Source organism: Malus domestica, chromosome 15 (assembly GCF_042453785.1).
Source record: "Malus domestica chromosome 15, GDT2T_hap1".
NCBI classification, from domain to species: domain Eukaryota; kingdom Viridiplantae; phylum Streptophyta; class Magnoliopsida; order Rosales; family Rosaceae; genus Malus; species Malus domestica.
Genome location: NC_091675.1, coordinates 40814480 through 40886568, shown reverse-complemented (window position 1 = coordinate 40886568; position 72089 = coordinate 40814480). Strand labels below are relative to the sequence as shown.

At 36.9% G+C, this 72089-nt stretch overlaps 5 protein-coding genes and 1 long non-coding RNA gene across 7 annotated transcripts; 5 read left to right on the top strand and 1 right to left on the bottom strand.

Annotated features, from left to right (window-relative positions):
• Positions 1 to 5902: 5902 nt before the first annotated feature.
• LOC103431667 (amino acid permease 3-like) lies at positions 5903 to 8159 on the top strand. The gene is made up of 6 exons (XM_070812957.1): positions 5903 to 6026; positions 6114 to 6341; positions 6460 to 6553; positions 6683 to 6897; positions 7239 to 7378; positions 7466 to 8159. The coding sequence occupies exons 1-6, from the start codon at positions 5903 to 5905 to the stop codon at positions 8117 to 8119; spliced, it is 1455 nt and encodes a 484-aa protein (XP_070669058.1). The 3' UTR covers positions 8120 to 8159.
• Positions 8160 to 25305: 17146 nt separating this feature from the next.
• Positions 25306 to 28778, top strand: LOC103401730 (amino acid permease 3-like). Its single transcript, XM_008340451.4, has 6 exons — positions 25306 to 25514; positions 26481 to 26607; positions 26763 to 26996; positions 27111 to 27204; positions 27408 to 27622; positions 27747 to 28778. Exons 1-6 carry the CDS (start codon positions 25509 to 25511, stop codon positions 28538 to 28540), a joined length of 1470 nt encoding a protein of 489 aa, XP_008338673.3. The 5' UTR covers positions 25306 to 25508; the 3' UTR covers positions 28541 to 28778.
• Positions 28779 to 46075: 17297 nt separating this feature from the next.
• LOC103443821 (uncharacterized) lies at positions 46076 to 47527 on the top strand. Its single transcript, XM_029098986.2, has one exon. It carries the CDS (start codon positions 46076 to 46078, stop codon positions 47525 to 47527), a length of 1452 nt encoding a protein of 483 aa, XP_028954819.2.
• Positions 47528 to 47765: 238 nt separating this feature from the next.
• Positions 47766 to 48449, top strand: LOC139191927 (uncharacterized). The gene has a single exon (XM_070812956.1). It carries the CDS (start codon positions 47766 to 47768, stop codon positions 48447 to 48449), a length of 684 nt encoding a protein of 227 aa, XP_070669057.1.
• Positions 48450 to 58111: 9662 nt separating this feature from the next.
• Positions 58112 to 59730, top strand: LOC103401731 (uncharacterized). The gene is made up of 2 exons (XR_011575881.1): positions 58112 to 58242; positions 59053 to 59730. It is a non-coding gene; the product is annotated as an uncharacterized lncRNA (long non-coding RNA).
• A 928-nt stretch (positions 59731 to 60658) lies between these two features.
• On the bottom strand, positions 60659 to 65284 carry LOC103425212 (auxilin-related protein 2). 2 transcript variants are annotated; one of them, XM_008363293.4, is made up of 9 exons: positions 64189 to 65284; positions 63447 to 63694; positions 63165 to 63367; positions 62954 to 63086; positions 62774 to 62871; positions 62200 to 62265; positions 61887 to 61976; positions 61307 to 61483; positions 60659 to 61220 (listed from the first exon to the last, which is right to left on the bottom strand). In XM_008363293.4, the coding sequence occupies exons 1-9, from the start codon at positions 64857 to 64859 to the stop codon at positions 61182 to 61184; spliced, it is 1725 nt and encodes a 574-aa protein (XP_008361515.3). In that variant the 5' UTR covers positions 64860 to 65284; the 3' UTR covers positions 60659 to 61181. The 2 variants fall into 2 exon arrangements, with proteins under 2 accessions (XP_008361515.3, XP_008361516.3); XM_008363294.4 differs by having other exon boundaries at positions 62774 to 62853.
• Between the last annotated feature and the right edge of the window lie 6805 nt (positions 65285 to 72089).

Genomic DNA, 72089 nt, shown 5'->3' with positions numbered 1-72089 from the left:
GGAAGAATGGAAGAAGTAGCAATAGAGCTGGGAGATTGAAGATGAGAATCTTGTGCAAGTGCATGTATACTCTATGAATCAGAATAAGTATCAACTGCTGAAGAAGATTGCAAAGTATTGAAGCTAATCTGTGGATGCATAGTCACCCTGAGACTGACTATGGGAGTATGATGCATCTTGTCTCATGAAAAAAATTATTCAACTGAACGATAACAGGTCTTGACATGGTACTGGAAGATTGAACAAGGTCTAGAGTTAATGATCTGACATTTGATTGAATAAGAGCAAAGGGAAAGCAACTCTCATCATGAATGACATGTCTAGAGACTAACAGCTTTCTTGTCATAATATTATAGCACATAGCACCTTTGTAACCAAGAGAGTACCCTAAAAATACACATTGAGTAGATCTGGGTTGATGTTTATGAGTATTATATGGCCTAAGATAAGGGTAAATGGAAAAACCAAAGATCTTTAAAGAAGCTATCTCTAGTTGTTTATTAAACAACTTTTTAAATGGAGACATCATATCAAAGACTCTACTAGGCATTCGATTGATCAGGAACACTGCATGTGGAATTGCATGGTACTAAAACCTATGTGGCACATAACCATCAGTCAATAAGGTAATACTAGTCTCCACTAGATGTCTATGTTTCCTTTCCACAAGACCATTATGTTGTGGAGTGTAAGGTGAAATGTAATATACCCTTAGTAGCTAGATAATCCTAAAAACCATTGCTCATAAATTTTCCACACCATTAGATTGTAACACTTTATTTTTAGTATGAATTGAGTCTCAACATAAGCAAAAAACTTCACAAATGCACCAAAAACCTCTGATTTATTCATTAATGGAAAGAGGCATACAAATCTGGTAGCTTCATCTACAAATGATACATAATATCTGAAACCTTCAATAAACACAACTGGTGAAGGACCTCAGACATCACTATGGACTTTATGAAATGAAATTTTTACCTTGTTTGGCTTATTTGTAAAAGGTAATCTGCTATTTTTCCCAGTAAAACAATGAGAACAAACTTGTGCATGATCATTAGAACCAACAGAAATATCAGAATTCCTAAGCATTTTATCCAAAACCTCATTTGATGGATGCCCCAACTTGTGATGCCACAGTGAAGACTTCACAGCCTTGCCTAAGAATGCAGAAGAAGAAACAATCTTTGATTTAGCACCGTTGGAAACACATGCACAGGAATCCTAAACAGCTTTTTGTTGTTACGCTTTCTGTGGTAAAATATCTTCCTTGTTGCCTTGTCCTACACATAGAACTCAATATCATCATAAATAAACCAGCTATAATTGTCCTTACACAACTATTTCACTGATAGTAAATTCACTGTAAGCGTAGGAACATGCAAAACATTGCAAAGACATATTGTATTAGAGGAACTAGGTAACAATGTAGTTCCAACATGTTTAACAATCAAACCTTCCCCATTGCCAACAACAATTTGTTTCTTCTTCGTATGGAACCACTGAATTCAAGATAGTTATCATGACTCATGTGATGTGAGGCTCCCGTGTTAACTATCCATGAACCATCATTAGTTGCAGGTTGGGCAGTCAAAGCAGTTATAGAAGATTGCATGATATGTGCTTGATTATCAGAAAAATAAGAGAGGATTGGCCTTGATTCATAGAAGCTGGAAAACCAAGAGAACATTGTTGAGAATTGAAAATTGCACCTTGATATCAAGAATTGTCAAACATTTGTAGAGAAGATTGAGAACCAAGATATTGGAACTGATGAGAATAGTCTTGAAAAGCATAATTAGCGCTTAGAGTAGGAGGATGAGGTGTTCCTTGATAAGTATAATTTCCCCTGTGTCTACAGTCAATAACTATGTATTCTTGTTTACTTCATATTTGACATTCCTGAGAAACTTGAGTATTGTCAGTGTGATACAAACAGGTGACAATAGTTTGACCCTTTCATAAACACATATGGCATTCTGGAATCACATTTGGCCTATTTGTGTTGTTACCAGACCAAGAACCAGACCTATTTCCATTGAACTTGGACTTGTAACCACCATTTCCTTTTCCTCTATAACCATTGCCACCAAAGTTATTACCAGTTAACCTAGATGTTGAATTAGAAGCTTCATGAGCAAGAAAACCATTAGAAGCACCAGCAGAAGATGTTGGAAGTGGTCCATTGACATACATATCAGACATGCTAGTCAACATTATCTGCTGGAAAACCAGTTAATGCTGCAATAACCAAGTCATTATCTGTAATCTTTCACCTGCAGCAAGCAATTTATCTTTAATGGTCTTTAATCGCAACAAATACTAATCAACATTATCACTCCCTTTCTGTATAGTATGCAATTCAGCCTTCAGATAATTGACACTAGCATTAAAGACAGAAATATAACGATCTTGCAAGGCAGTCGAAGCTTCATGAGAAGTCATACAGCCCACAACATACTTTATAGCATCATTGCTTAGAGTTGCAATAAGAAGAATCAAGAGAGCCATATTAGTCTTAACCCATGTTTTATATGCAGAGGTAACTTCAGTAGTAACCCCTAATGTAGGAGAAAGAACATACTTTGGTGGGCACACAAATTCACCAGTAAAGTGATCAAACGATCATAACCATGAAGAACATAACAAAATTGGAAATTCCACTTGATAAAATTGTCATCATTCAACTTGATAGTCAACATATCTAATGAATTCTCAAGTTTTATAGAGTCACAATTCACAGAAAGGAGAATTATTATCCGAAGAACAAACCCTAAAATTGTACAAACAAGAATCTAAAAATCGAAGATGACAGATCAAGAAAACTTCATTGAATGGAGCAGTGGAAAACCCATCCAAGAATCAACGCACAAGCATAGTTGGCTCTCGATACCATCTTTACTATCTTGTATGAACTGCATAAACTATGAATGTAAGGAAGATGAATATCAAGAACAATCTTGTACGAGAAGAAAGAACTCTATTGTATTTCATAGAGAGATAATATTTTATTTATAACAAACTAACCGACTACAAATGAAAGAGGGAGAGAGTATTTATACAAAGTATTCCAAATATTACTTAATTCTAAAGTTATTGTTGACATGGCATTTGCCTATGTGGCACATGATATATATATATATATATATATATATATATATATATATATTAATATGTCTAATACTTTAGGATAATTATACATATCAGCTGCCTTATCCTTTTTGTAGACTTCAACTTCAACTAGGATTCCTTCTTCTTGCAACATTCCTTGTCTTCCAACCTTTAGTTTCAAATCATCATTGATTTAGACCTCTATCCTCCATATTAATGCACATATTTCACACTTTAATGAGCTCCAAAACGTCTAGCTCCAATGTTAATGCATGCCGTACCCAGCCATCCAAGTCCAATTTGTGTTTTTGCTCTTTTAACCTTCAATTTTAGACTTTGCTTAATCATATCTACAATAAAACAAAAATAAAACGCTACCGTTAATGAAATCTAAAAAAGTAAATATAGAGAAATAAGATAACAAAGTCACATAAGTATGCTCCAAAAAATATTGTACATATACATATAGCATCACTAAGTACACTAACAAAGTTTTTGATGTAACCTAATGGAATGGGCAGAAATAATGAGTGGTTTTATAGATGAAGGACCAAATTGATGATTTTTAAATATAAAAAACGAAACTAATGACTTGGAAAATATAAGAGAGCGTTTGTGATAGACAAAATATACAAGCAATACGTTTGATTTTGTTTTTGAACAAAGGATATTATCTATACTAAAGGGGTGAGGAGTGGGCTAAACCTCCTAATGAGTTAGCATTAATGTGGTTCAAATTCGCCTTGAGCGATAATCCAACCCAAGACTTCTCACTTACAAGTAAAGAAGAATACTACTACACCGTAATACTAAGTGGTAGCAATACGTTTCATTAGAATAAAGGGAAATCGAGATATTACTGCATGATAAATGATCTTTATGTAATATGGCAATTGGTTGAACAAAAAGAGTACTTGGTTTAACAAATATGAAAGTAAAAGAAATAGTTTTTTATTTTTTATTACAATGATATATTTATATTAAAGGCAGACAAATAAATTAGTATAGAAACTTTTATTTACGAGATTCAAACCAAAGATTTTTCAAAAGAATATCATTAAAACATAATACTAACTGACTGATTGAAATTAGCGTAGTACTAAGAAGAATACAAATAAAAGTCAATATTATTTTTTTTTTCTAAAAAAAATAAGTCAATATTAGTTTTTGCGCAATTATTCGCTCAACCTTTCTACTAATAATATTTAGTACTGACACTCTCGTACAGTCAATCATTCAACCTATTTGGTCCATCTCAATTGCGATTCCATTTTCAGGACACTGATTAATTATAGACTCCAAGTTCATTGGTTCTGGACGCCAACCGCGATCACTCAGAAGAAACATTTGATATAAATATTGGATATATGTTTTCCATGTTTATGGGAATTATGTAAATTATGTGAATTGTACAACAACCGTATTCCCTTTCGGAAGCCTTACAGGTAAGAATATTATATTCAAAGGTGTCGAATAAAGAGACTAAAATGTTAATTTTTAAGGATAGGATTTCTACTATACATGGAAAGTTAACTGAATAGCCAGTGGACCAAAACGACAAACTAATACTCATGCCTCTATTTATACTGATAAGAGTTTCTGTGTGTAGTTTCAATCTCAACACACAAAGGAATTTCCCGAGACGAGAAGAAGGGTGGAATGCGGTAAGGGACTTCGAAACATTTTGTTTAATGCTTTTAATATTATTAGAAATTTTCTGTCTCTCTGTAAGCTAGTCTTTTTAGAATGCTTTGTGTTGATATACTCTTACCTTTTAAATCCGTCAATACTTGTCTCAGATTGTTATATGTGAATATAACTTATGATTTGTGATTATTTTTTCTTTTTGGTGAACACATAACTTATGATTTGTAATTTGGAAACACCATATGTTACATCTGTGTGCATATTCATGAGTATTGTGATGATCTTTGCTTTCTCCTTTTTGGTCTTAAATTTGCAATATTTATACGATATGTTGACTCTTGATGTGCGAATCTTTGATTACTTTTAGTGAAAAAAATTGTTTACAAGTAGTTAATTAGAAATTACCCTATTAGTGTTGAGAAGGAGAGTAGTGAGAGAGTAATTTGGTGAGCTACTAATCAAAGTTTAGTATAGATTTTCAAAGCTTGGGATTAAAAATGAGTTGGCACTAAGCAATGAGAGGATCAAAATCTCATATATTGTGATACAAGACCCCTTATTTTTTCCTGTTATAAGTGATAATAGGAAATGGGAGTCGAACGGAGGAACTTCGGCACATGAGTGAATTCTCTTAATCATAAAATTGTTGATATGAGCAGTAAATTAAATTTATTGGATACAGTTACTAAAGGCTTCTTTTGAATGGTTATAGTAGAGGAATTTTTAGTGCGAACGTTGAGTCATCACACAGTGTTAGTGACTCGTGTTTTATAATATCGTTAAAAGTCAAAATGCATAGATTTTCGTATTTTAACATAAATAGATTGATAAGTTATCATCTTATTAACATGATGTGCCAACAGAGAGTCATTACCAAAAGTTTATTTTTTTTGGTAATTAAATTTCTTTTTAAATAGAATACATTAATGTAGTCAACAAATAGCATATTGGTTAGTATCAATTTTATCAAATATTAAATCATTTGTGTTTATGTGAGAACACCAAAGAATAGTTTTCATAGATTGCATTGGAAAATTGAGATTATTTGAATATATAGAAGAACGCTAGAGAATCGTTTTGACTTGCATTTTAAGCAAAACCCTAATTAATGAGTTGGTCTCTTTCTCTAATGTAATGAAAAAAGATGAGTGAAAACACTGCCACAAGGAACCAGCTGCAGCTCCATTACAACCCAGTTTTTGATGTCTCACTCAATGTGCAAGGAGGCTCCAAGTACATTGATGACGATGGCCGTCCCAAACGAACCGGTAAATTATACTTTCTCTCCTTCAGACTGCTAAGCATGTTGAATTGTTCGTCATTTTTTTTTTCATGTGTGTTGGTTGTGGGACAAGGAACTGTTTGGACTGCAAGTTCACACATAATTACTGCTATAATTGGGTCTGGAGTTCTGTCATTGGCTTGGGCCATAGCTCAGCTTGGATGGATTGCTGGTCCTGCTGCGATGGCCATCTTCTCCTTCATCACTTACTACACTTCAACTCTTCTGGCTTCTTGCTATCGTGATCCCGTCACTGGAAAGAGAAACTATAGTTACTCCGATGCCGTTCGATCCAACCTTGGTGAATTATGCCTCATACTTTGATCTTTTGGACATACAAACAAATGATTTTTTTTTTCCTTTCCTTTTTTCCAAAGGTCAATAGCTAATCTTTTTTTCTGTTAATTTGAATTTCTCAGGTGAATTTCTGGTCAAAATGTGTGGATTTGTTCAGCAATTGAACCTTTTTGGAATTACTATTGGCTATACTGTAGCAGCATCTATAAGCATGATGTAAGTCTTGAGTAGTTAAACTGAATTAAGAATTTGGTGATGCTTGAGCATACATTATGTAAGGTATTTTATAAAAATCTTTTTGGCTAATGATTTTTTATTTATTGGTTTGTTGTGTTGATTAAATAGGGCAATAAAGAGGTCTAATTGCTTCCACAATAGTGGTGGAAAAGATCCATGTCATATCAACTACAATCCCTATATGATAGCTTTTGGAACCTCAGAAATTATATTGTCTCAAATTCCAAACTTTGATAAGTTGTCCTGGCTCTCCGTTGTTGCTGCAGTCATGTCCTTCACTTACTCAGGAATTGGACTTGCCCTTGGAATTGCTAAAGTTGCTGGTAAAAATAGTTACATATATTACTACTATTTTGAGTGGAGAATTGTTATTCTATGTCTCGATGGCTAGAGAATATATGATCACTCACGGTTATATTTGATATCAAAAGTTGAGATCAATACATTATAGTGATCTTCATTAATTCTTTACCCTTAATATCAAATTCGAAGTTGAGTTACCATAATTCCTAGGCCACTTGAAAAAAGATAAAAAAAAAAAATCTAGGCGACCAGATGACGAGAATGATGCCTCAATTTGAACTTGGTTTTTAGGATTGAAAAGGTTCTGGTAAATTTAATTCAAGCTTTTTTTTTTTTTTTTTTTTGTGTGTGTTAATACCAGAAAATGAAAAAATCAATGGAAGTAGGACTGGAATAAGCCTTGGGATTGTGACTCCTGCCCAAAAGATGTGGAGGGCCTTCCAAGCACTTGGTAACATAGCTTTTGCCTACTCTTACTCAATCATCCTCATTGAAATTCAGGTTTATATCTTCTTCAAATTAAATTTAACAATGTTATACTTTTCGTGGTGATTCGAGCACTTAATCCAACCATATAAAATGCTACAGGACACAGTTAAATCTCCACCATCTGAAACCAAGACAATGAAGAAGGCCACCCGACTTAGCTTGACAGTGACATCCATTTTCTACATTCTATGTGGCTGCATGGGCTACGCTGCTTTTGGAGACTTAGCCCCTGGAAACCTTCTCACTGACAAAGGCTTCTCTAACCCATTTTGGCTTATCGACATAGCCAACGCCGCCATTGTGATCCACCTTGTTGGTGCATATCAAGTTTTTGCCCAACCCATTTTCGCATTGGTCGAAAAAACAACTACAAGAAATTTCCCAAACAGCCAATTCGTCACGAAAGACATCAAAATCCAGATCCCAGGCTTCAGTTACTACACCCTTAACCTCTTCAGATTGGTTTGGAGGACAATTTTTGTTATTCTAACCACCGTGATCTCCATGATCCTTCCGTTCTTTAACGACATTGTTGGATTTCTTGGGGCCTTAGGATTTTGGCCACTCACAGTTTACTTCCCTGTGGAGATGTATATTGCTCAAAAGAAGATACCAATGTGGAGCACAAGATGGATGTGCCTCCAAACTCTAAGTCTTTGTGTCCTTATAATTGCCCTATCTGCTGCAGCTGGCTCAGTTACTGGTGTGATTCACAATCTCAAGGTCTACAGGCCATTCAAGACTAGCAATTAATTTATCAAAGTTTTTATTTGTACTGTTTTTACTCAGCATTTTCCAATTCAGAACACAAGACCCTTAGAAAAGTGGAAAAAAATACCATAGTAATTCCACTTTATGAATCTAAAATACTCAATGTTTTAGTCTTGCACTCTTACTATGAAAGTCTTAAATTTAACTACATATTTTCAATTTCTGTTTTGACATATTCCTTTTTGGAAGTTGTACAATCATTCATACTGAAAGGAAGCACAGTAGAGCTGTGATAATTTAAATACTTGATAAACTAATAATCTTAGATATGTTGCAACTATGGATGTCCATTATTTGGTTTAAGTGGATGACATAAATCTATGCAAGCAATTATATCATGCATGTGTAAGTAATGTTGTCATTTACCTATTCATTTGCCTATATAATGAAGGCCAAGGCCACTAACAACAAAAGAAGAAAATGAGGAAGAGAAGAAGAAAGGGAGATGAGAGAGAGAAGAGAGAGAGAAGAGAAAAGAAAGAAAGAAGAGAAATGTATCAGTAAGCGATAAGGCTAGGGAGAAGAGAGAAAATAGTGAAGTTATCATTATACTCCTATTATTTCAGATAATGAAATAAGGTACTATTGCTGTCCTGAAGATGTAGGCACACTTGCCAAACCTCGTAAATATTTTGTCTTACTTACTTTATTCTACTACACACATATCTCCAATTTCACAACACGTTATCAACACGAGAAACTCACATGTTAGTGGAAAGCACAACTCCATAAATCCGATGAAGCACTACCTACCTCCCACCTTTGTTGGCTGGAATCTCACAGATAAGAAAATCTTCTCGTTTTATCCTTATATCTCTATATGACTAATTTTCTTAAAGCAAATCTATATCTTGTTATATGACTGCATATCATTCTTTGCAGAAGCAAAATGGGTACATACTTTAAATTTGCAAAAACAAAAAAAAAAAAAAAAAAAAAAAAAAACCAATAGTCATGTTACAAGCTTTGAAACTCTGACTTCCTATGCTCAAACATAAAGTTTTCCTTCATATAAGTTATTCCTTATCCTCTCTTCCATAATATATCAAAATTCTAAATAGATCCAACGGCTAATTCATTAAAGATATTAGAAATATTACTATAGACCCGAAATTCACAGAAAAACTGGCAACCATGTTAACGGCTTTCAAACTTCAACCTTCTGACCTCATATGCAAACACTTTCTTCATTCAAGTTGTTCATTACCTTCTTATCCATGCCATACTAAATTTGGGTCAGATCTAACGGTTAGATCTTCCTATAATTTTCAGAGACTACCATTGATACATGGTCATGGTTAAAAAGAAAAAGGAAAGTATAGTAAGTTAATATTTACTTTTTTCTTGTTATTATTAATTATGTTATTATTGTGATTGGTGCTTTATAATCATCCATCATATATAATATATGATAATATAAATGGTACGGATTGATCACCCTCACCCTTCATATATATATATATGTGTGTGTGTGTGTGTGCACGCGCGCGCGCCAGTGGCGCGACACTATCGCCCTTCTTACAATAACAATTGTCATCTTTAAGTTCTAATATTTATGTGAATGATGATGAATTAAAGCTCTTATCACAATCATTACTTATTTAAAGCAATTTATTTATAGTAACTGGAAATACCGCCATCTGCTTTAATTTACATATTGTACTACATTTTATTATGATGAGTATATACCTAGACCCGAAGTTTCTTGATCTAATTAGAACCCGAAGTTCCTTAATCCTCATCATAAAAAAATTCAGACCTAAAATTCCTTGATTCTCATCATATAAAAAGATCGGACCCAAAATTCATTGATCCTCATCATATAAAAAGATCGGACCCAAAGTTCATTAATCAAAATTAAAACTTGAAGCTTTTGAATCAGCTGAGAGAATAGTGTTTCCTCAACTAAATTAACATGACATGCATTAAGCGGCTTAGTCCACATACTAACAAATGAGGGCCAGAAGCTCCTTGATTCATGTAAATGAGGACCATAAGTTCCTTAATCCATGTACAAATTAAGTACGGGCATGAATTCCAAAAATATGAACCAAAGGTTTTAATAATGTTGATCTTAAGAACAAATTTCAAGTACATATGCATAAGGATTTGACCTAAAGTTCAAAATATGAATAATGTTAAGAACTTGAAGTTCTAACATTTTGTGTGGACATGTGTTATATATGGTATGAATTAATTATCACAAATTCCGTCATACTTGAATTCCTTCCTTTTGGGAATAAGAAAATGGTGAACTTAGCAAAACTCGATTTTGTTACCATCGATATCTTATAAAAAGATACTTTCATGAACTCATAATGTTCGAGTATTCATGTGGAAGCATATAATATTAAAAAACATCTTTGCTTAAAAGCTCATTGAATCATATTCATGGAACCAGAAGTTTCCATCGTTGCTTAATTGATTCATATTAATGGAACCAAATGTTTTCAAAGTTTCCTATATCTAACAAACTGAACCAGAAATTTCAAACATGTATAAGACCAGAAGAGAGGGAACTTCTATATATACGCGTGCATACACATGAATTACAACTACAACAGTAAAAAGTGGAAAAAAAAAAGTTTTCGAAAAGGTTGCTCATATGAAGCCTTAGTACTTGACGGAACCCTAGAAGGGGGAGGCACCGAAGGTTGATCATTTGAAGGCTCAATGCTTAGCGGAACCCTAGAAGGTGGAGGCAATGGGTGCCTTCGGAATAAAGTCAAGAACCTCTGGTGGTCACTTTGAATCTAACTTTAGGATTCCTGCACTGGTCGAGCTTTCTCTTCATGTTCGTCGATAATTATTTGCAAGTATATGCAACTCTCTATTCTCGTGCTTGAGCCCTTTAATTTCTTACCTAAGACTTGCCACCTCAGCCATTAATGGTTTAACTTTGTGAGTTCAAGCAAGTAGACATTGGCCTATGTTGGATATAGAACTCGCACACTGAACACTGAAAGCCAAAGTGTCTTGAGTAATCGATTCATCAGACTTTTTTGAAAGCATTCTTTTATCTTTAGGAGTGAGAAAGTTCCTAGCTATTACTGTGGCATTTATATCATTTTTCATCACATAGTCTCCAATCGTAAGAGGACTATTAGAGGATAAGAATAATGGGCACCGAATATTATCCTAAATAGATATATGTCTGCATCTTCCACAACATTCAAATCAAAACAATAGTCAAATGGGCAAGCCATTTTTAGAAATGATGAAAGAAATCGATATCAAATAAATTGAATTCTCATAAATGCAATGATAGGAGCATAGTTATGCAACTTAGTTAGCTTGTTTTCTTGCATTTTCATAGTTAGTTTCTGTGTATTCTAGTGATTTAAGCTATTTTCATGTGTTTGTAGGTTCATATGACAAAGTTGGCAAGAAAGTGCGATTTGGAGCATTTTGGAGCAGTTTTGGGCCATAAATGGATAACATATGCATCAAGCAAGGCGGATGGACGTTTTTGAAGTTCAAGAGGCTAGGAATGTGCTGAAAAGATGAAGAAAATAAATTCAAGATAAAGAAGATAAGGAATCAGCCAAAAAGAAGGAACATTATCCAAAACCTTATCTTATCCAAATAAACCTTACCTTATCTTAACTTATCCTAACCTTATCTAATCTACCTTATTTCCAACTGCAAGGGGGAATTACTTTCAGTTTAAGACACCTAAATGCAGATTTCTAGAAGCCTTAACATAATCCTACAAGGGTGCCACACCCCTTCTTCTAGAACCCTACAAATCAGCCACACCTAGCCTTTCTAGTAGCCATGTTTCTGCCACTAAACTTATTCCTAATTCTTCTTGGTTTTTTCCATTTAGTTAACCTTTTTCCTTGGGGATTTGTAGTGCTAATCCTTCTCCAAAGCTACCTAGGCCGTGCCTTTTTCTCCCTATAAATACAAGTGCCACATCATTTATTCAAAATCACCACACCACCCGCACATACAAGAGCCTAAATTCAGAGAAAGATATCATTGTCACGCAGCAAGGAAGGAAGGGAGAAAGTTGGAGCCGTGACTTGCCATTCAATCTTTGGAGTGCTGGGACGTTCCTGGTTCTTTCTATCCTTAGTTTTTGTTCAATGTTTGTTTTAATTTGGTTTTATGTTTTCAAAGACATGAGGAACTAATTTCTTTATAGTTGGAGGTGAATTCGAAGCAATGATTATATGTTTTATATGAACTGATTACATCCAGTTATTGTTTCTTGAGTCTTGAATGTGATTTGCTTATCTGAGTTATCAAAAATTGTTTATGTATGTTGATTGAGGGTCGACACTTAATTTGCATGCATGAATTTGATGCTAGAGTATAAGAGCGTTTCACCTAATCGTTATGAACTTATATTCACAAGTAGTGAAAGTCACTAGTCATGATTGTGTTAAGTGAATCCTTGGTAGAAGTATCATGCTTTTCATAGTTACGAATACTTCGTCAATGCTTATGGTTTTCAAAGAACTTAATGACCTTTGATATGTCTTTCTATCATGCTTTTCATAGTTAGGGAACTTGATAAGGATATTCCATCCAATTCAATGAATTAAGGAAAATATGATGGTTAATTTGTGCTATCACGGTTAACTTGGGTGTTGTCATTCATAGTCTAAAGGAATAATAACTGGAAATTGGTTTGTATGCATATGTCATGTGTGGAGAAGGACCCTCTAACTAGCCTTTTACCCTTTTCAATTCACCAAATTCGTTTTTATAAAGTGTTTAATGCAAAGTTTCTATTTTAAGTTTTAAATTCATCATAAACAATCCCCTATTCATTAAGTCTTGTTAGTTGAGTCATAATCTGTTTTCTTTTAATCTTTTGAGTCAAGTTAAGTTTATTTTCATCAAAATCACTTGTTAGGTCTAGAATTGAGTCTTTTTTATTGTTTGTTGTTGTTTTGAGTGTTTTAAGTCAATTTTGAGTCTATAGAGTCTAATTTAGTGTTTTAGAGTTTAATTTGTGTAGATTAGCAGCCCTTCTAATCCCTGGCCTAAAACGATCCCTACTTTCATATACTACAATCATAGGGTTTTAATTTGAGTGTTAGAATATTTCACATCAAATTTTGGTGTCGTTGCTGGGGATTAGTAAAATTGCTAATCACTCTACTTTTTGTTTATTTTACTTTTGATATTTGATTTAGTTTTCTTTCTTTGATTTTAGGTACTAAAGAAGTAAGACATGGCAATTGCTAATCTTCAAGCTTAAATAACGAATCTTACTTCTCAGTTAACGCAATATATCGAAATGACCACAAGGCAAAGTGTCCCTACATTTGGTGCATCTTATAGGCAAGAATATCAAGCAACTCAACGTCCACAAAGAGGTTGGGAGAATGTCAATACCTGGGGTTATCAAGATCATAATCAATCAGGAAACAATTTGTTTTCTAACTTGTACAATTCAGATTTGAGTGATCATTCAAACTCTATATGGTGGGAATCTCAACAAGTTCAACACAAAGGATATTGGCAGCCATATGAGGAGTTCTATTCAAGACCTGCGTAGCCACCACAATCTCATATACAATATGCCCAACCAAACTCTGGTTCATCAATAGATTGTGATCAAATTCTTGATGTTTTAATTTCTTTGGCACATGGCTCATAAAATCAAGCCAAGGAGGCTCAACAAGGAGAATATTGGCAGTCATATGAGAAGTTCTATACAACGCCTATGCATCCACCACAGCCTACCCCACAACAATTCCAACCGAATTCAGGTTCGTCAATAAATTGTGCCCAAATTCTTGATGTACTAACTTCTTTGATGCAGGAATTACAAAATCAAGCCCAAGTGATGAGCGAATCGAAGAATCAAACGTGAGAGATCGTGCAATTCATGGGGCAAATGCAAGAACAAAGTGAACTATCTGACTCAACTGTTGAAATTGTTGAAGCTATCACCTTGGAAAGTGGCATGGAGGTTGGAGATGAACCCAAGATGTCCAAACCAAGCCAAAACATGGATGAACAGCTGCTGCTTGAAGAAAATGAGGATAACAAGGCCATTGCAAGGGAAGAACCACCCATTCTGCAACCTATCCTAGCCCTAACACTCTTGCCGCAACCCCATATGTCCTCTATACCGTCCACTACAACCAAGGTAAGCCCAAATTCAATTCGTTTTGACCCCGTTCCACCAAATGTCCTTATTCCTTGTAGGATCATGCAATCCAAGGAAAAAGAGGGTGAGAAAGGAATCTTCGAAACCTTTCCAAAGAATCAAGAGCAAGAAGTGGATGAGGAATGTCTAGAATTCATGAAAGAGGATATACTTGAGACAAAAATTCCCAAAGAAGTTGGATTTTATGACACGGGATAAGTCATAACTTTCAAAACACCAAATCTGGCTGAATTTTCTAGTCCTACAACTTTCGAATGGGTGTTTATTCTTGAGTTCATGTTGGAGCACACAGGTAAGCCACCTCCCCGAATTTCAATTTGGTTTTATACTAATATGTTGTTAATGATTCAGGCACTCACTCTAGAATTTAAACCATTACCGGATCATTTCAAGTATCACCTCCCATTCAAAGATCAATTCCATGTCGTGGGACCTAGGGGATTTGGAATGGAAGTATCGGAAGACGTTAAAGCAAGCGCTTCTTGGGAGGCAACCCATGTGTTCAAATAAAGAAGACCTAGGAATCTCTGACTCCATAACCAGATTTGCGTTCTTAAACTCTACTCTTTATTGTTTTTATTTTGCCATAATTGTCGTGATTGTTAGTTGTGTTGTTTGCTTGCTTATGGGTGAATCTATGTTTGAAACATTGAGGACAATGTTGGTTTAAGTGTTGGGGGGGGTTAAACAAAGTGTTTTTCATTGATTTCGTGGGATTTTATCACCTAGCACCACTAGAGTTGTTTCTCACTGTTTTGAAGTGTTTTTAGTGTGTTTTGAAGTGTTTTAGTGTGTTTTGAAAGAAAAATACAGAAATTTGAAAAAAAAATAGAAAATGTTTTGAAAAACCCAAAAAGAGTTGTTTTAGAGTCGTTTTTGTGTGTTTGTTAGTGTCTTAGGGTACCTTCCAGCACAATGATAAGGTTTGGTTTTTAATTGCATGACTGTTAAAGAAAGTTACAAACATGGGTGGAAGTTTGATATGCTTTGTGGTGTATACTTGGTTGTAGTTGTCATTAACGAATTCACATGTAATCAAAAAGGAAAAAAAATCAGTTTTTGTAACATTCTTGAAGGAAAAAACTCAAATTGACCCTACACCCTTTAGAGACTTGAGCCTAAACATTGTTTGGAAAGTTATTAATCTGTGATTTCTTGTTTTCTAAAGTCGTTGCATGATCTCATTATTCTTTGCTTGGTTGCTACTTAGAATGCGTTTTATCATTTTAGTTCCAAATACTAGAACTCATGCCTGTTTCATTCAAAGCTTAAAATTGAGTGCATAACATATAACAAGATGAAGTTGTTTAGTAGCTACCACTAAAGCCAAAAAGCCTTAATCCCATGCATTTATTTTGTAGGTTTAACCCCTTTGAGCCGTATTTAGCCTATTTTCTTTGTTAGCCACATTATCCTTACCTAGCCTAGAATAGGACTATCCATACCCTTGTTCTTAAAGTATAGTGGAGCATGACTTATTCATTTTGATCAACATTATGCAGAAAACAAGTGTGGGGGAAGGTTATTTCCAACAAAAGAAAGAAAAAAAGAAAAATAAAAAATACAAAAAATAAAAAACGTGAAAAAGAGAAAGAAAAAGAAGAAGAAAAAGAAAGGAAAAGAGTTGAAAATAAGTGAGAATGAGCTCACAAGTATTGGTTGTTGAAGAAAGGGTGCAAAAAGTTTGAATATGACCCTAAGTTGTACGAAATCCCCTAAGTGTTTCAAGTTATTTGTTGCATTCAAGAGTGAATTCTAAGTTGATTTCATTGCTTTGCTTACTATTGCTTTAAGAACCTTTGCCTATCCTTACTTTTCTTTGTTAGCCAATACCTTAGACCCGTTACAACCCTTAGACTTCTATCTTGGTTATTGTGTGTTTCAATATATGGAGTTTGGGATTGGTATGAGCATATGGTATCCCTGGTTCTCGCGTCTAAGTAGTGGCATTCCATTCATGAGATCATACATATATACATGCATTAATAATTCCAAAAAGCGCTGATGTGAAAATTAACTTGACACACAAATTAAATCCTATTGATGACAATTGAAGTATTAAGCAAGTAGGGATCCTTCTAGACCGGGGATTAACTAAGGATGCTAATCAACACAAATAAGACTCAAAAACACTAAACTAGACTCTATAAACTTAAAACTAACTTAAAACACTCAAAACAGCAAAACTAGATGAAATTGACTCAATTCTAGACCTAACAAGTGATTTGGACGAAATAAGACTTAACTTGACTCAAAAGACTAAAAGAAAACAGGTTTTGACTCTAAAAACAAGACTTAAGAAAAAGGGATTTTGTTTTGACGAAATTAAAACTTAAAAACATAAACTTGTAAAACAAACTTAAGAAGACACGAAATTGATGAAATAGAATGGTGAAAGGCTAGTTAGAGGGTTCCTTCTCCACACATGACATATGCATACGAATCGATTTCCAATTATTCTTTCGACAAACCATGAATGATAATGCCCCAAATTAATTGTATTGAACTAATTAATTCTCAGATTTCCCTAGATTCATTGAATTGAATGGAAAACGCATCACAACCAAATTATTCTTTATCAAGTTCCCTAACTATGGAATACGCATAATAGAAACGCTTAACAAAGATCATTAAGTTCAATGGAAACCATAAGCATTGACGAGGCATTCATAACTATGAAAAGCATGTTACTCTTGCCTAGGATTTACTTAACACAATCGTGACTAGCGACTTTTACTACTCATGAATATAAGTTCATAACGATTAGGTGAAATTCCCTTATACTCTAGCATCAAATTCATGCATGCAAACTAAGCATGCATCCCTAATTAACACACAAGAACAAGTTCTTAATAAAACAAATAAGTAAACCACATCCACAATTCATGAAACAATAACTGGAGGAAATCAATTCATATAAAACATATGATCATGGCTTTGAATTCACCTCTAACTATAAAGAAATTAGTTCCTCATGTTCGCAAATAAACAAAGATAACTTAAATTAAACATTGAAAATAAAAGATGGAAAACACCTAGGCTCCTCCTCTTACTCCTTGCAATACTCACGGCACAATGAGAGTTGAATGTGTTTGAGGGACGTATGAGTGTAGAAAAATATAATAGAGGGTAGTGAATGATTTGTGCAGCAAGGGTGTGTATTTATAGGCTGAAATACATGTCACAATCCCTAAGGATTTGGATAGGTTTCTGAAATTAAAGTGGGACAAGGATTATGTCACCATACCACCCGCACATACAAGAGCCTAAATTAAGAGAAAGATACCATTGTGACGCAGCAAGGAAGGAAGGGAGAAAGTTGTACCCGTGACTTGCCATTCAATCTTTGGAGTGCTGGGACGTTCCTGGTTCTTTCTATCCTTAGTTTTAGTTCAATGTTTGTTTTAATTTGGTTTTATGTTTTCAAGGACATGAGGAACTAATTTCTTTATAGTTGGAGGTGAATTCGAAGCCATGATTATATGTTTTATATGAACTGATTACATCCAGTTATTGTTTCTTGAGTCTTGAATGTGATTTGCTTATTTGAGTTATCAAAATTTGTTTATGTATATTAATTGAGGGTCGACACTTAATTTGCACGCATGAATTTGATGCTAGAGTATAAGGGAGTTTCACCTAATCGTTATGAACTTATATTCACAAGTAGTGGAAGTCACTAGTCATGATTGTGTTTAGTGAATCCTCGGCAGGAGTATCATGCTTTTCATAGTTACGAATGCTTCATCAATGCTTATGGTTTTCAAAGAACTTAATGACCTTTGATATGTCTTTCTATCATACTTTTCATATTTAGGGAACTTGATAAGGATAATTTGGTTGCGATGCGTATTCTATCCAATTCAATGAATTAAGGAAAATCTGATGGTTAATTTGTGCTATCACGGTTAACTTAGGGTGTTATCATTCATAGTCTAATGGAATAATAACTGGAAATTGGTTTGTATGCACATGTCATGTGTGGAGAAGGACCCTTTAACTAGCCTTTTACCCTTTTCAATTCACCAAATTCGTTTTTATAAAGTGTTTAATGCAAATTTTCTGTTTTAAGTTTTAAATTCATCATAAACAATCCCCCATTCATTAAGTCTTGTTAGTTGAGTCATAATCTGTTTTCTTTTAATCTTTTGAGTCAAGTTAAGTTTATTTTCGTCAAAATCACTCGTTAGGTCTAGAATTGAGTTTTTTTTATTGTTTGTTGCTGTTTTGAGTCTGTTTTGAGTCTATAGAGTCTAATTTAGTGTTTTAAAGTCTTATTTGTGTTGATTAGCATCCCTAGTTAATTCCCGGTCTAGAACGATCCCTACTTACATCTTTTCTACAATTGTCAACAATAGGGTTTAATTTGTGTGTCAAGTTAATTTTCACCTCATGCAACAGGGAAATTTTCCACAGGTGGGCAACTATCCGAGTGCGCTTATTTGATACAATTGATGCCTCTGTACAAGGAGAGGCAACACAACCACTCATTCAAAAATCGAAGAGACACCACTCTCCAACTTTCAAAAGCTAGATTTTTCTGAATAAAGTTTGTAGGTACTTCTCAAACGTAATCTTAGCTTTCAGATATCAAGGTCTATCAAATTACCTCTGACAAAGTTAAAATGCAGGATTTTCATTGTTTTAATTGCACGAGTGTTGCCGACAAGCATAGATCACAAGGTCCCAACAACACCACTACCTACTATTTAGAAATCCCTACATATGTCAACCTCCGTCTTCCATGGCAAGGAAGGCCTCCGAAAAACTCTTCTTCCTTGCCAAGAATGCATCTTCAACTAAGAATCTCAAAATACTCAGCTCTCCTCCTATCGAGAATACCTTTTCAACCAAGTCTTTCAAAATGCCCAATCATATATTTGATCTGAGAGCAAAAGTATCACATATCATGATCTTTCCTTATCTTTTCCTTCGCTCTTGCTCTTGCCTGCAAGACAAGGAAAAAGAAAGCAATAAGTCAGAACCTAAAATCAAACTTCCGGTCTGAAACTGATTGCTTGGAACCTTTGCTTGATTGTTTACCTTGCATTGCTCTTGAGTAGTCATCTTCAACTATCACCAACACTGCAAAACAATTGATACGATGTTTACTCTTTACACTAAAGCTTTCAAAACGATTGAGTCATTGAAAAGTGATGCTTTTAATGACTATTCAAAGGCAACGATTGCACACCATTTTTGTTGTGAAGAAGGCTGAAGCTAAAGAATCAACGAAAAATCTATAGAAGTTTAAAGGGTGAAACTGATTGGCTGACTAAGTGAGTGGAAGACCAGCAAATTCTATATGAGTCTATGACAAAGTCAAGAATGATTTCAACTAATATTCTAGATGCGCAAAAGGTAATACAGTCTTCACGATTACAAATAAACTACCAAATGCATTAATAAGTAACAAAGATACCTCATGGATTGAAGCCTCAATAAGGTTATCCATGAACTTGGCGCTACTAAACTTTTGCATGCCCGAAGCATGTCAATCTTTGTATGGATTTAAGTCCCAAAAGGACAATCTATGGACATGGCAATTTTATTGTGTACTATGTCTCATGCCTAAAGCATGATAGGCGTATAGGTTCCAATGATTCAATTCCCTAGAAGTAGAGATTAAAAATCCAAGCTTTATAGCGCTCTAGAGGAGCTTATGAACCAAATTCTCCAAACAATTCATTTAATAAGAGATGACTGTCCTAGAAGAGACAATGTAAAGCCCCTGAAGAGGCAAGGATATCCAAAGTATTGAAATGCTTATAAAATATACATGTGCATGCACACGAAAATTATGAGATCACAAATCGATGATAACCAATGTTAATTTTGGTTTTACAGCAGCTGCTAAATTCATCAATGAGTTGTGTTGATATTGAGCCACATTCTTTTGTTCATTGATGGAATGAAAAATTATTGGCCATAATGGAGAAAGGCAATTCCATTACATGATGCAACAGTTTAGTAAGAACATGGAAAAATGAACCTATACAACAAATCATCAAATGATGTTGAACCCAGAAGGTTACAATGACCATGTGTAATAGATTGAAATACACTCACATGATATGACGCATGGTTCCTAGTTGAAACATGAAATTGCGATATACTCTTGTAAACGTGATTTCCCATTGTGAAACTTGTTCATTGCAATGGAGAATTATAAATATATGAAATGTCGAAGCATATGTCCATAAGTAAATTCCCTCAATTATATATAAAAGCAAATTACTCTGTATAAGTTTCAAAGGAGCATGTGTTATGAAGTGTAGAAAATCCCAAAAGGATTCAAATTCCTTAAACTAAGCCTGGAAACCACAAATTATGTACTTGATACCATTGGATGGTATAAATTACCTTAGTGACTACTAGCATTATGATATTGTTGCATCATACTAAATTTCTTGCATGAGTTGATATTAGAGTGGGACTCCTAAAGAGTCCGAAAAAATTATAAAGTGTTGAAAGGATTATTGTCTCAAGCTGCAAATCAAACAATATGCCAAAAATAAATAAAGGCAAATTCTTATTCATTGAAAGGTTTACGGTATTAAAAACCATATTGTTTGAAGATCATGAGTTGATCACTCAAATGGTTAATTAATTTTTAGGCACTAAGAAAGATCATTCATCATCGTGAGTGAAATGATGAATTGATATTTGGTCCAGAAGTACCACATCTTAGTAAAGTATTCCTTAATGTATTTAGCAGAATACACTAAATCAGTTATCGCATTTCCAGTGGAGCAAAATATCAACAAATGGGCATGGAAATGAAATAAACTATTTATATCTCCATGAAATTACAGGCATGTGCCTGTTCTATTACAAATAACTCACCAAAAACCCCTTATTCAACAAGAAAAATATGAATATCTCTTTAGCATGCATACAAATCACTTATAAAAAGGGATTTGTATTTTACATATGGAAAATAGATTGATCCTACAATGATTAAGGAGGCAAACATTTGTCGTTGTATCTTCATATCTCTCATAAATACATATCTCCATGAAGCTAATCATGAATGTGTTTGGCTAATACTTGTGACCTATTAAAATTTGGAGTGCATGTGATCCACCTTTAAAAGCAGACACTCCAACTATCATGCATGGTATCAGATTACATCAACTTTGTAACCAGTCAGATTGAAGAATTCGAAATCAGGGGAAGATACTCATCAAGGGGAGTATCCAAAATAGATCAAGGTTTTAATGAGGCAATCGATATTGACATATGGTCATGCAGGGGGAGTGTTGGAAATATAGATGTCTATTATTTGGTTTGAGCGATGGCATCATGCATGAACAAGCAATGATGTCATGCCTGTGTAAACAATGATATCATGCCAAGGCCACTAACAACGAAATAAAAAATAGAGTAAGAGAAGAAGACAGAGAAAAAAGAAGAGAGAGATAAGAGAAAAGAAAGAAAGAAGAGGAATATATTAGTAAGCTATAAGGCTAGGGAGAAGGGAGAAAATAGTGAGAATTATCAGTGTACTCTATTATTTCAGAAAATAATAGAAATACTACTCCTGCTTGGATGACGTAGACACACTTGTCGAACATCGTAAATATTGTGTCTTACTTTATTTCACTGCACACATATCTCTAATTTCACAAGAAGTTAAGTTATATTATTTTTAGCCAGTTCCGACTTTGGAATAACGTAGTAAAATAATAATTCGCGAAATTTATAATATAATATATTATAAAAATTCCTATAGGTTCCAATAATATATAAATTAATAATTTCCTTATACATATTGCTTATGATTCGACTATAAGGCAATCCTAAAATATGACTCAATCAATGTTATTTGTTACTTTTTGAAATTGATATCAGATTGAATCTCATCTCTAACTTTTCTTAATATGATAAGAAATTTTGGTTCTCATATTGCAACAAAAAATTATTCAATGTCATCACCTCTTTGGGAGTTTTTTTTTTTTTTTTTTTTTTTTTAAAGGTTCCAGTAGAACTTTCATTTTCAAGTTTATCATCTTAATCATATTTGAAGTTGTGTTTTCTCTAGGGTAGTTCAAAAGGTCCTTCACATCCATTCCTTACGATAATTCCACTTTTTTTTTTTATTACATTTTACAGTTCTTAAATGCCTCCACCATCTAACAGTTCATCCAAATTCTCTGGAGCCATGTTATCCGCAGACCGAGTTTTACAATGTCAAAAGCAATTTTCAATTGTATTTGGCCAAACATCTATTGTCAAAGCCAAAATTGTAAGATTCATTTCATCTAAAACATTTATATCTTTCCTGGATTTGGTTCCCTTCTTCATAACCTCCAAAAGACTACGATAATGCATCTTGAAAGCTCGTATGGATCTTAGGGAGGGAAATTTTTGCACCCAAATCCAGAATACGACCCAAAAAATTCCAAACCGAATAAACAAAAAAAAAAAATAAAAAAAATCGAAACCCGCAAAAGTTCGGTAACTATTATTGAACTGGTTATTTTTTTTGGGTAAAAAGTAAGATTTTACTACAAAAGACAAACCTTACATACAAGCATGGTCCAAAACTAACATATAACCAACAAAAAATGGGCCAAAACTAAACAAAACACTACAAGAGCCAAGAAACATTTAGGCCCATAAACCAGACCACATACGCAAAACCCAGAAGCTTCTAATTGCCTCCATCGTCGCCATAGATCTTTCTGATCTGTCCAAATCCTCTTCCACAGCCAAGCAACGCCTCACCAAATGCCACATCCAACTCCAATCTGCTCCTCGAGCACAACCATAAAATAAGGATAGTCGGCAACCAAACGAGAGAAGCCAACGATCAAGGTGAAGTCCGTGGAAATCCACGATCGACACTGCCGATAAAGGCAGATAACAAAGAGAAAGTGGTGATGTTGGAAACACCTGAGTCAGTGAAAACACCGGAGCTCTACACATAATCTCAGCAGGTTTTATGGCTGAAAATCGGGGAAAGAGAAACATAATAGATCGTATAACAACCAAGGCGGAAAAACAGTAGAAGTAAGGAAGAAAAAAATAAAAGGAAAGAAAGGGGAGAATGATGACCAACCCCGGCCGAAGCTAGGGTCGGCACCACCAGTTTTGCTCAAAGTTGGAGGCTTCACACAAAGAGGTGAGAAACACTCTCAAAAAGAGAGAAAGACTCCCACTCGAGAGAGAACTATAAATACCAGTTATTAGGTACTGGGATCGAGACCTCGTCGTCATATTTTCGGTAATCCCAAACCGAAAGTTTGGATTACCACGCTATTGTTGCAACCTCCAAGCGTACTCATTTTAATAATTGATCTGTGTGATATGCATCTTAATGAGAATTTGGTCAAGGCTTTATCACCCTATTAAAAGGAGAGCATTCTGTTCAAATCAATTGGTATGCAGTAGGTGGGTATGCCAAGATCTTTTTAAATTATTAATTCTATCTCAATTTGGAGCTAATACTCTCAACATGTTCCTTTACACTTACTGTCACTCAAGCTATATATGCGGACAGTATAAGGTGATGGTAAATAATGTCTCGCTATTAGAACAACATGTGAAAATCACATGCTCAAATATGTATCACATAAAATATGAGCATCCAACTCAAAATCAATTCTTAATTTCTTAGCGAGTAAAGAGGACCAACTACTTGTTCCATTTCCGATGTGTTTTCACGCATGGTAATTAACCAATCATCTTGTTGATTAAGAAAGGAATGTCCCATTATCCATGTACATATAATTTTTTTCAATTATATTCATTGTTTCCTTGGGAATCTTAGACCATCTCCAATCGAAGGAGGGCCAGATGACTCTCTTTAGCTCTATAACCCTCCAAGAAATTAATATTTTAATGAACAATGCTAGGTCATATTTCTTACCATCTCCAACCAAAGGGGCCAAAGGGCTATAAGCCAAACATAATTTATTATTTTAATTGAATTAATATGGTTACTTAAACTACCTTATTAAAATAAGGTTTTTCGGACATATTAAAAACTACAACAACTTCAACTTAAAGATCCAACTACTTCATTTTACAAACTTAAATTTAAAGATTACAACTTCAATTTAAAGACTACAACAACTTAAATTTAAAAATTACAACTTAAATTTAAAAACTACAACTTAATTATTAAAGACAACAACTTCAATTTAAAGACTATAATCATCATCTTCATCCGCCATTGTAGGAGTAGCTTAGGTATTTATAGGAAAAAAATTAGAATTTTTTATTTGGGAATTGTTATTAGCACTCCAAAAATCTCATTTTATACTCCTCATAAGTGTATTTTTCTTTTTAATTATAAAAAGTTTGGGGGTGTCAAATGAGATTTTTGGAGTACTAACAATAATTCCCTTTTATTTTTATTTTTTTTAAATTTTGTCTGAAAAAAAAAATTCAAATCCAATGGTAACCTGGCGTCAGCTAGTCGTTGCTAGCTAGCATCATGCCGATTCCAGGTAGACGTTGGGTTTTGAATATTGGCCCGGCCCGGGGCTGGATGGCTAGCTCCTTTGGGCCAGTTAGTTGGCCTGATTTCCCATTTTTCGTCCGGTGGGGTCCACAAGCCCTTTCGGTTGGAAACGATTTTCATGTCATTTCAAGTTATTTTTAACCCTATAATCCTTTGAACGGGTCAGTTGAAGATGGCCTTACATGTTGGAGCCCCAGCTTTCTCTGCTCCATAGTGATTCCAAGTCATTACTTGACTGAAATTGAATGAATTCACTGTTTTCAATACCAGTCAAAAGATGCTAAAATTCTTGTGCTAAAACAAGTGAGTGATTAAGTTTTAGTGGGTCATTTGGTGCACAGTTGTGTCACTTAAAAGAAACGTTTGACTAATAAATAATTGTCAATTTTATGCTTTGAAATGGGTTTATAATTATATACTCCCACTCTATGATGTTTGTGGGAATGAATAATTATGGGAGAACCATATTCATTATTCTTCTCTTTCAATAAGGGAATAAGGGATGGATGATAAGCCTTAAAAGTGGAAATAAATTTTTGATTCTTATTTCTAGGGTTGTCCTCTAAAGAGAGAGAATTAAATATCAAATTTTAGTAGCTATGAGTTCTGCTATATAAGAAGGTTGGTTGATACAAAGAGAGGCACAACACAATACAAATAATACCCATTTCTCTAATATTTCTTGTGATATATTAGAGTGAGTGTGTTGTCGGGTTTCCTGCATATTAGCATATTTGAAATTTATCCAAAAGGAAGGCTACCAACTTATGACGGTAAGGGTTTAGAAGTTTCTGTTCTTCAGTTTCAGCTACTATTAGCATTGTTTGCCACACATTTTAGTCGAAACTTTCTTGCTGCATGAACTCGTCGTTTTTGCGATGCCTTATGTTAAATCCATCACTAGGTTTGCGTTGGGACTCTCAAATTTTAACAGTTATGTTATATCTAGTAAGTTTACTCATGCCTAACATTTGGTTGATGCCAGCCTATATGAACCAAAAGCCATGACTTGTATAAAAAGAAAAAAGTTCTTCAACTGTTACTTCAAGCACCATAACTATATCCCAAAATTCAGTGACTCAAATCAATGGCTCCTACCGATCTGGGGCCTTTTGCCAGTTGGAAAAAATTAAAAAAAAGATGAAGTTGCGTATTAGATTTGAAACTTGAAAAAGCAGAGAGAGGTGTAAGAAAGTGCTTTGGGAGGGTCACTAGAAAAATCATAGGTTGGGAGAAAATTTTGGAAAATCTTTGAAAGTCAAGCTCCAAGTTGGCATGAAAATCAGTGGACCGTGTTGAACACCGGCAAATATTGCATTGGTGGGATGCATGAGTCTTCTTTTGGTCTTCTAAACCACGTGTGGTTTTACATTCTTCCCACAAAAGTGCAATAAATACCCCCACCCCCACCATCCACTCCAATTTCGTACACCGATACCAGTTCATTGCCAAGTATTCATAATTTCACACTCTCTCTCTCTCTCTCTCTCTCTCTCTCTCTCTCTTTTGAAGCAAAACTTCATTTGGGTTTCTGTAGCACTTCTTTGGGTGCATTTTGTGTGTGATGGAGAGTTGAACAAGCTCATAGATCATTGGAAAAGAAAAACTCATCTCTTTATTTTCCATATTTTTCACAGATTTTGCTTACTTTGAGCAGCACAAACTCTGATACGTTCTTTTTAATTATTATTCTTACAAAAATTAAAAGGCTTGTGTTTTGCTCTCTTTTGTGACAAAAGATGGGAGACAACACTGCCACGAAAAACCAGCAGCTTCACCACCACCAAGTTTTTGATTTCTCAGTTGATATGCCTCCGCAAGGAGGCTCCAAGTGCTTTGATGATGACGGCCGTCTCAAACGAACCGGTAAATTTCTCTTCCTAACACATTATTCATGTTCGCAGATGAGTTAGGCTAGTTAGTTTAATAAATTCAAATCTTTAACAGAAAAACATGAATAGTAATTAACTTTGTTTAAAGTATCAGTAATTTGTTATTCTTTGTGCTGTTTAATTTACCAGGAACTGTTTGGACTTCAAGTGCACACATAATTACTGCTGTGATTGGTTCTGGGGTTCTGTCCTTGGCTTGGGCCACAGCTCAGCTTGGATGGGTTGCTGGCCCTTCTGTGATGCTCTTGTTCTCTTTTGTGACCTACTACACTTCAACTCTCCTCTCTGCATGCTATCGTTCCGGCGATTCGGTCACTGGGAAGAGAAACTATACGTACATGGATGCTGTTAGATCCAACCTTGGTAAACTTTGCTAAAATATATTTTTTAAACTTGTTAGCAAGTAAAATTTTTTTAACATTTTCAATGTTCTAAAATGCTCAAACTTTATTCTGTTTCATGTTTCGATTTTCGTAGGTGGAGCAAAGGTTAAAATTTGTGGATATGTTCAGTACTTGAATCTTTTTGGAGTTTCCATTGGCTACACAATTGCATCGTCCATAAGCATGATGTAAGTTTTTGAGTTTGAAGTTTGAAAACAAGGAGTGATTTCTGCTCACACTCAACATAAATTAAAGGAGAATTGAAAGACAGATAAACTGGCGTTTGCGGAAATCATTTCCTTTTGAAAAAAAAAAAAAAAAAAAACTTGATTACAGTTTAGGGACGTTAAGATAATTTTTTGGACTAATTCTTTTGGTGTTGATTAAACAGGGCAATAAAGAGGTCTAATTGCTTCCACAAGAGTGGTGGAAAAAATCCATGCCGTATTAATAGCAACCCTTATATGATCGCTTTCGGCGTCACAGAGATCATATTTTCTCAGATTCCGGACTTCGATCAGTTGTGGTGGCTCTCCATTGTTGCTGCAGTCATGTCCTTCACTTACTCAACTATTGGACTGGGCCTTGGAATTGCTCAAGTTGCAGGTACAAAAATAGCAAGCTTTAAAGCTATATTGATGGTTTTAAATTTGACCTTTGTTTTTCTGACTAATTAAATTGGTTCTAATAAAGCTGACTCTTGCTTCTTTTCCTGCTTGTCAAATTTCAGAAAATGGAAAAATCATGGGAAGTATGACCGGAATAAACATCGGTACAGTGACTGCAACCCAAAAGATTTGGAGGAGCTTCCAAGCACTTGGTGACATAGCTTTCGCCTACTCGTACTCTCTCATCCTAATCGAAATTCAGGACACAATTAGATCCCCACCATCTGAATCCAAGACAATGAAAAAGGCCACTCAAATCAGTGTGGCAGTCACAACCCTTTTCTACATGCTCTGTGGCTGCATGGGATACGCTGCTTTCGGAGACTTATCCCCCGGAAACCTCCTCACTGGCTTTGGTTTCTACAACCCCTATTGGCTCCTTGACATTGCCAACGCTGCCATTGTCATCCACCTTGTTGGTGCATACCAAGTCTACGCACAGCCCCTTTTCTCCTTTGTTGAGAAAACCGCAGCGCAAAGGTTCCCGGACAGCGAATTCATCACGAAAGACATCAAACTCCGAATCCCAGGAATCGGACCCTACAACCTCAACCTCTTCAGAATGATCTGGAGGACAGCGTTTGTGGTCATAACCACTGTGATCTCCATGATCCTCCCATTCTTCAACGACGTTGTAGGACTTCTTGGGGCTTTTGGGTTTTGGCCGCTCACGGTTTACTTCCCGGTCGAGATGTACATTGTGCAAAGGAGGATTCCAAAATGGAGCACAAGATGGCTTTGCCTCCAAACCCTAAGTGTTGGTTGCCTCATAATAACCATTGCAGCTGCCGCTGGCTCAATTGCTGGGGTGGTTAGTGATCTCAAGGTCTACAAACCATTCACTGCCAGCTATTGAGATTTAGCTGCATGTAATTAACCAAGTTCTCTCCTAATCAAGGAAGGAAAGAGAATTGGTCATTGTGGCCAGTTCTTGTTCATGTTCATATAACAAAATCTTCAATGTGTGGTGGTGTTGTTGATGTTAGTTCTTGGTGTCCTTGTGTTGGTTTCTACTGTCTTCAAAGGAAGAAAAGGCAGTGCCATGTATGTATTTATCTAAAATCAAATCAAGAGTAGTTCCCATTCTCTATTAACTTCCCTTGTTTTCCATTGCAAAGTATAACAATTCTAGCAAAATATTTTGTTCTGTTTTAATGGAGCGACATAATGATTAAATCGAATCTAAACTACAAGCAAAAGAATTTGAATACGCAAAGGAAGAACAAAAGCCTATTTGAATTTGATTAATCGACTCTAAACAATAAGCAGAAGAATGTGAGTTTGAGGGCAGAGAAAGCAAAAGCTTATTGAGTTTTAATTTCTTGAATAGAATATTTCTAGGTCCCATATTTCATGTGCATAAATTTGAAATATGGCACTTCTCATAAGCACCATTGACAGAGAAAGAGTTGAACATAGCAAATGTTAACCATCCAATAATATCTGCCATGGAGTGACTGACCATGGTCAATGATTTAATACTTCTGTTGTGGAATGTGACGTCTCTTCTTTCTGGGAAAATCCAAGATATGGGATTGCAATTGCTTGCAACAACTAACCGCACCGAGTACTTTAACGCTGAAGAGTCACCTTTCACATCTATGCATTGGCAATTTGGCATCCATTCCATAGTAGCCCCTTCAATTGTATGGGAATATTTTTTTATCACATTTCTTTAATTCATCAACTAACAACGGTTGTTCATGAGATTTATACTCAAAACTCTTTGATCTAATAAGGTGAAGACTAAAATGTTCCTAGACTAAATAGTCATAAGCAAAATTAAAAATTTGAGACGCTATCCATGTGTATAAAATGATTTCTGAATGTTTATCCCATCAGCCTTTATGTTCATCATATTTTGGGAAAATTAATTGATCATTTTTGAAATCCCAATTGCTTAAGTGATTAGTTTGTCAATATGTCTTCGGTAATTGCTTGCTATATCAATGATGTATGATCAATATTTGATTTTGATCAGTTCAATCATTGAATTTTAATTTTGCAGCAATTGAAATTTGAAGTCCGTTTTAGCCAATTTCTTTCCGTATACTTAAGTGTGTATTCAGAATAAATGGCTAACTGTCCACAGTTGCAGCATACATCACAATTAAGAAATGAAGTGAGACGAATAGTTTAATCAGCAAGAAAAATTCTGTAATGGGGATATGCATTTGGTTCTTCTAGAAAATCAAAAAGGTAAAGAAAAGGTTAACATTAATTATATAATATGCTTGGTTATGCACATTAGAAGCTTGAATCTTTGTATTTGATATCTTCTACAAACATCAAAAGGGTAAAAGAAAAGGTTAAAATTAATTATATAATATGGTTGGTTATGCACATTAGAAGCTTGAATCTTTGTCTGATATCATGAATGGAAGTTTGGTTTTTGTCATTGGTGATGATAGTGCATGAGATAGTGCTGCCTCCATTCATATTCATGTCAATGCCGAACTTGACTCTTTTCACTCTCTAATATCTATGCATAAATATATGGGTAGTTTTAAAGGCTTATATAAGTGGTGGTGGTGGTAGTAGTGGAAAAGGGGGCTGCTCATGGCACCCACCCTAGGGTTGTGGAGGGCAAATGGTAGGTCCTCTTTCCCTATCACCGAATGCTACTTGTTTTTACTTTTCCTTCTTTGGGGGTAAACATTAGAAAACAAAAGTGTGGTTTTGTAAACAAAAATAGCAATGTATTAGCAATGAATGTAGTGTAAAGTTCAATTGGGGGATAGATTCATTGACTTGGATTTGTAATAATACAAAACAGAGGAAAAACACCACCAGAAATAGAGAACTTAAATGAATCTAATAGCTAAACCACTTGTAACATTGAATCCAAAATTGAGGAGAAGAACAAATCTCTCCTATTTCCCTCTTATCTTTTCTGATTGTTGTCTTTAGCGAATAACAAGTCCCTCCTAGTGACGTAGTCTACGCTCATCCCTTTGTTCCAATTATTCCCCCTAACCTCCCCTTTAAAATTTCTATTAATTTATTTTGGGAAGTGTTATTAACATTTCTAAAATTTCATTCTACACTCCTCACAAGTGTATTTGTCTTTCTAATTATAGAAAGTTTAGAGTGAAAAATGAGATTTTTTGAAGTGCCAATAACAATTCCCTTTATTTTCTGCCTTTACTTTATTTCAACTCACGAGCTCCGCGGGAAAAATATCTTTGAGTATGGTGAGTGTGGTGAGATGTGTTGCTGAATTCTGAATCAAGCAACTCTAGCCGAGGAAGGAACACTCTTGGCCTTGGGTTCTATAACTTAAAGACAAGGTTATGCCAATTGTTGTGAAGTTCAATAATGGTTCGGCTATTTGTGTGTCGAACTCTAAAAATAGCCAAAAAGTAACAATGATGAGCGCAAATTGTACATCTTGAATTTTAATGAGAGGAATTACATGATTTTGTGTCAAGTATAACTCTTTCTCAATATTTTGTCTAAATAAATTGATTATGTGTGCTTTTGGCATATTTAAGATCACATATTCTTTTTCTATTTTGGGTTTTAGAGTACTTTTTTTAGGAAAACTAACAAAAAATCCTCAAAAACTTTAGTTGTAATTAAAATGACAAAATAAAGTTGTAAGTGAATAATACCAGGAGTGACTTTTCAAGGTAAAAATGTCTTTAACGTTAAAAATAAACAGTATCGAGAATGTTTCATTAAGATACCCTTTTTTTTAGTTCAAAGGTTTCATAATACTACCTCATGTTATTTAAATGTTATGTAGTGCACGTGGCCACTTGAAGAAAAAGGCTACGTTTGAGATTATGGGGATCTTTCATTCACATCCTCACTCAGCCTTTTTATTGCACAGAAAAGAAAAATGAAAGCTTTGTGTTTGGGCGAAGATTTCTCCGGAGAAGGCTCCTCGGCTCTCAGCACAACTCCCCATGGGATTGGCACTTTGGATGTGTAATCGGGTTCTTGCTTGCTGATGTGGTGCAAGAAGATGATAGAGTTAGTTTTGAAAGGTGCTTTTGTGGGGCCTTAGGTGCAGGCTTTGAGGCTCACAATCAAAACTAACCAAATGTTAGGTGTGCCATTACTATCTCAGTACAGCATATGTAGAACAAGATTGTGTTTAGTTGATTACTTGCGCCTCAAGTTACTCAAACTTCTTGTTATCAAAGGATTGTCGTGGATGGGTTAAGTCTACATTAAGTTCTTTTTCTTACCTTGCGAACAAGGAGTTTTAGTTCATAGTCTTGTATGTTCGAATGGAGGAAGTTCAGATCCCCTTAAGTTATTTACTTGGTTCTTGATTGATTTTAATGATAGCATATCCATTAAACTAACCAGATTCGGATGCAAATGAGACTTTTATAATGGGAAAACTAATGGAAATGACTTGAATACATGTTGGAGAAGACATTAAGCAGTAGATCTATTAACTTATAAAATAAAAAAAAGAGCTTTGAGCAAGATTTCACCTTGTCGGGCAAGGTTGAACTTCTTGCAATCACTTCTCTTTTGAGTTTACAGGGTTTATTAACTAAAAAGGGATGGATGGCAAACAAGTTTACACAAAGGAATAGATACTATGCCACTAGGGGTGATAGCAGAGCTTATAAACTAGACAAAAGATGGCTTTTGTAGGGAATGATCCTGAAAATGATTTAGATCTTGGCTGATTATAGCTTTTAGATGCAAATCTGGCTTGAGAGTAGAGTTTGTATATTTGTTTGTTTGATTGGTTGAGTGTCCTTGTCTCTGGGGCTTTTTGTTCTTTTTATAGGCAGATTAGCCTGACTACAGTGACTTTGCTCTTGCCAGAAAGCACTTGGAGGGTAGCGAGTCATCAGCTTTTTACTTGTGTTGCCACTGAAAAGTGCTTTTTGGCTAAGTGTGAGTTAGTCCCCATCACTTGACATTTTAAATCATAGGCAGATGGCCTATGCATTAATAAGAAGGCGCCAACTTGTCTCTAAGCTTAATGCTGGGCTTCAGGCAAGTCTTCTTTTAATTAGCATATTTGGGCTTCCAAAGACTTGTAGCCCAAGGTTCAAATATTAACCCAAACAGTGCCCTCTTCAATCGTTGTTGAGCCTGCAAACTGAGGCATAAATAATGATTGAATAGTCGTCACACGCCTTTGCTCGGAACTTGTGCCATTTAAAGCAACTGTTGGTTATCTAAAACCTTTGCACTAACCCACGAACTCCACCGTTAATTGGCTACTTACTACATAATCATTTCCAAAACCCCTCAGCAGAACACCATAGCCATCCCAAGCCTTTAAATTCCCAGAACTTCCCAGAATTTCCAGAACTTTCATAATTTCCAGAAAATCCTCTTTTACTTTCTCAGTCTCCTTCAACTCTACTCAATGGCACCTAAAGTTGCATGAACCCAATCTCCCTGCGAGACTGGCTAGGGAATTTCCATCATGTGTTGTCTTTTCAATGGCCTTCATTGCCCTCGGGCAAGCTTGCATACTGAACTTTTCTTTGAGGAGGGAGGAATGCACTCTTTGGGACCTGGATGGACTTCTCAGGTTCCAATTGCTGTAGAAAACAATATGCCTAAGGAGAAATGGTTTCCCACAATATCCTCAAAAAAACGCACTGCTTCCAGCTTCTGTTTCAGGACTTCTATAACATTAAGGAGTAACCAAGCAGCTTTAATCGCACCGGTAGATTCTACTTATGGATATAAAGCTATATTCTCTTGCATTGGTATCCACAAGCCCAGACTTCACCATAGCTTCTGCTTTCTTGATCACTTCATCATCATAGGTGTATGCTTCGGGATTAACTATGACAATGTCGAAGACTTTGGTAGAACTTGTGGAAGAAGGCTCTTTTATGGAGGCAAGGATTACAAAGGTGTCTTATGCAATTAAGATGTTGGAGGAATAACCGTCTGATCGAAATAGCCTTACCAGAGGATTGAAGAAATCAAGGAAGTAAATGTTGAAGTTGAAGATGCTGAAGCTCAATTAGCCATCCTAGGATAGCTATTTTAACCAAGGATGTAAAACTATTGATTTGTAACTTCAACATTAATGAAATGAAAATGACTTCTTCAATCCATTTTATCTTGCATTTCCTTTCTAAAACTTAACTACAATGGGCAGATAAGCCAAGTTTAGACCACTCGCAACGTTTATACTTCTTCAATGTAGCAATCCTTAACATCCCACAAGGTTGGGTGATATTTCTTAAAAAACTTAGCATTAATTGGATGCCTTTGCAAGCTTCTTTCCAAATCTACCAAGTAATGTCCTCATTTGTCCAATACTTGATTGATAATGAAAGGACCCTCCCAAGTCATGCTCCACTTCCCAAAGCCTCTAATCTGAGCTCCCAAAGGTAGAATTGCCTTCCATACTAATTCTCCTTTCTCGAAGTTCTTCAACTTCACCTTCTTATTGTATGCTCAGGCAACAACTCTCTTCCCTTCTTGAATTTTATCTAAAGCTTCGATTCGGGCTACATCAAGATCTTCAACTTCTTGACATATAGTCTGAATATATTCTTCACTGTGCAACTCAAACTGATTTTGAATTCTAATAGAACTCACATTTATCTCTATGGGGAGCACAACATCTTACCCGAAGGTTAAGGCATAAGGAGTAGTTTCAGTTCCTGCCTTTATGGAGGTCCTATAAGCCCACAAAGTGTCTACTTGACATTCAACCACCATTTTGGACTTTCAGCCACCATTCTTTTAATAATGTTTACCAAGATCTTGTTGCTGGCTTCTGCTTGGCCATTTGACTGGGGGTAGTAAGGACTAGATTGGATCATCTTGATCTTGAACTTGCTTGCAAATTCTTCTACTTCCTTTGAAATAAAAGATGGCTTCAGTCAGTAACAATTGTCTCGGGCACCCCATATATGTGTAAGATCTTGGTTTCAATGAACTTCTTAACTGTAGTTGAGGTTATGGTCTTCATCGTTGAAGCCTCTACCCATTTGGTGAAGTAGTTTGTGGCCACAATTATGAATGTGTGCCCTTTACTAAAAGCTGGATGAATTTACCCAATGAAGTGCATTGCCCATCCTCAGAAGGGCCAAGGCTTGACCACAAGATACAAGGGTACTGAGGACACATGTTGGAGAGGTCCATGTCTTTGACACTCTTCACATCCTCGGGCATAGGCCTTGCAGTCTTTCTCCTTGTTAGGCCAGAAATAACCATACCTCCTAAGTAACCACCACATCTTGGTTCTTGCCTGATGTGCTCCACAAATTCTTTCATGTACCTCGGCCATTACCCTTATTGATTTTTCTTGGCTCAAGCACTTTAACATCAGCCCATCTGGAGTCTTTCTTAGTAGATTTTCCTCCCAAAAAACATACTTAATTGCTTGTTGCCTATTTTTCTTACTTGTGGGGAAGGATTGATCTTTCAAATACTAAACAATAGGTGTCCTCCAATCCTTTTTAATCATTTATTCAGCCATCACATCTAAGCTGAAACCTCCTTTGAAGATAAAAGGGAGATGTCTTTTTTGAACTTCAATGTCCCCTTCAAGCTTCATTTGTTGGATTTATGCTCTAGAAGCTAATTGTGCCATTTCATTGGCAATCACGTTTGATTCTCTAGGAATATGACCGACCGATATTTCAGTATCCCAATAACTCAATAGTTGTGTAGATGCCCAATGGTAGCCTGCCATGGTGATGTGCCTGCATTTGTACTCTTCATTTAGTTGATTGATCACCAACTATGAATCACCAAATACTTCAACTTCAGTTGCCCTCAACTCTATCAAGATCTCCAGGCCAATTATTAGCGCTTCGTACTCTGCCCGATTGTTGGTAGTCTTTTGATAGTCTAGGAGAAATAAATAACAATGGTGAGCACCCTCGGGATTAATGATAACAATCCTAGCTCCCGTAGCATTTTGAGTGCAAGAACCATCAAAATATAATCTCCAATGAGTGATCCAGATATTATCTATCCTTTTTATCTCTTGATGGATTCATTCTTCTTTGCCCAAGAAAACTTTGCTCGATGGGATCCACATATTGGCTACCTCAAAAGTTCTTGGGATGTTGATAATCTCATCTTGAGACTCTTGGTGTTCAGCCAAGAAGTCTACAATTGCTTGTCCCTTGATCGCTCTCTGGGGCACATACTAAAAGCTGAACTCTGATAGTGCTAGAATCCACTTTCCAATTCTCCCAGTTAGCATTGGTTTTCACAACATGTACTTGATTACATCTGTCTTGGCGATATGTGGATGTGGCAAGGCAACATGTAATGTCTTAATTTGCAGGCAGTGAAGTATAGAGCCAAACACAACCTCTCTACTGGTGTATATCTCGTCTCTACCTCAGTAAAGATTCTATTGAGGTAGTATATTGCTTGTTCTTTCCCGCCTTCATTGTTTTGGGCCAGTAAGCTTCCCATTGATTTCTCAGAGGCAAAAATATAAAGCTTTCAAGGTTTCCCCCTCTGAGGTGGCATAAGCACTGGTAGAGAGGCCAAGTAAGCCTTTATTTTGTCAAAGGCTTCTTGGTGTGTCGGACCCTACTCGAATTCTTCTTCTTCTTTTAACCTGAGCAAATGAGTTAGCGGCTGAATCTTGCCCGCCAAGTTAGCAATGAATCTCCTAAAAAAGTTATCTTTCCCAGTAGCCTTCGCAATTGTACTTTATTGGTGGAAAGATGTGTTACCATGATTGCCCGAGCTTTGTTCTTGTCAACCTTTACACCCTTTTGATGAACAAGGAATCTCAAGAAGTTGCCCGACCTTACTCCAAAAGCACATTCCTTTGGATTCATTTTTAGCTTATGGATCCTCATTCTTGTTAAGGCTTGTCTAAGATCTACCAAGTGCTGATCCTTAATTTCAGACTTCACCACGATGTCATTAATTTATACTTCCATGCTATGGCCAATTAAATCATGAAAAATGGCACTCATCGCTCTTTGGTAGGTTGCACCTGCATTTTTGAGCTCGAATGGCGTGGCTAAGTATTCATTTGCTCCGCCATAACCTGGGCATCTGAAAGCTATTTTGTGTATATCTTCTTTAGCCATTTTTATCTGATTATAACCGCCATTTCTATCCATGAAAGATAGGACTTCGTGTTTGGCAACTGCATTTATAGACAAGTCAGCCATAGGCATGTGATATTCATCTTTAGGCGTGGCTTCATTAATGTTTCTATAGTCAACACAACATTGAACTGCATTAGTTAAAGCCTTTAATATAGGTACAATGTTGGCCAACCACTTGACATATTTGGCAGGCCTAATAAATCCAGCCTTTACCAGCCTCTCGATTTCTTCTTTAACTTTCTCTTCAATCTCCTTCAACATCCTTCGTGGTGCTTGATTTACAGGTTTATATCCCTCCTTAATAGGCATCATGTGTTCTATTAAGGTTGGATCTAAACCCGACATTTCAGTGTAATGGCAAGCAAAACAATCTTTGAACTCGAGCAAAAGACTGACAATTCTTGCCCGATCCTCAACTTCTAACAAGCCACTAATCTGTATAGGCCTTGGATATTCCTTAGACCCTAAATCAATAGTCTTCAAGGGGTCTTGCACCTCTGGTTATGGTTTGTCAGGTTCTACACACAAAAACTCAACTAACTCCTGATTCTCGGGCAAGTCTTCTGGCCCATCTAGGTCATATATACATTCAGCCATTGGTATGGCCGCTTCCAACTCTTTCCCAAAGAACTCTTCTCCCCCTCTATTCTGGGTACTTAAGGCTGCTTCCTCTTGTTCCTCAGTCAAGTTTTCTCTCTCTTACTTATTCTCTCTTCCATACACCAACAATCTTTTGATTAAGGATCTAACTACAATCACTTGGTTTTTTCTTCTTTGTTCTGACATTACTGGTATCAGGGAGTTGGGACAATATGAGGTCTATCCTATTCTTCCCTGGTGAGGAACAATCCTTGCTCCAAAAGCTTTTGGGTTATCACCTTAGTCGGGCAGCCGTTCTCATCGGCTCTTAAGCACTAGAGAATCCCAATGCTAGGATTATAAAAATTGGCTTTTGCCACATTGGCAGTGGGAAGAAATGGCCGTGACTCGGCCTCCACCATCTCCCAAAATCCTAGTCTCATAAGTCATTCTTCGTGGTAAACTGCCACTTATTGATGCAGGGTGGAAGGCACCGAGAGACTGATGAATCCAATCTTAGCCTAGTAAAGCTCTATATGTGGAAGTACTATCCACTAAAGGCTAGTATGATTTGCTTAGAACCCAAGTCAACTTCCAAGGGCAATATACCATGAGTTTTAGTGAAGGCTCTAGAAAAACTGGAAACTATTAAGTTTGTGGGGATGAGATCCTCCTCACTTCTACATACCCTCTTCATTTGCTTGAAAAGCCAACACATTAACCGCGGCTCCTCCATCAATCAAAACCCTCTTGAAAGGTACTCCCTCTAGATGAGCAGTTACATAAATGGGTTGAGATGTTGGCTAGGGTCAAACTCGAGCGACTGAAGACCATTATGTCGGTGTACACTCTCTCAAGCTCTTTCCTTGTAGGATTGGGCACACTTCCTCTGCTCGACTCCTCTTTTCCCGCCTCTTTAACACTAACATGTGCCATCATAGGTTATGTCGCTAAGTAGTCACCCTCTATTGTGGTAGGTTGATCAGGCTCACATAAAACATGGCAGATAAAACATATTTCATGTTTACGTGGAAGTTGTTAGGTCTAGATAAGTCCTCTTTCTTGCTCCCAATGTTGCCCATGAGCTCATCCAACCAGGCTTGTGGGCAGCATTATTTCAGGCAGCGCCTCCTCTTAAGTTATGCCAAAGTTCGACATTTGTCGTGGGACTTCACAAAGAGTATCAACCAACAATGGTGCGGGCAACCCCCTTTCAGGTGAGATAGTTCCAAAGAATATTAGTTTTGGGCTCCATTTTGGGGTTGGCATCATCATCATGTCCTCTTGAGCTCTCCTCAAGATTATGTATTTCCCAGGATGGGGGTTCTACGGCACATGGTCTCCTTCTCTTTCAATCTTGCTATTAGCTTTCTCCACCTCTTTCTTGGTTCTCTAATGGAGTTGATTTCTTCCTCTATCAGGTATTCTTTCAAACTTTACATTCTTATAGGTTTCTGAGGCAATAGGGACTTTCAATGAGTTCATGTGGGCTTTGTGTTGCCTATGGACTCTCATTTCCATCATTTCCAACCACATACCATTTTCGCCTGAGTCGGGCAAGATTGTTATTCATGACTGGATTCATTGTTCTTTTCTTTCTTCTGACATCTCCATCGGTATAGTTTGGTTGGGGTGGCTTCACATCCATGCACCTTGGCACCTTGGCTTCCCTGTCCTTTACCTTTTCTGAAGCTTTGTAATTCCTGAACAATTTTGACAAGCCCTTCGGTTGAAAGTCTCCTCCCAACCGTTGGAAAATATTCCTAAAAGTCTCACTTTCAGCCGCCCGCATGACATTTATACGGGATTTTTGCTCTTTTCTCTCTCTTCTTCTGATCAGTTCCCGATCGATAATGGCTCCTAATGCTAGGACTTCTAACTCACACTCACATTCGCACTTGTTACACAACACCACCCCTTTGATTATGGCTGCTTTGGGTTTCTCGGGCAACTTTATAACTCTCTCAGTCGGCTTATCAACTTGTCTCCGTTCTGCTTTCACCTCCTAAGTAGCTTTTCCTTTCCCCTTTTCAGCCCATGTTAAGTTGATCATGTTTATTAGGGCTTTTGGGAAAGGGTCAGTGACAATCATCATATTAGCCTGTGGTTTCTCCAGTAACAACTTTCCTTTTACTATAAGGTTTTGTATCCAATCTTTGAACTGGACACAGTTGGTTATGGAGTGACTGAAAGTGTAATGTAGCTTATAATACTTATTCTTTTTCAGTTCTTCGAGCTTAGGCAACTTTTTTGGTGTTGTTGGGCACAACTCCTCATATATCTTTGCAGCCTTGGTTAAGTCAAAGGAATAACTTTAGTATTTGGGGGGCTTCATGGGGACAAATCCACCATCATTCATGACCACTTTCTAGTCCTTGACTGGCTAGACTAACCCCTTCACTAGTAAATGTTGGAAATGTGCCCTAAAGCCAATCATGTGATGATACTTTACGGACATTTCACATGTTAAACTAATCTAGTTTTACATATAAAGGGCAAAGATTATTGTTTGAGCCGTCTCATATAAATGTTATATGCTTAAACGATAAAGTCCAAGGAATATGTGATTGGGAGAATGTAATCTAATGAAGTTAGATTCATGAGACCATTCTTTCGTAGACACATCCTAAACGTTCCTGATCATAGGATTGCCAATTGGGCGTTGACAGCCCGTTAAGATCAGTACGTACTATGTCTTCTCTCAGGGAGAGTGATTAGTCTCGAGTCATTGGTGTGTGTGACATCAAGACAAGTACGGTAGGTGCTCAATAGAGAATGAGTTCACTGAACGCGATCAACGAAGGGTTCTCATATTCCATGTCACATGAGAACTCATGGTTGGGATAATGCAAATTAGTCCTTTGACCTGAGGCATCATAGTTGTCTTGTGGTTAAGACCTTGATCTTTGATTATGTCAAAGTCACTCCATCAGGAGGGTGTCCACGGCATCGTTGGGGTCAAGTGACTTAACTATGGAGACAAGTGAATGCGCAACAAAGGATCTCTAACCTTCAAACCGTTTGAGGGAGAATACTCTCTGATATGATTTGAATCTCTGGCCAGAGTATGAATGAGATTTGGGAATATGTTCCGAATCACATTCAAGGTAATCATATAAGCACAAGACACACATTGGATAGTAGACATGAGAAAATAAACTATCAAACCAAGCAATGTGGTCAAGAGTATTAGATTAGAGAAAGACCGTATTGCATTTGTAATCTCGAACTGAATAGGTTCTCCACCTCTTCTGATTAGCTTGGATAACCATGATATGCTGCTAGGTGTCACTCATGGTTTATGGAAGCCCTAAACGTGTGTAATCACTAAAGGGAGAATTGAAAATAGTTTCAATTCACAATCGATGTAAAATGGTTTTAATCGCCCACTACCTCGCTAAAAGGAACCTAATGGATCGCACACCATAAAAGGTAGAGATTGGAGATTAAACGGAAATGAGTAAGAATGATTAAATGGTTTAATCATTTATTTATGGCAAGGATTAATTAATATGTTAATTAATCAAACGAATAAGTTCGTTAAATGACTTCGGGATAGTTTTGGACCTTAAGGCCCAATGGGCTTCGAACGTCAAGCCCATTAACTTAAGTTGTATGACAATTTAATGAATAAAGATTCATTAAAGCCCAAAAGCCCAAAAATCCCTAAATGGCCAGCCATATGGAATGAATTAGGGTTTTGGTTATTTAGGTCACTTAAAGAAGTGACTATATAAATGACTTTATAGCCAAATATTCATAAAAAAAAAAATGGGTTTATTTTTGGGGAAAATTGGTGAGAATTGTCTCTCCATTTCTCTCTAAAGAGGCCAACACCTTGGAGGGTACATCTAGCAATCCTACTACTCCAAGGTCACTCATTTCTTCTACAATCTAACCTTGGTGAAGAGACTTAGAGGTTCTCAATTTTGGGAACTTGGAGAACCTATTCTTCCATCCAAATCCATGGATCTAAGAAGCAAGGAATGAAGGCCCCTATCTCTTTGGGTGATTAGCCTTTGCTTATGCAAAGAGGAATCTACAAAGGTATTAATTTCAACTCACTTTGTTTTGAGTTGATTAATTGGTTCACCAATCTACTAGGCTTTGAATTTCATGGTAATGTTTTGTTTTTGAGTGCATACAAGCATGATTCCGCCTTTAATTGTTAATTGCATGCTATATGATGTTGCTCAAATGAACATGTTTTCCCAAAAGATTTCCTTCAGTAAAGGCTTAAAAGGGGTAGTCATTTCCGTTGCACACATGTCCATTCTCTCTCATTCGTGGCCATTATTCTATTATGGCTCTCCTTCAAACTCCACTTGGTGGATTATAGCTTTGCTTTTGTAGAAATGAGGCACCTTAGATGAGTGCTTTACTTGCCGTTCCTGGAGTAATAGCTTTTCATACTTGGTGGCAGCAATCACCAATTCCTGTAACTCATTGAATTGCACGTCATAAAACTTCTTCCTCAAAGGTAATCTCAACGTTTTCTAAGCGATGGATATGAGTTGTGCATGATTTATAGGGAATTGGCACCTCATCCTTATCCTCTTAAACCTCATCATGAAGTCTTCAGTGGACTCATGTTCCATACTGCTTGACTTCAACCAGATCATTGATAGTCATCTCGGGCTCAACCCTATAAAATTGCTCATGGAAGGCCATCTCCCTTTGCCCTCAGTTGGCAATAGAATTAGGGGGCAACAAAGAGTACCACTGAGATACTAACCCCACTAAAGAGTTTCCAAACAACCTCAACTTGTAGTTAGGATTTGTCTTCAAATGCCACACAACGATTAGAGAACTTGCAAATGTGATCCCTGGAAGACACATTTGCCATCTTTTCCGTTGGATGTTAGGAACGCGGACATCTTGAAGTTGACTGGAAAAGGGTTCTGCTCATCAACGTACTCAGGATAGGGTTTCTGATAAGTAATTCTAAACAGCAGGCAAACTTGTGGCTGAGCATTATAGGCTACCATCATACCGTATTGTATTGTAATCCTAAACTGAATAGGTTTTCCACCTCTTTTGATTAGCTTGGGTAGCCATGACATACTACTAGTGTCACTCATTGTTTGTGGAAGCCTTAAAGGTGAGTAATTGTATTAAAGAAAGACCATATTGCATTGTAATCCTAAACTGAATAGGTCTCCACCTTTTTTGATTAGCGTGGGTAGCCATGACATACTGCTAGGTGTAACTCATGGTTTGTGGAAGCCCTAAAGGTGAGTAATCACTAAAGGGAGAATTGAAAGTATGTTTCAATTTACAATCAATCATTAAACATAACAATCGCCCACTGCGTCGCTAAAAGGAACCTAATGGATCATACACCAAGTAAGGTAGAAATTGAAGAAACAACAGAGATGAGTAAGGATAATTAAATAATTTAATTATTTATGGCTAGGATTAATTAAAATGTTAATGAATCAAACGACTATGTTCGTTATAGGCCTTGGGTTAGTTTTGGACCGCAAGGCCCAATGGGATTTGAATGTCAAGCCCATTAACTCAAGTTGTATGACAACTTGAAAACACAAAGGGCTTCAAAGCCCAATGAACCCTTAATGGCAGGCCATATATAGAGGGCTAGTGAACTTGGCTTAATTGCAAGTTTGCCACTGATAGGTGCATATTTATGCAACTTAGTTAGCTTGTTTCTTAGCATTTACTTAGTTTAATTCTAGTTATTTTAGTACTTTAAGCTATTTTCGTGTGTTTGTAGGTTCAAATAACAAAGTTGGCAACAAAGTGCTATTTGGAGCATTTTTGGGCCAAGATTGGATAGTGCAAACATGGATGTTTTTGAAGATTAGAAGGCTAGAAATCAGCATGTGTGTGTGCAAGTGTGTTGACCTACAACTACAAACATTCATACACGGCATGGGCAGAAAATATATTGATTGCTAGCTAAAATAATGAAGAACATATGTGCGTGCAAGTGTAATAGCTGGTACATGTGGAAATAAAGATAGAAAACAGCACACACACATGCAAAGAATAGAGAGACAACATTCATACACGGCATGGACTTGATTGCTAGCTGAAATGATGTTATATGGAAATGATGATTACATGACAGCACACACACATGAGAAGTGAGCTGGAACACATGGCAAAGAGTGCAGAAAATCAAGTTTGAAGGCACATGGATAGCTGCAAAGGGGTGTTATCCATCACATTTCCTTGCCCATGCCGTGCATCACCCTTGTCCCCTTTATTATTTCTGTTTTCATACACTATTACATTGAATCATTGCACTCAATTGGTGCACATCCCTTGTCCCCTTCACCCATCAGATTTCATTCACTTTTACCTCCATTACATGCACTCATTGATGCACCACTCCTTCACTTTCCTTGCCCATGTCGTGCATCATGAATCAACCTGCACCTATGACCCATTTCTGCACCATTCCATCTCCCTTTCCTTTATCTACCATGTGCACAATCATTCATGTTCCCTACTTGCATTCATAGCTGCAACACCACTCCATTTCACCCTCATGCTTTGCATCATTACTTCACTTTCACCTTTGAATCATTGCTCACACCAACATCCATCCTTCCATGCTGTGCACTTCCTTTTATAGAGGAAGTGTGTGTGGCAGCCATTAGAGTCAGTTTTTACTTGAGAATTCATCCCCATTCCAATACAACTTTCATCCAAACACATCCATTCATCTTCACATCCATTCCTACATAAAACCAAACCTTCAAACACTCACCAACACCTTGTGCCGTAGCAAAGGAAGGGATGGAAAGTGCCTGGACGTGCATGTTGTCCAACTTGGATCGTTAGAGCGTTTAGGTGTCTTCTTTCTTTTGTTTTCAATGTCTCAATTTGTTTATCGTTGCTTTGTAAGTATGAAGAACTAAACCCCCCTTAGCTAGAGGGGAATTCAAAACCATGCTAATGCTTGCAATATGATTTGATTACCTTTAGTTGTGATTCATAAGTTGTGAATTCAATTTACTTATCCATTTGAATTAAAACTGATTTATGTATGTTGGTTGAGAGTGCACGCTTAATTTTCATGCATAAATCTGATGCGAGGATATAAGGGAGTTTCACCTAATCGTTATGAACTTATATTCACAAGTAGTAAAGGTTGCTTGTCACAACCGCGTTGAGTAAATTCTTGGCATAAGTTTCATGCAATTCATAGTAATAAGTGCCTTGTCAATGCTTATGATTTTCATAGAACTTAATGATCTTTGCTTGTATCTATATTATGCAATTCATGTGGGGAACTTGTGGGGAATACTTTGGGTTGTCATATGCAATCATCCAATTCAATAAATTTAGGAAAATCTGAGGGTTAATTAGTGCAATTCACGGTTAATCTGGGGCATTGGGAATTCATGGTTTATTGATAAGCAATTGGAAATCGTTTTGTATGTAAGTGTGACATGTGTGGAGAAGAACCTCCTAGCTAGCCTTTTATCCTTTCACTTTACTCAAATTCGTCCAGATTTCACTAGTTCTTTACTTTACTTGTTTTGTTTTCAAATTCGTTAAAAACCAAATCCCCCTTTACTTTGTTGAGTCACATTAGTTAGAAAGTGATTTCGTTTGTGTTTTTAAGTGTTTTGAACCAAGTTAAAACCTATTTTCGTCCAATTTCCCTCTTAGTGGCAGATTTGAGTCTTTTAGCTTGTTTTGAGTCATTTGAGTTGTTTTAGTGTTTTATAGTTTAGTTTTGCATTCTTTGAGTCTAGCTTAGTGTTTTAAACTTTGTTTTACGTTTTTGAGTCAGTTTAGAGGTTATTAGCAAGCCCTCATAATCCCCGGTTCAGAACGATCCCTACTTACATTCTTTACTACAATTGATACAAGAGGGTTTAATTTGTGTGTTAAGTTAATTTTCGCATCGGCCATTCCATTGTGAGGTTGTATAAAGGCAACTTTATAGCCATTTCATCTAGTGGCGAAGCCACGTGAGGGCGAGGAGTGGCGGCCGACATTCCCCTAGCCGGAAAAACAAGACTGGAGCACTAGGTTTGCCCCTCCCCTGCCGGAAAACCCACTGGTTCTGCTGTTGCTGCTCTTCATCTTCGACTCTCCGGTGGTTTGTCTGGTTCACAGCAAAGCTGACTTTTTTTTTTTTTTTTTTTAAACAACTAGGCCAAAACGGCTCGTTTTGATGAGTTGGAACTTGGAAGAAACAATTTTTTTTTTTTTTAAAAAGGCAAAATGAAACGATCCATTTTGATAAGTTGGAAGAAAAAAAATATATATGGGGGGACCGCGTGTCCCCCATTCATTCAATCTCTTCCTCTCTCTCTTCGTGGTGTCGTTTTCCCCTTTTCATCCTCCAATCATAGCAGCAAGTGTAGCCGCTGCTCCCCCTTTCAAAGCAGAAAATGAAATGGAACCAATCAGCACTCAACACAGCAGCATTGTTTGGCAACACACCAGTCAGCACTCAGCAGCACTGTCAGGGCCAACTTCCAACCATCAAACCCACTATAACTATTTAGGTAAATTTTTTAATTCCCAAATTTATAATCCCTAACCCTAATTAATTATTTAAAATGAGATTTGTTTAATTGGTATAGAATCATATAGTAAAGCACTCAATGCACTAATTAATATGGTTATTGATTATTGATATGAAATTATTTTTTAGGGTAAAAATTAAAATTTGAATTCTCAATTATTGATTAATTAATTGAATTATTATATATTGTATTAACTATAGTATAGTCTACTCTAGGATTAAGAGTCTAAGAATTTTTTTTTTCTTTCCATTTTAAAGTTACGTAATGGAACGATACTATAAGAAACAAGGCTTAAATCCTCCTTCAAACATTTCGGGTAGTCCTTCTCCTTCAAATATTCCGAGTAGTCCTCATCCTCCTTCAAATATTCCAAGAAGCTCTCCTTCGAATATTCCTAGTAGGTCACAAAAAAGTGAGGCCACTGAGTTGGATGAAATATTGGCTAATCTTCCTGCAGACCCTGGACATAGACGTCGAATGCTTGATTATCCACCTAATTATCGTGAAGCAATTCGTAGACACTACCTCCAAACTGATCCTTGTCAACCTAGAGACCACATTATGCCAAGAAAAGTTAGTGATAAAAGATGTTTTATCATCGGTTGGTTTGATAAGTTTAAGTGGTTGGAGTATAGTATATCAAAAAATGCTGCATTTTGCCGTTATTGCTATCTTTTCAAATGTGATTTTGATCAAATGGGTAGCACTGGAAGTGATGTCTTTACTGAGAAAGGGTTTACACATTGGAAGAAAGGACCCCAAAATCTTCGAGTCCATGAGGGAGGTGTTGGAAGTCTTCATAATAAAGCTGTACAACAAGCTAAAGATTTGATGGAACAAAAACAACACATTGAAACATTTGTGAGTAAGCAAATCGATGAAGCTCGCATTAATTATCATACTTTATTGAATGCCTCACTTGAGTGTACAAAATGGTTGTTGGGACAAGGTTTGCCTTTTCGTGGCCACGATGAATCATTCAAATCAAGCAATAGAGGTAATTATTTGGAGCTTATACAATTTCTTTCCAAGCATAATGAACAAGTTAGGAAAGTTGTGTTTGAGAATGCTCCCAAGAACCTTAAGTATACTTCTTCCGATATTCAAAAAGATCTTGTCTATGCTTGTGCCATTGAAACTATAGATGCAATCACTAAAGATATGGAAGGTGCATTTTTTTCTCTTTTGGTTGATGGATCACGTGATTCTTCAACTAAAGAGCAAATGGCAGTGGTATTGCGTTATGTGAACAAAAAAGGAGAAACAATTGAAAAGTTTTTGGGTGTGCAACATGTCACCTCTACAACTAGTAGGTCGCTTGAAGAGGCTATTGAGAGAATCTTTGCTACAACCAATTTGAGTATGTCCAAGTTCCGGGGACAAGGCTCTAATGGAGCTAGTAATATGAAAGGTAAGCTAAATGGCCTTAAAACAAAGATTTTGAACAAGTATCCTCAAGCATTTTATGTTCATTGTTTTACATACCAACTTCAACTAGCTCTTGTAACCGTTGCAAAGGGAATTGAGGGTGTCGCCATTTTCTTCAACACTGCTAGTATCTTGGTCAATACTATTGGATCATCGTGTAAGCGTCATGATACATTTAGAGAGAAACAACTAGAACAAATTAAGAAAGCTCTTGATATTGGTGATCTTGAAACGGGTAGAGGGTTAAACCAAGAGAGTAGTCTCATGCGTCCTTGTGATACACATTGAAACTCACATTATGGTACTATAGTGAGTATAATTGTCATGTTTGAAGCCGTGGTAGAGGTGCTTGGATGGATTAAAGATGATACCAACCAAGACAATTTTGGAGAAGCAAGTAAGTTATTCCATGATATACAAACTTTTGATTTTGTGTTTCACCTTTTTTTTTATGAGACTCATATTAGGAATTACAAATGAGTTATCACAAGCATTACAAAAGAAAGATCAAGATATTGTGAATGCGATGGCATTAGTGGAAGTATGCAAGCAAAGACTACAATCCTTGAGAGATGATGATTTTGGGGACTTGCTTGATGATGTACAAAAGTTTTGTGAAGAGCATGCTATTGTTGTTCCTAACATGGAGGATTTGCATTTCGTACCCGGAAAATCAAGGCGTAAAGCTCCAAGACTCACAAACTTCCATTACTATCGTGTGGACCTTTATTTTCAAGTCGTTGATACGCAATTAAAGGAATTGAATGATCGCTTCGATGAGGTAAACACTGAATTGCTTCTTTGTATGGCATGTTTGAGTTTGGTGAATAATTTTGCATCTTTTGACAAAGCAAAAATTGTTCGTCTAGCCCAACTTTATCCTCAAGATTTTGATCATATAGACCTCATAAATCTTCCAATTCAACTTGACAATTACATTCACGATATGAAGATGCATAGTGAGTTTTCATCATTGAGAGGAATTGGTGATCTTGCAAAGGAGTTGGTGAAGACCGGAAGGTGTGCAAGCTATATGTTAGTGTATAAGCTTCTTACATTGGCTTTGGTGTTACCGGTTGCAACCGCTTTAGTGGAGAGAGCTTTTTCTGCTATGAAGATTGTGAAAACACCATTGCGTAACAAAATGGGAGATCAATGGTTGAGTGATAGCATGCTTATTTACATTGAGATATGTATTTGCTTTTATTGATAATGAGCCTATTATGAGACGTTTTCATGATATGAAACCTCGCCAGCAACAATTGTAATTTGTTTGTATTGATAAATTATGAAGGACATTACTATATAAAAGGATTTGGTTGTTTCTATTCTTTTGAACCTTGCAATGTTTTAACGTTGCCCCTCCCTCCGTCAATTCCTGGTTCGCCACTGATTTCATCCTTAGGGTTTCTTTTGGAGAAAAGATGAGAACACAAACTCCATTTTCTCTTTAAGAGGCCGACCACCCTAGGAAGGTTTTACTAGCATCTAAATCTTCCTAGGTCACTCATCTCTTCATCAATGCTCTCCTTGGTATGGAGACTTAGAGGTTCCTTTTCTTGGGAAATTGGAGAATCCATTCCACCATCCTCATCCAAGAAATCCATGGAGCTAAGAGGTAAGGATTCAAGGCCCTATCTCTTGGGTGATTAGCCTTTGCTTATGCAAAGAGGAATTAACAAAGGTATAATATTTCTCAACTCACTTTGTTCTTGAGTTGAATCTTGGTTCACCACACTCACTAGGCCTCGAATTTCATGGGTAAAGTTTTATTTTTGAGTGCATACAAGCATGATTCCACCTTTAATTATTAATTGCATGTTGTAGATGTTGCTTAAATGAACTTGTTTTCACAAATATTTCCTTCAATTACTAGCACATTTAAAAGAATCACTTCATCATTTGTTACTAGATTTATCAGTGTGAATACTCTTAGAAGCTCAACACTTGGGGAGCTTCACGTAATAAATCATGAAGAGGAAGATTGCTAGCATAAGGATAATCCAATCATGTTGCATGCACATGGCTAGAAATAAAAGTTAGCCAACCAGATATATAATTGGGTAACATATTTTATGTTGTTTTTTATTTTTTGTTGTGTATTTAATTATTCAAATTAAATTAATCCCAAAAATATGCCTAGAAACGCAACTAAGGTATCAAGGCCATCGTTGTAATCAATTATTGCGTTGTTATGGTAAATTCTATTGTAAATTTCTTTAATTTAATTAGTGTTTTTATCAAAAAATGGTCCATGAAATAGAACCACTCCGTCAAGATGGCACCTAAAATTGAAGATCGATCAATATAGTCCCAAAAAATAAGTGTCACAAATCAATTGTTATGTCCTGTTGTGGCACATAACTAGGTCCCACTAGTCTAATTAAATATTGTCATATGGATTAAAAATATTTAAATAATAAAACAAATTTAATTTTTTTGTATAATTGGAAACTAAAAAAAAAAAAAAAAAAAAAAAAAAGAAGATGAATGTTCATCATCTTCTTCCTCTCCCACCCGAGCATTACAGTCCCACCAAGGGTACTCTCTCTCCAACCCAACCCTATTGATTACACCAGCCTGATTGTCCAATGATTGAACCTTACTTAGTGACCCACCATTATCCTCCTCCTATAACGGCATCGTTGCACCCCCGTTCCCACGGTCCTCATACCTGTTGACACCGATAATCCGAATTGAAACCTCCCCAGTTTTGCTTGACCCAGAGGCGCATGTTGGAGAAAAGTAAGGCTAAGAATCGAGGACAACTCCAGCGTTACCACCAGAGAGTCGACCTCATGGCTGAAAGAGCTCAGAGAGAGTATGTCGTCCAACTAGTTGCCATATGTAGCTCAATAGGCTTAGGAACATAATTTACTTAGGTCTCATGAATTTGGTTGGTTTATTCTTATTCCTAAAAGCTTAAGCACTTTGTTGGTGGGGCTATTGACACACCCCAATCCTGAGACCAAGGCGTGCTAGCCGACACCCGAAGGTGACGTAACCATAAAGTGTAGTGATGTGGAAAATGTGAATAAATTTAAATCGAAGTTGGAACTTATTTATCTAATACAGAGTTTGCATAACCCATAAAGCGTAAGTAGATACAACAAATCTAGTCAAGGTACTTATTACACAACCGAAAATAAGCTCCTACATTTATTTGGGCGAATGTCAGAATTGCCAAAGAGTCCCTCGTGCGCCATAAAACATTCAGTTAACTCAGTCCTAGAGGGGCAAACAACAAAAGGTGTGAGTGGGCAAAAATAAAGGTTTTTGAAACACGTTTCTTTTTCGAATATACTAACCCCTTGCCGTAAATCAAGTATAATTTCCATAAAATCATTCTACGTATGAGTATGAAATCAAAGGTAATGCAACCATAGTTCAAGAAACACAATTCATAATATCTTATCCGAGACATAAACAAATCAAGTACTCTTCAACAATATCAATTGCTTACCATAATATCAAATTCTCATCAATAACTCTAATGCATCATTATTCTACGCTAACACACGAGTTCATTCAATGGAAATTCTGATATGAATAGGACTGCTAAACTTATGCTCTGATACCATTCTAACACACCTCGATCATAGGACCTAGGCGTGCTGGCCGACACCCAAAGGTGACGTAACCATTTTTGTGTAGTGATGCGGAAAAGTGTGAATAAATTTAAAATGAAGTTGGAACTTATTTAACTACTACAGAGTTTGCGCAATAGTGGGAAGAACCCATAAAGTGTAAGTAGACAGAGCAAATCTAGTTAAGGTATTTATTACACATCTGGAAATAAGCTCCTAAATTTATTTGGGAAAATGTCAGAATCGCCAAAGTTGACTTTTGGGTTCACTTTTTTGGGTTTCGGCCAAGACCCCTCCTAGACTAATTTTGACGTCCTGATTCCAAATCCGTGCTCCGTTGTCCCAAATTTAATCATTTTAGTTGAGTTTTATTAATGGATCCCAATATTATGCTCTGGTGCGATTACTATCAACACTCCTGCTTCCTAGCTTTAATGGATGTGACATCGCAAGTATCTGTGAGTGGGCATTAGTTTTTATATATTATATATAAAGTTTTATAGTTTCCACAGATGCTTTTGGATTCAATAGTATACCTATCATGCCATGTTTTAATTCATTTTAAATGTGATATTATATGGTAGACATCATGAAATTGTCATGGCATGATTATATATATTTTTCTTATCATCATGCATGCTACACTGGTGTATGTACTAGCCCCGAGCCAGGGCCAGGCTTCACTTGTATGTTCACATAGCACTGTTCGCTCACTTTGGATCCATTGTAGGTGCCAGTCTTGTCCTAGGTTGCAATAGGCAACTCGGGCTCGTATGTGATGCACATTAGTGCCAGTCTTCACGTGATTGTAGTACATAGCGAATATATTATGATTACACCTAGTCCTGTTCGTATCAGAATTTTCGTTGAATGAATTATTGTGTTAGCGTAGAATAATGATGCATTAGAGTTATTGATGAGAACTTGATATTATGGTAAGCGTTTGATATTGTTGATGAGTACTTGATTTGCTTATGCCTTAGTTGAGCTATTATGAATTGTGTTTCTTGAACTATGGTTGCATTACTTTGATGTCATACTTATACATAGTATGATTTTATGGAAACTATACTTGATTTACGGCGAGGGGTTAGTATATTCGAAAATGGAATGTGTTTCGAAAACCTTTATTTTCTCCCACTCAAAACTTTTTTTTTTTGCCCCTCCAGGACTTACTTAGGTGGATCTTTGGTGGCGAACAAGGGAACTTTGGCGATTCTTACATTCTCCCAAATAAATGTAGGAACTTATTTCCAGTTGTGTAATAAGTACCTTAACTAGATTTGCTTTGCCTACTTATGCTTTATGGGTTCTTCCCACTATTGCTCAAACTCTGTATGATTTAAATAAGTTCCAACTTTGTTTTAAATTTATTCATACTTTTCCACATCACTACACAAAAATGGTTACGTGACCTTCGGGTGTCAGCCAGCATGCCTTGGTCCCACGATCGGGGTGGTCTAGCTATAGTGCTCAGGTGGGAGGGGAAGAAGATGATGAACAGTCATCCTCTTCTTTTTATCTTGTTTTTTATTTTTTAAGTTTTTAATTGTACCAAAGAAAAAAAAAATTCATTATTTAAATATTTTTAATGCACATATTAATATTTAATTAGATTTATGGGATCTAGTTATGTGCCACATCAGCGCATAAATTTTTTTTGACAAAATTGTGATAGAATGACAACATTGATGAGCGACACTCATTTTCAAGGACTACATTGCTTGATTTTCAATTTTAGGGACCATCTTGATAAGATGGGTCAATTTCAGAAATTGTGTGATAAAAACGAATTTAATTCTTAGGGTTCATGTTGTTTTTGCATAGTTCTTAATGACATGAATGTTTTTATCTATGTGGGATCATGATTTTCCAGGGCCAAAGTAAGGTTGATTAGTTACCTCAGAAGTTCGGTCATTGATGCGAAAATTAACTTAACACACAAATTAAACCCTCTTGTTGACAATTGTAGTATGGATAAGTAGGGATCGTTTTGGACCGGGGATTAGGAGGGATTGCTAATCTACTCTAAACTGACTTAGAAACACAATAATAAACTTAAAAACACTTAACAAGACTCACAAGACTCAAAACAAACTTAAAAGACTCAAAACTGCCTAAAAACAACACTAAGGTAGTTTCTGCTACTAACACAAGTTTTGGACGAAAATTGATTATATCTTGACTTAAAACACTTAAAAACACAATCTAAAACAAGTTCTAACTAATATGACTTAATAAAGTAAAGTGGGGGTTGGTTTTGGATGAAAATAAGTAAAGTAAAAGAAAAACAATTTAAACAGATTCTTAGACAAATTTAGGTGAATTGATGGGTGATGGGTTAACTAGAGAGTTCTTCTCCACACATGACACACTTGCATTCAAATTGATTTCCAATTGCTTCTCTCAATAAGTCATGAAACTCAATACTGCAGGTTAACTGTGACAGCACTTTTTTAACCTTCAAGTTCTCCTTAAGTTAATGAATTGGATGAGAAAGCACATACAACAATTCAAAGCATTCTCTAAAAGTCCCATACGTGAAAAGCACAATAAAGGTACAATCAAAGATCATTAAGTTTCATGAAAACTATAAGCATTGACAAGGCAATTGTAACTATGAAAAGCATGAAACTTTTGCCAAGAATTCACTTAACACGATCGTTTATAAACAACCTCCACTACTTGCAAATATAAGTTTGTAACTATTAGGTGAAACTCCCTTATATTTTAGCTTCAAATCCTTGCATGAAAACTAAGTGTGCACTCTTAATAAACATACAAGAATAAGTTATCAATCAAACGGTTAAGCAAATTGCATTCACAACTTATGAAATAACAACTGAAGGTAATCAATTCATAATGCAAGTATAGTCATGGTTTTGAATAGCCCTCTAGCCAAGAAGGGCTTAGTTCCTCATGTTCACAAAACAAAGATACATAAATTTAGACATTAAAAACAAAGAATGAAAACACCTAGAAACGCTCCAACAATCCAATGTCTTGAATGGAAAGCATGTCCAAGGGTCTCCTTCCTTCTTCTTTGCTGCGACACAAGGGATGGGTGAAGGTTTTTGTGGTGATTTGTGGTGGTGGATGGATATAGGTTGGTTATGGTGAAGGGTGGAGTACTTAGAATGGTCAGAAAGGGGTCTTATTTATAGGGAAAGGAAGGGCTACGAATTTATTAAATTTGGAATCATAAATCAATGGAAAATAGGCAAGAAAGGTGCAGGAATCAAAGAGAATAGGAAAGGAAATTCGGAAGAGAGTGTAGGACAGATTTAGGAATGTGTTTTGAGGCATAAAATAGGTAAGAAGCCTCTCCCCTTGTGCGGCAAGGATTGGGACAAAAGGGTAATGCAATTTTGGGTCAGAAAATAGGTAAGAAAGAGGGATATGTGCAGATTTTGGAAGAGAAAGGGAAAGGGAATTGCGGCAAGGAAGGATCCTTGCAGATTTGGTGTGGCATGGACTTTAGAGAAGGTTTAGGGCTTATAGAAATATGTAATTAGGCAACCTAACATATTTTTGGAATCCTTTTGTGGTTGGAACATAGGTGAGGAAGGATTAGGAAACTTCCAAGCCAAGAATAGAAACTTTCAAGAATGAAAACCTCCAAGAATAGAAACTTCCAACTTTAGGCACTTTGGCTTCCAATTCTGAACTCTTTGTTCTTTATTTTCATTTCTTCATTTCTTTCATCTCAGTATTCATTCCTAGCCTTATTTGATCTTCAATTTCGTCCATCCACCTTGCTCCAAGCATAAGCTATCCATTCCATGCCCAAAACTGCTTCAAAATGCACATGTTTGCATATTTTGTCCTTAAAACCTGAAATTGCATGAAAATAGCTTAAAATACTAAAATTACTAAGTACTAGCAATGTAAAAGCAAGGAAACAAGCTAATTAAGTCGCATAAATATGCTCCTATCAGTCATGGACTCACTAGCTCCTGATGGAGCTGTATCAGATGGAGCAATGGTGCTATCATCACCCTATTTCGAGGCAATAGGCGGAGTCAACTCCACTGGATGACCATTCTTGTTTTGCAAGACATGCAATCTGAATCAAATATGGACTCAATCAGATCTTATAAGTCTTGTAGTTCCTACAATTTAGGAATTGGCATGCGCCGCAAGTAATCATAACTCCTAAGAAGTGCAATATCTACTTCTAGATATCCTATAGGATTCTCCCGGCCTAGAACTAGGATTCTATCCTAAAAAGCTCTAGCTCTCACAGTATAAATACACCTATCTAGGGTTCATCTATAGTAATGAGGTCTCTCTCTATCATGGCTTGCGATGTTTAGCTCCATGTCATAAGCTCGAGTGGCAAGTTTTTCAAAGGTACAAGGTTTGATTCCTTGAAGGATGTACTGCTAACCTCAATGCATTCCTTGTATACAAATCTTCACGGAAGACAGCTTCGAGAGACGATCTTTGCAATCAAGGCTTAATGCACGCTATAGTGCTTGTGTTGGTGAAGAAGCGCCTCGAAGTAAGTGGAAGTACTACTTCACGAGGTAATCGACATCGGCGCCAGCACTATTCCATTGAACTGCAAGAACTTGGGAGGCTGGTACTTAGTTGGCATTCGGAGATTATCAAACTTCTTTGTGTATAGCTTGGAGTACGTGAGTGAATCTTGAGAAGAACCATCAAATTGTGTTTTGATAGAGGTGATCATGTCTTGGAGTTGTTAGACTGACAAATACGCCACTAAAGCGAAATCCATCTTTGATTACTCCTTCTAATCGGAGGTGAATTCTTGACACGCCTCTTTCTTTGGATGAGGTAACCCTTTGCTCAACTCTCTGTTATGCCTTCTTCTAACTTACTTATGAGCAACGCTATCTGCATGTCTTTCTCCCCAATGGTCTTTGTCAGCTTCTCGATTGCTTGAGCCATTTGAGCCAATTATTCGTTAGCAAAAATGACTCCCACTGTCATCACCTGCATGGAGCAAGATGAGTTGGATGACTCTGAGTGCAGCACTATAGCCTTATTCTTTTGGCCACTTACCACTGAAACTAGGCATGGGTGCACTTTAAGTTGAGACTGGATATATGCAAAAGTGACCGCTTCGTTGAATTTTCCAATTTTGGCGAGCACCTTTCAATATTTTGAGGGATGAACTTTTTTGCCCCTACTAAAATAATGGAGATGACCAACTTGTGCTTTTTGACGAACTTGGCATGATTTAGATAAATGCTCTGTGACAACAGCATGTTGAGTAGAAACCTTTGACTCTCTATGGGTGAAAAAAATTGATTAATAGTTGATTCTCACGACGACCTTTATGTGATTTTGGTGGAAACGACGTTAGAGTGGTGTGTCTAGTTAAAAGACATGATGTCTTCATCTTGCTTCGCGAGATGATGATAGCTAAGTCGCACCTTATGGTGAAAGACGACACGTTCTTGCCTGCTTGGACAGGTGAAACTTGACCCTTTTTTAACATTGAAAAAGCATGCTCGTTGCTTTTGGGAAGTTCTCTCGCGTGTTACAAAAGCATGCTTCATTTCCCCTAGTGAGGACCGGCTGATGATAGGTTCGCACCCCAACGCTCTCCTTGCTCCATCAATGACATTAACTTAGAATAGGGATGTTGAAGTATGGTCACTATCTTTGCCTTGCTTCATGCCGTGATGCCAACATATTCTCCACTTGCAGCAGAAGTTCTAATGTTCCTTCCCTTGATTGTCAGAGCAGCTTGTTCCTTTCTTGAAGCCATTGGTTTGGATGTGTGTTTGAATTTTGAATGGAGAAAGATATGAAAGGCAAAGATTGCCCATTGGGCGTGCCAAATTTGTAAATGCAAAATTCATATGACAAATAGGACAAGAACACGTGTACAAAATAACATGTGTAGTGATGTAGATTTAGGGTTACAATCTCTTTACAACTTTGAATCCTCTAATTTGATCTCCAGGGTGAAAAATGTGTGTTGTTGATTCGAGGGTTGCGATGACTTTATCTCGAATGGACGAACCCTCAAGGTTTTGACTTGTAGCGATGAAAAAACCGACACATATAAGGGTGCTTGATGGTTCCTCAAAGGTTTGACAAAGAACGCAGAGAGTTTTCTGAGTCTTCCGAGTGTTTGAATGTTTGGGACTTTGGGAGTTGTGAGGCTTGAGAGCTTCAACGCCTAGGTATGAGAATGGTTTTCTGGACCCTTTATGTGTCTTGGAGCCTTGTATCTATAGACTCTACAAGCCTTGACTATGGATGGATTTGACCTTGATTGTGGGCTTGATTAAATGATGAAAGAACCATGACTCGATTTATGGCTTGGCTCATGATTTGACTCCATCAATTAATATTCTAGTCAATTAAATTGAAATAAATAATTTTTTTTTGCCAAGTGTTGACACGTATCTTTCTTGATGACTCATTCAATTTTGATGAGTCATATCCATGTGTACGATTTGTGAGACACATGGCACATGCCACGTAAAGCCTAGCATGTCGAAACTTTAATGTGTTGGTGAACTTTTACTTCACCGGAATTTTGATGTCTACAAGAAGATCCTAAACTTCATATTGAATTAAGCAACCTTGTCCTCAGGTTCTAGAGCGCTAGGCAAGAGGTGTTCCTTACTCAGTCATACTTGCTCAGGTGCATAAGTCAGTAGCACATTCGACACCACCAATACCACATCTATTCTACTTGCCCGACCGAGCTCGATCGCGAGTTGGCACGCCTGCATTCACAAGAATGACGTAGTTAGCTCATAATTATTCGACTTGCTCGCCATGTGGGCTTTGTAATTTTTAAGGCCAACAATTAGTTACAAAATTGTTGATGATGAGAGTAGGTTCTTGCTTTATGGTTGTTTTCTGCTTGGAGTCGGGGTTTTTAGTTTTCTTTAATTATTCAATTGTTCCTTGTGATGTTTGGTGGCCTTAGATTCTGCTTCCTACTACCTTTCTTAGTAATGTGTTTTTGGTTACGATCATGACATAACTGTAACTCTAAAAAATAAGAAAAGTTTGTGCTGTCATAGGTAATTAGTATTTGATCTTATGTATTTCACTTGACACTTGGGGCACAATGTATAACTAATGATTTGTGGTCGTAAAAATTGTGCGATTAATTACATAATAAACTAATTAACCAGGTCTACCGACTCCTAATTGAATCACTAATGTGAAAATTTGATGAGGTGAGATGAGATCTAGAGTGGAATCCTATGATGTTGCCCAACCACTCCATTGAGGTAACTACTGCCTATAAATGTAGGGCGGAAAGAACTGCAGATATGCTAAATTTGTACACCACTGAATTAGTGACACAAATAATGATGAAGACTACTATGATCATAAGCACCATCCTGATTTCACTTATCATCTTTCAAGGAACTAATTCTGGTTTTAATATCTTGGTTGAAGCAAGACATTTAGCAGGTAATTAACAGCATTAATTATCCCGCTTAATTATTATTTTTCATGTTTGGGTAGGTCATTAGCATGTACCAACTCCATGCCTTGAAATAGAGGCATTTTACCTATTTTCTTTAGATGAAAAATATATTATTCATCTTCACAGGAAAATGTAAATAAAAACCTAAATTTACATTCTTTTTAACATCTTTTGCTGATAGGTCCAACTCATCACAAAGATCATTTTAAATGAGATCTCAAATTTATGTATCTCCCATTAGAGTACAATATTCATAAAATATAATACAAATATGATTTTTGCATCTCAAATTTTCATTTTCCAATTGGAGACGCCATTCGATTATTTCATGTACTGAGTTTAGTCAAGTACCCCCAGTTCTTTAATTAGGCGCTTACTGAACATATATTGAATCGGTTCTTGTGTTCCTGGTATGCTGGAAATCCATCTTTTATTCATGGTTGGTTGGATTTCGGTTACGGGCGCTACATGTCAATTATGTGTCGAGAGATTACTGGAATGAACATGCATCGACACGTTCTTGGCATGTTAGAAGCACGTTAATGAAATTTTGTCCATAAATTAAAGGCCGGATGTCCTGCAGAGAGGACACAACTGTATATAACATGTTGCACGGCCTTAAGGAATTGCGGTCAGAAGCTTAGATATTATTCATTATATTTCTTATTATTCTGGACAGGATGCAGCATATTATATAATTTCTTGGCTAGATTTACCAACTTCAGCAACATTAATTAATTGAAAGAATTGAATAAAATCTTTTTCTTAACAATTTTTTATTTGGCCATGTTCAGACGAAAGTTCTTCCGAGCATCCCGCATCTTCTTTACTTGGTACACCAAACATTGGAAGTTCGTTCGGTGTGATGAAGACAGGTTTCACTGAAAATTATACCACAAAGTTCAAGTCCCCGCCTCCTCCGCCGAAATCAGCAACACCACCACACCACGCGCCTGCACCACCAAAACACATACCAACTATCACTCATCTACTCGACAGATCTCCTCCGAGTACCCCCTACATATCTTCAGCCTGAAGAGAGTCGATTGTGGATTAGTGGAGTCACCGTGTAATTATTTCAGTTTAACTTTCAAGTTTGCAAAGCTCCACCTCAACCCGTCAGTTTCTCGTCAAAAGCATCAGTGCTGATAGATCTCACCTTATATATAACGTGGAATTCAATGATCAACATAGTCAGCCAGCTGGGGTCGTGGTTATGGTGAATTTGTCACCCACGTTAACGATGTAGTTCTCCTCTCATCCTTTTCGATGATGTTGATCTCCATAGCTTCTGCCCTTCTTACTAGGGTCTGTGCTTTTTCTTTTGGTCGAAATTTCAAGGGTTTATGTTTGGTTTGCCTTATGATGGAGTTATAAGGTCCTATGCGTGTGTGTACGTCCTTGTATAATATGTGGTTATACCTTGGTTGCTACGCAAGGTAGTGAAATATATTAATGCTAGATTTGGTTTATCAGGTAGAACTAGAAATTTAATGATCAAACAACAAATCAAGGTGTATGCCTCAACGAATGAGCTCTACATCTAGTTGTATTTTGTATTATAAAGTTAAAGATGTACCAAATTCGAATCCCACCTTCACCATTAATAACCAACCATAACTAATACAAGACAGAGAGTCCATGAGTCATCGTGTCTGTAAAACTCGTTCTTTTTGGACCCAAAAAGAAAAGAACTTAATTTTGTATGCATAACTAATAACTTAATTTGTAATATAATTACCCTACCTATTTTGTTCAAAAAAAAAATGTAATTTTTGAGTTGGGCAATGAAATTTTAACTTTTTCGAATTACAGCCTAAGGTTTTAAAACTGTATAAATTTATGCATTTTGTCTAACGAATTATTTGAATCTTCATGAAATTAATAACATGATGAGCATGGATCCCATAATTGGATTCACATGTAAACACATTTGTACCAAAATGACTAAAATATTCATCAATTTGATGGAAAAGTAGACATTCAAAGAGACAAAATGTGTGAATTGATGCAATTTTGTGAAAAAATTAAAATCTCATGGCCTATTTAGAAAATCAAGTTGTAAATGGTAAAAATTGAAGAGCCTGACGTTCAAGGAAAAAGTATGCTCTTGTTCATGAACAGTCCCACATTTATGCTCAAACTAATGTAACAGAGACCGGATGGGGTCCTGATATACGAATACAACGTTCTCCTAGGGCCTTGTCCTCTCCTATCCTCTGAACCAATCCAAGGCAAGTGACTATTTACTACAATGATAGAAAGAAGTTAAGCCCTTAAATAACAGCGTGAGTTCAAATCTCGTTGATAGCTAATCTGACATCTAATCTAACAAATTATATCATTTGACAACAAAAACAAAAAACCAAAAAAAAAAATACGAGACAAGCATCCAACATGTACCTTCCAATCCGAAATACGCCACGGTAAACTTTTATTTTGCCTAGTGTTCGGCAAACTTTAAATGCAACAGTAATGACAACGAAGGAAAATCCACATCCGGTCGGACATGGAAATTGTTGACAGAAATTGTAAACATGAATCTCTCTGGTCAACAACTCGTTTCGCTCGCACAAGACAACTGTAGCTACACCAACGCAGAGGTGCGGGACGATGAACTGGAGTTCTCGATATCATAACAATCGGGATGCCAGAGATTCATTACATCCCATTCGTAATATTTTCGTGACAGCGTTAATATACAAAACCATAAACAAAAGTAGTCCTCACCAGGGATTTTACAGATAAAAATGAAGTCTTGTAAATTTGTAATAGAAAACGGAAGCGAAATTCATCTCATCCTGCTTTACAGCTGCAAACCGGCAATTTCTATTTCCACAGCACATGCTTCTTCGCTCCCAAAGAGAAACCTTTGTGAATGCTAAACGTATCAAGCTCTAAGGAATGATCGTCGTATAAAATATTAAGAGAGTTCCTCCTTGTTGAACTTGTTCCAAGCTTCCTGTTCCAGTAAGAAACCAACGCTTAATAAAGTCTTAAGATAGATACTTTGCTTGTATTAAATATTTGATGCATTGATAGAGATACCTTAAGGATATCGAAAACCTTCTCTGCAGTATATTTTTGTTCAAGACTAGCACCTTTCTGTTGAACCTTATCAGGATGGACGCACAATGTGGCCTTTCTATAAACCCTTTTGACTGAACCAGAAGTGATTAAATCTGTTAATGAAACGGGCTCCCATCCAGATTCTGCCCAAAGGACCTGTTCATCATTCCCGAAAAGAACAAATTAGTTGGTACTCAAAAGGTTTTATGATATCTTGGGTGATGACGCAAATAAGGCCCAAATTCTAAACAACTCAGAAATCAAAGGTCAAACATTATTGTACAAGAAAGCAAGTGAAAGTTTCAATTTTCTTTCAGACGTCATTGTACACGTAACTCTAACATACCGCCTTCAGATGTTGTGAACGCGTAATTTTGAAATCTTATAAAGCTCAGAATTCAAGTGAAAGATAACTAAAAAACCGTTTAGACTTTTATAGTAAGATGTTAAAAAAACAAAGAAAAGGGGAAGACAAAGGACAGCCGATCATTTATTGTGCACTCAAAAACTATAGTTTATGCAAAATATTCAAAGCATACTTCTATGTAATATTACATACAGATTGCAAGGATGACAGCAATGCACGCATATTGCCTTCTTTCCCATAAGACCAGCTCTTTATTTTAATATCCAGATTCTCGGCAATTCTCTGCAAAGCAATATGAAGAATACAACTAGGTCAATAAATATAACAACTGTGATGTAAAAACAAAACCATATAAAAGCACGAAATACAAGCCACTCCTAGACCCAAAAGACATAATTTACAGCATATTTTAAGATTGAAGATAGATAGACAACCAATTTGTAAAGAATCCCCATGCACAAAATCATGAAATACGTGCCAATGCAATGGATTAAATAGTACTTACACGCCTATCTTCTTGCTCCTGCTGAGTCTTCCTATCACGTTGGTTCATATCAGCCACTGCTTGCAACTAATTAAGGAGGAAGAAAACAGTCAAATTATGCCAGAGTACAGATACAAAAAAAGTTAAGCCTAAATCAACAATAAATTCACAGGCCAGTCCATCATGAACATTATCTATGTTCTATAGATCTTAGATCTAGCATCAAGATGATGTAGCTGAACCTTACGAGGATAAATAACATTTAATTTTTAATAACTGTCTTTCAACTAGCTTATGACTGAGTAACATTATGCAACAATTGTGAACATTGCATTATCGCAGTGCAGGTACTAACATGGAAAGGGGTCAAAAGAACGAAACAAATCCCGAAGGTATAGTAAGTTTTAGAATAAAAAAGGCCTTGTACAACTCATGTTTGTTTATTGTGTCCTTTTCCAATTAACTTCTCTACTGCTCCTCACTTTAGCTAGTTCATTTGTATGGACCTTCCTTTTGTAGTCATCAAAACACAAAAAGAGACAAGGAAGAGCAATAAAAGAAAAACAGCAAAGTGATAAGAGAGAGAAACACAGACCGCACGTTGCTGTGATCTCTGGTGACGTGCCAATCTGGCTTTTCGTCTTTCTTCACTTTCGCCTTCAACTTCCTCAAATTCTACAAACCCAGTGGAAGCTGATGCAAACAATAATATCATAGAAATTGGCAAAACAAGAGGCTTTTCTACAAATGAAGTAGAACTTTAACAACTAATTACCTCCATCCATCGAAAAAAGGCCATCAAAAAGACCAGTTGCTGATGAAGACTTCTTCATGCTACTTGAGGTACCAGATGACCTTTGGGGCGTAGGTCTTCCTCTGTTGTTTGTCTGTGAATCAAATACTGAGTCCTGGAAATTGCACGAGTTAAGTAACAACATAAGTCACTGGTGTTGGAAATAGCATCTTACTAAAGTTATGCTTCTCACCAAATTTGTAGGTTTTGACCTTGGTACACTGTTTGATCTGAAACCCATTAGATCATCTTCACTCGATCTGCCTCGTCTGGTGGCTGAGGTCTCTACCCTTTCTTCATGAGAAGGTACATTTGTGCGTCCAGTTGCATTATTTCGCACCGTAGCTCTGGCAAATTCCTCAAGTTCATCAATAGAAGACACACCAGAGCTCCTTTCTGCAATCAATTAAGCATGTAATGAAGGGAAAAATAAAATTCATCAACTTTGCTTTTTAACTTGAGGAAGGAGAAAAACCTTTATCTCCCTTTGGAGGGGATTTCAACTTTGTGGAACTATTTGATGAATCGCCGGGTTTTGCTCCTCCCGAATTGCTGAGCTTACTGATCTGTTCCAGTTCTGAAAAAATATCGGAGGAATCATATCCAGGTGTTGAAGCCGAAGTAGAAACTGACTCTAACACCACAAAGGGGTCGTCCATAGATGAACCGAAGTTTGATTTAGTTGAATGAACGGTTGATCGCCGAGGACGATTTTCAGGTGTTCTGAACATAAAGATATTAAAATGAGAACATCTGCGTTTCTTACCCAGGTTACTTATAGGGACATTAGTAACTACATTATGGCATCCATACACAAAAGTCATACAACTTGCTATGATCAAGTAAGTCGGAGTAATCACATCCGAGAATATACCAAGGTAACATGCACATTTGAACACGTAACATTTCCATTTTCATTCAACAGAAGTATAAGAGTAATTTCACAACAGTAAATGCAGTAGGCTGAGACAGCGATGAGACTAAACTGTGCTGCATTATATATGGAATGTTAAACTGGAAAAAAAAAAACACAATGTATCACCGAAATTACGAAAAATCTAATGATCACCGAAATTATGAAAAATCTAATGAAATCCCATCTTTTAATGATTAAGCTAGTCATAAAAAGAAGATCATCAATTGACATTAAACTAAGACGACATAAAAAAAATGATTAACTGATTAACCCATAATTCGGTTGATCAAAACAAACATACCCATTATTGGAAGGGGTGCTTCCACCAAACCCCGGAATCAAATCATCAAAATCGCCACCCTTCTTGGCCACCTTTCTGGCCGAATTAACATTTCTATCGTTCTTCACGTTCAATCCTTGCAATTTTTGTCTCACTCCGCTAAGATCACCCAGCAAGTCATCAACCGGAGCACTCTGCTTCGAACCGGAAGCAAATGACCCGAAAATGTCATCATCTTTTGCACTACTCTTACCAGAACTAGAGCTCTTAAGGCCAGGCATTCCAGCAAACACATCGTAGTCATCATTATATCCACCAAACGATGACGTTTTCGAATTCGAACCCACAAACATCGAGTCGAAATTGAAAGAAGAGCCACCCGACTGCTTTACTGGCTTACTGGGTGCGGTGAAGATGTCGTCCAATCCTCCAAAGCTGCGCGTTTTGTTGTTGGAGCTCGACTGGAAAAGCCCGTTCGGACCATCAACGAAGGACGCGTAATCGGAATTGGGATTGATGGGAGGAGATCCGGAGGAGTACGACGACGTTTTGGTGCTTACACCCGAACCGACCCCGAAGTCCCAGGATTGAGAGTCGTTGGCGGCGGCGGGTCGTTTCGATGAGGCCATCGGAGCCGATTTTCCTTGGGGCTTCAACCCAAATCGCTCCGTCAACACACCGAACTCGTCCATATCGGAATTCGACAGAAATTGGTCACAACTGAGCTACAAAGAAATCGAATTTTGGGAAAAGAAAAGGTATGTTTGATCGAGCTAAGAAAAAATTTGAGAAACTTACGTACTTTAAAAATCTGTGTTTTGTATAATTTTGATCTATGATCTACAGATTCTACAGTGCCTGTAATTTGAGGGGGAGGGGGCAAAATTGAAATTTTCTGCAGCAAAGGGGGAATTGGGTTTCAGATGGCGAGGACGAATTGGCGGCAATCGGGTGATGGAGAGAGAGAGAGAAAGGGAGGGGGGATGGCGTTGGATAGTTTTCCGGGGATTTGTGTGAAAGAACGCGGCTTTTCTCTTTTTTCTATCTCTGTCTCTCGCGGTTCCCCTCTCTCTCTCTCTCTCTCTCTCTCTCTCTCTCTGTAGTGGCAGACCACGACAGTTGCCACGCAGCTTCACAAATGCTATAATATCTGATTTACTCTTCAATTTTTACTTTTTTTTTTTTAAACAGAAATTTCGTTGGATTTTAAAAAGGTTTTTTTTTATTAGCATCAAACGGAATGTTAAATTCACTTCACATTAAAATTTAATATTATAGCACTTATATATCTAATATGCAATGACAATTTTAACTTCATAAGGTTAAATAAAAAACCTAAATACATCCCAAATCACAACTTTAACATGTATATCCTACAATTATTTTTCTTCAACTCTCAAAACCAATCTCATCCTCTATTGTAGTACAAAACTTAAATCAATGAAACTACAAACACGTTGATCACAACTTAAAGCCTAGGGATATTGATCAATAGCCTCCTGATTTTCATTCATCATACCACTACCGCTTCATCTCTGTATGAAATCAACAAATCTACCTTGTTATGACGATTTTTCACAAAGGGGACTCAGAACTTGCAGATTCTCGTTTTGGCGCTTCAAATTACACCCAAACAGGAAGGGAAGGAGGGGAACGTCCAAGTCAAGCTACTCGCTGATGTGAGAATTACTTGACACACAAATTAAACCCTCTTTTTGACAATTGTAGCAAAGTATGTAAGTATGGATCGTTCTAAACCGGGGATTAGGAAGGCTTGCTAAAACCTCTAAACTGACTCAAAAACAAAAAGAAACAAAGTTAAAAATGTAAACAAAAGATTTTAAAACAAGAAAGTAAAAGGGGGATTTGAGTTTGGTGAAGTTAAAAGTAAAAACGAATAAACTAAAAACTTAAATAGATTTTAAACAAATTTGGGTTGAATGGATAATGGAAGGCTAGCTAAGGGGTTCTTCTCCACACATGTCTTGCTTGCATACAAAATGATTTCCAATTGCATTTCAATAACTTATTAATTCTCAACGCCCCAAATTAACCATGAATTGCATAAATTAATTCTCAGATTTCCCTAGGTTCATTGAATTGAATGGAATACGCATTACAACCAAATTATTCTTATCAAGGACCCTAACTATGGAATACGCATGATAGAGACACATATCAAAGATCATTAAGTTCAATGGAAATCATAAGCATTGACGAGGCATTCATAACTATGGAATACGCATGTTACTCTTGCCAAGGATTTACTTAACACAATCGTGACTAGCGACTTTTACTACTTATGAATATAAGTTCATAACGATTAGGTGAAATTCCCTTATACTCTAGCATCATATTTATGCATGCAAACTAAGTATGCATCCCTAATCAACATACATAAACATGTTATCAATCAAATAGATAAGTAAATCGAATTCATAACTTATGAAACGCAATTAAAAGTAATCAAATCATATTGCAAGCATTAACATGGTTTCGAATCCCCCCCTAGCCAAGGGGGGTTTAGTTCCTCATTATTACAAAACAAAGATAAACAAATTTAACCATTGAAAAACAAAGGGAAGAAAGCACCTAAACGTTCCAACGATCCATGTTGGATAGCAAGCGCGTCCAAGGACTTTTCTCCTTCTCCTTGCCGCAACAACAAGGTTGGAATGATGTTGAAGGGTTGGTTATTTGGAGGAATGGATGGGAAGGGGTTTAGATATGTAGGAGAGGCAAGGAAAGGCTTGGAGAATGGTTAATTTCTGGATGCATTGAATGAGGTTGCTGCATGGTATTTATAGGGAGAGGATGGACTTGTTTAAGCACAAATTTCTGGTGGAATGGGTAGGTAAACTCACGGCAATGGTGGAGAATTGTTGTTAGGGTAGGTTTTGAGTCATCCACTCACATGTCATGGTGAGCTAAGCATTGCATCATCCACTCACATGTCATGGTGAGTTAAGCATTGCATCATCCACTCAAATTTCTGGTTGCTTTGAAGTAAAAGCCACGGCATTGAGGTTTTTGAGTGAAGTTTTGGCCAATCCTTCTAGAAACCTATCCCTTCTTGCACTTTGTATTTGTTTCACCACATTTTTAGCATGTTCCTAGCCTCATTTGACTTCAAATTCGTCCATCCTCATGTCTCCATGTTTGCACCATCCAATCTTGGCCCAAAAATGCTCCAAAATGCTCCAAAATGCATCTTCTTGCATCCTTGGCCCATAGAACCTACAAACACCCAAAAATGGCTTAAACTACTAACATAACTAAGAACTAAGAACATAAATGCACGAAAACAAACATACTAAGTTGCATAAATATGCTCCTATCAAATTCCCCCACACTTAGCTTTTGCTGAGCAAAACAAAGAAACAAAACATAAGAACAAAACAAAACCTGAACCTTCCAATATTTACCTTAGGGATTTTCAATGCAACATGACATGCAAAAGATCATCATAACCACATATTTTGGCCTTCTCCACCCTTGAGCACATACTTAATTATAGTCACCACATACTAGTTCACATATAACCAATTAAAACTATGTTTTGAATGTAGTAACATGCCTTAGAGAATCTGCTCAATTCCTTACAAGATACACTCTTATTTTCACTCCGATTTTCTGACTACACACCCTACATTAGGTGTATGTGAGAAGATTGATGTAAACATGAAAACGAACACTCACATATGTTTATAGCAAAGAAAGCAATTTCTGGAGTTATTAAGCATGTATAGATATGATCTCATGACTGGAATGCTACTACTTAGATGCGAGAACCAGGGACACCATATGCTCGTACCAATCCCAAACTCCACATATTGAAACACATAACACTCAAGATTGAAGTTAAGGGTTGTAACGGGGTTAGGGGTGATTGGCTAACAATGAAAGGTAAGTGATGAGTAGATTTTATATTATATATTTTACCCTAATCTTAGTATATTTTGGTTAATATTTTGGAAGAATTTTGATACTTTGAATTGTATTTTCAATATAGGACTTTCGGCTTCCTCTGGAGCAAAACAGGACCAAATGGACGAATTTTGGAGTAATTCCAGTTGGAGGACGTTCGTGAGTCACTTAGCTTGATCGTATCAAAATTTGGGATTTTTCCACCAAGCGGTGGTTTTCTGGCGATGAAATAAAGAAGCAATGCGCAGTGCTGGAAAGTGACGTTTTTGGGCTTAAATTGCGTTTTTGGAGCCCAAGATGACCTCGGATGGGTTCGTGGCCTTCTGGAAAAGTGTTCAGAATAGTCCAAACATTAAATCCAGCTATATTGGGCCAGTTTTGGAGCAGCTTATGGGCCAAAACGTGGCTGTTCAGATTTTAGACGAATTTTTATCATTTAATTTAGGGTTATGTTTTCTAGGGTTTTGGGGGGTGGCTTGGAAAATATATTGCTTAGCCGTCTACAATTTTAGACTACGCTTCCTTTTATGCAATTTTGGGAGACAGAGAGAATTGTTAGGGTTTTGAAGACTTTTTACTTGAAGGTGCTTTCAATCCTTTTCTTAAATATATTTTCTATGATTTCAATTATGAGTATGCGGAACTAATTTCTATTGCTAGGGCGAAGCCTTGAGCCTTAGCATGAATATGTGATTTTTATTTAATTGCTTATGATTGATTGCATGCGTACTTTGAATTGTTAATCACCGGGATAAAAACTATCTAATTGTTTTAATGCCTGATCACCATTGGGATTTTTAGAAAAGTAATTTGATGCAATTTTGGTTGGAAGGTTTCCCTGAAATTGACACTGGCTTCTTGTGATTAATAATTGTAATTTCTCTTAGGATGAATATCACGTCTTAAGGATTGCATGGTTTTTCAAAAGATTTTCGTAAAGCATAATGAGTCTTTCATGTTTAGATTTGATCCGAACGTCCGGACGGATTGCATGTTAGATATACGTTCTATATTGGAGGTTCCAAGTAGAATATAAATTAGGGAAAATCTAACCTTCAAATGGGCATGTATAGATCATAAGTAGTGGGTAAAAATTCATAGGATTGCTAGGTGATGGTGGAACCCTAGTGCTTTCTTAATTTGATTTTCTAAAAACTGTTTTCTCTCTGGTCCTAATATTGCAGATTATTTACTTTTAATTCATTAAATTCGTTTTTATTTTAATTAGGTTATAAAATCAATCACCCAAATTTCTACTTTACAATAACTAAATGGAAACTGATTAGTTTCGAATTATTTAATAATCCCTGTGGATACGACCTTGCGAGATCCGTTTATACTACAATAACCTTGTGATTCTTGCAAGTAAAATAGGAGGTTTTTATTGCATTCACATGAATAGTAAAAACCCTATCAGTAAGGAAACAAACGTTTTTAAAGCATAATAAGCAAAGTAATGAAATTGATGCTTAGAATTCCCTTTGAATGCAGCAACTAACTTTAAACACAATGGGGTTATTCATTCAACTTTTTAGGGCCGATTTCAACTTTTTGGACCCTTTCTTCAACAAACAACACTTGTGAGCCTTTCCTCACTTATTTCAAACTCTTTTTCTTTTCTTTTCAACACTTTTTCTATTCTTTTTTTTCTTTTCTTTTCTAACCCGTGCCTTATTACTTTCTTTTGGCACACTAAACACAAAAATCTCATTCCCCCACACTTGTTTTCTGCATAAGGACAATCAAAAGGAATTCATTTTAAGTCATGCTTCATTATGCTTTAAAAACAAGGGTATGGATAGTCCTAATCTAGGCTAGGTAAGAGAAATGTGGTTTAACAAAGAAAACAGGCTAAACAAGGCTCAACGGGGTTAAACTTAAACAAATATGCACGGGATAAGCTTTTTGGCTCTAGTTCACTACACAACTTCATCTTGAATATGTGTTATGCAAATCAATGTCATACTTTGAATGGAACGGGCATAAGTTCTAGTATTTGGAACTTAAATGATGAAACGCCTTCTAAGTAGCAACCAAGCAAAGAATGATGAGATCATGCAACGACTTTAGAAAACAAAAAATGCACAGATTAATAACTCTCCAAAGAACGTATTAGGCTCAAGTCTCTCAAGGTTGTAGTATTAGTTTGAGTTCCTTCCTTCAAGCATGTTACAAAAACTGATTTTTTTCTTTGTGATTACATGTGAATTCGTAAACTATAACTATAACCAAGCATAAATCAAGAGCATATCAAACTTCCATCCATGTTTATAACTTTCTTTAACAGTCATGCAATTAAAAACCGAATCCTCATCATTGTGTTGGAAGGTACCTGTTTGGGCCCAAAATAGCAGTTTGGGCCGAGGGAGGTATCACTTTCGGCCCGGGAAGACTACGGCGAGAAAGTCATGGGGGCTTCAGCTCATGGGCTTCTAGGCCTAGGTCGGTTAAATCAGAATGCAAGTCGAGTCCTAATACAATAGGGACCCTCGACGAGATCAGTAAAACTAGAAGGCGAATCCGGCTCAGTTAAGGACTAGATTCGTAGTCCTAGCAGAGGTAGGACTGATTGAGGTAACGTTAATCCGGAGAAGGAAACCTAGTTCGAATAGGATTAGAACTCGGGCTCGGTGTTCTGCTTCTATAAATACAAGACATTCAGCAATGGAAAAGCCCCACAAAAATCAATACAAAATTGCCCTGCGCAAACTCTCACAACTTGAGATCTTTTTCTTTTCCTTTTTCGCTGACACATCTTCCGTTGGCATCAACAGCACTGTGGAAGCAACCGGTGATATCTTAAGTCGGCATAGATAGCTCTGTCACCGTAGAGTCGGTCGGTCTCGCAGTATCTTCCGTTGGCATCAACAGCACTGCGGCGAGAACGGTCGATTGCCTATCCAAGTCTCGGTCGAGAAGGGTTTTCGAATCCTTGTTGGTCGAGGTCATCTCATTAGCCTTCTCGGCGAGGTGAGGTGTTACAGTTATTACATTCGGCACATTGTAAGCCGAATTCGGTTCGTGAACTTTGTAAGAAATAGCAGCCTTGTCTTCAGGCTCGAGAACCCAAGAGGCCGAGACGCGTTCCTTTCTCGGCCGCAATCGCAAGACGCAGAAGTCAGTAGCGCGACCCAACGCAGCATCATCAAATTTACTCCTCGGCCGAGCCTCGGCCGACGAGTTGGCACGCCCCGCAATCACCGAAGGACGTAGTTAGCTTAGAATATATTCGGCCTGCGCGCCACGTAGGCTTTGTAATTTCTAGGGTCAACATTTTGGCACGCCCAGTGGGACCCAGTGCTAAAACTACGAAGTTCATGCCAATTGAAACGCGATCGGTAAAAAAGAAAACAGCTATGGGAAAATCAACAGCCGATTTACCGATTCAGAACGTAGGACAAAGTGTGCCACAGGCGCAGAATCCCCTTAGCGCCGGGACACCTGAGTCCACAAGTGCGACTCGCCGAGAAAGGGAAGTTAATCTCGGCGGTCAACACCGCAGTCTAGAAATCCCTAACAGGAACACTTGTGTTCTCAATGAAGGGATAGTGGAGGATTGCGACGAGGATGGCGGTGAAGGATCTGACCCACCAACAAGGTCGTTTCTTCGAAAGCGACTCGACGAGCAGTCTCGGTCAGTTGAGCAGACGTTTAGCCGAGGTATTGACAAGCTACATGACGTGATACTCAATTCCACTGAGCAGCAAACCAGACTGCTCGAAATGCTGGTTAGTAAATTCAGTGACGGCAGGCCTTTCGATCCTCTCCAGCGCTTGCCACCAAGAAATAATCCGTTACCAATGGTACAGGCCGAGCCAATTCCTGCTCGGCCCAAACCAATTGACTTGGAAAAGGTCGGAGGGTCAAATAGTAGGTCGGACGGAATCGACCAGAGGGTCGAAGCAACACCTGTTGATATGACCGAGGTTCAGCGGATGATCGACTCGGCCATGAAGAAAGGGCCGAAGTTTCCTAAGTTTATCCATCCGTACCCG

Excerpts from the sequence above, each read along its gene's own strand:
- LOC139191927 (XM_070812956.1), top strand. The coding sequence starts at position 47,766 with ATGGCATTAGTGGAAGTATGCAAGCAAAGACTACAATCCTTGAGAGAT.
- LOC103401730 (XM_008340451.4), top strand. Across the intron at positions 26,608-26,762 it reads CGGCCGTCTCAAACGAACCG|GAACTGTTTGGACTTCAAGT; the intron begins GTAAATTTCTCT and ends TTAATTTACCAG. Across the intron at positions 27,205-27,407 it reads GCATCGTCCATAAGCATGAT|GGCAATAAAGAGGTCTAATT; the intron begins GTAAGTTTTTGA and ends TTGATTAAACAG.
- LOC103431667 (XM_070812957.1), top strand. The coding sequence starts at position 5,903 with ATGAGTGAAAACACTGCCACAAGGAACCAGCTGCAGCTCCATTACAAC. Across the intron at positions 6,027-6,113 it reads TGGCCGTCCCAAACGAACCG|GAACTGTTTGGACTGCAAGT; the intron begins GTAAATTATACT and ends TTGTGGGACAAG. Across the intron at positions 6,898-7,238 it reads TGGAATTGCTAAAGTTGCTG|AAAATGAAAAAATCAATGGA; the intron begins GTAAAAATAGTT and ends TGTTAATACCAG.
- LOC103443821 (XM_029098986.2), top strand. The coding sequence starts at position 46,076 with ATGGAACGATACTATAAGAAACAAGGCTTAAATCCTCCTTCAAACATT.
- LOC103425212 (XM_008363293.4), bottom strand. The coding sequence starts at position 64,859 with ATGGACGAGTTCGGTGTGTTGACGGAGCGATTTGGGTTGAAGCCCCAA. Across the intron at positions 62,266-62,773 it reads AGAGATCACAGCAACGTGCG|TTGCAAGCAGTGGCTGATAT; the intron begins GTCTGTGTTTCT and ends CTCCTTAATTAG. Across the intron at positions 61,977-62,199 it reads AGGAGCAAGAAGATAGGCGT|AGAATTGCCGAGAATCTGGA; the intron begins GTAAGTACTATT and ends ATTGCTTTGCAG.